The sequence below is a fragment of the Saccostrea cucullata genome, unplaced genomic scaffold (assembly GCF_032062105.1).
Source record: "Saccostrea cucullata isolate Sc308-1 unplaced genomic scaffold, CSIRO_AGI_Scuc_v1 ctg586, whole genome shotgun sequence".
NCBI classification, from domain to species: domain Eukaryota; kingdom Metazoa; phylum Mollusca; class Bivalvia; order Ostreida; family Ostreidae; genus Saccostrea; species Saccostrea cuccullata.
Genome location: NW_026931374.1, coordinates 308263 through 380351, shown reverse-complemented (window position 1 = coordinate 380351; position 72089 = coordinate 308263). Strand labels below are relative to the sequence as shown.

Here is a 72089-nt window from a genome sequence, read left to right as displayed (position 1 = left end):
TTTTTTCTTTTTCTTCCGTCAACAATTCTGTTTAAATTTTAAGGATTTTTTTCTCACCTATAAATACGGACCCAATAATTTTTCCCTGAGTTGGGAGGACCACCAAACATCATTTTAAGGATGTTTATAGGTTGATTTTTTCTCTTTACTTTGTACAATTGTAATTTTGAAAATATGGACAAATAGAAAAAAAAATTATTCATTAAATCTCCTAACCCACTCTGAATGATTTCATGCCTTTTCAACTGTTGCTCCTCTGTAATGAAAATTATAAATGCATGTTTATTTGACACAGTATACGAGGGGTGATCAAAAAGTAAACAATATCTTAGGTATTTGATATTTATATTATTGTTGAAATATTCAAGTATTTTTCAAAGTGTAAAATTTTAATTGAAGGTCTTTGATAGCATATTGTTTTATTAAAAACACATCCCTTTTCAAACTTGCTTTTACCGGGCAACATAACAAGTATCATGCTTCACATGAACACATTCTTATACGCTACTTCAAAGGCATTTCTAAGACATACATGTGCCACGAGTTCCACTGAGACAACCATTTTTCGTTAAAAGTACCTGAATAATGACGTCATTTTCAGATTGACATCACAAACAAGGATCAAAACTTCAGCATATGCTATTTAAAGAACTTGTGTTTGGCTTCTAATCTGAACTGTGGTTTTGTAGATATAGAGATATTTCGCGAAATTTTTGATAACGCTCTTTGTGTTTTATTGTGGATAATTAAATTTTAATAGATAATATAATTTATCTGTGGCAAACTTACACACTCTTAATTTTCAACTTTGATGGTGCTCATTTTTCCGTACCTGGAATCAAAGAGTTTAAATTTTTTTTATATCAATACGTAAACTATATAACAACTGTTCGATAAAAATACTAAATAAATTAGTTCAAGCCACACTATAACACCTTTCCTCTTTTAAAAGTGTTCATGTATTATTTGGAATATTTTGCAACTGTAATTCTCTTCTACATTTAAAGATTGTTATGCCCCTCCATATTAAGAAGAGGTCTGGAAAACAAGATTCTGTGCTAAAAATAGACCACGTGCTGCTATCTATGAACTACTTTCATGGTTCTTTACACTCTTTTTGAAGACAATGGTACCTTGTTTTGAACTTGAAATTATCATTTAAAAGTGCAAAATTTAGACATTTTCTCAACAAATGGTTGTAGAGAGAACATTAATGCACAGTTTGCATATTTTTTTGGATTTTTTATGGCTCTGCTGAATTCTGTAGCTGCGCAGTTCTAAGGAGCATATCAAAAGCATTTTTCTGCAAAAGTATAGATTATATATGAACAACATGCATTCGGTTATGCATATTTATTGTATCTTTATCAAAAAGACTTAAAATTTGATCAAAATATAATGTATTTTAGCCATTTGAAGAAATGTTTACATTTTGCTCTCACTGCACTAAAAGTGGCCGTACACCCCCCTAATTAAGATTAGACATGATGTGTTGTACGGCGGGTTACAGTATACACTCAGCACTCTGGGCGTAGTAGAAGTTCTGTAGTAACTGTGAACTTGTATGTACAATATATTGGGATTCATGGTATCCTGTGTCATAGATGAAGTTCTGAAGGAGCTGTGACATTGTATGATGCCCTGTGTTAAAGATTAAGGTTAGACATGATGTGTTGTACCGCGGGGTACAGTATGCACTCGGCACGCTTGGCATGGTAGAAGTTCTGTGGACACAGCCATGTAAGCTGGGGTCTGGGGTTGTTCCCTGACCGGTTCCATGTGTTAATGTTGCACAGGATGAGGTCGACAATAGCTAGACTGAATACGGATAAACTATTTTTTTAAATATTATAAGATACAGGAGTTTTAAACAGTTTAATACCTTCGCACAATTAAAACGCCCAATTTGAAACCAACCTATGATATATCAAATCTTTTAAAGAAATAATATTTGACTTCTTGTATGAATAGCCGTAACGAAAAATTATTTCCCTGCAGATGTAAAATAACATTTTGTAGAAATATTTAATATTTGAAGTACAATACGCCTTCAAATACAAAACCCACTTTGTTTGATTTATGACTGTGTAAATCTTCCTCAACAACAGAGTAATCTATAGTACTATCGTACTTAAAGTTTTTTTTCTTTTAATGCACAATAAACTCGTTAAACAGCCTACAAAAGAAAAAAAAAACCATCTGATTAAGTATGAATAGCTCTATTTTATCTTGTACGTTATGTTGTCTCTGGTTGACTAGCTCATATTTGTGAATATTTTTTCTGTGTGCGGTGCTGAATTGAATATATTCTAACCTCAAAAAGAATTTAAATATATTTTTATCTTACGGTAGTAATTGCATAACTGTTTAAGTAATGAGACGGCCCTTTCAGATGGAAGGGAAGTTAGGCTTACAAATAGAATAACTATCTGATTAAGAATATCGACCTTTAATGTAATCTGGTGAGAATATATATGTATTTTCCGTTGTTTTAGGTAAGACAAATTACATATGATTTTGATTTCAAGATGTACAAGATGAATTTTTCTTATTTAATTAACATTTCTAGGTTTAAGATGTAGAACATTACTGTTCATCTACCCTGCCAAGGAGCTTTCTGTTCAATGAGTATCAGTAAACTACAGCCATTGAAATTTCATCAGCACATTTGCTTTTTACAGATCATCCTATCCTCTATTATGAACTCTAGTACAATCACGGAGCAACACTACATTGAGTGTGCCACATGTAACAAGTACTCAAAATTTTATTGCAACACCTGTCACCAGCGAATGTGTGAAGAGTGCAGAGAAGGTCATATCCGGGAAAACGAAAATAGAAATCTCCAGGTAGTTCATTATAAGGATAGGTTAAAACAATTACCAAAAGAAAACTGTCTTTTTCATCCTCCAATGCTTTTAGAGAAGTTCTGTTATGAATGTCCAGTCCCTATTTGTTCGGAATGCTTAACCACAGATCACAACGGCCATCAGGTACTTGACCTTGAAGTTGTTTATAATATATGTCTACAGCAATGCCAGGAAGAGGTGGTCAGTATCCGAGATATCCTTATTCCTCAATGTGAAGAGGAAGTGAAATCACTAGAGAAAAGTAAAGTCGATGTCAAGAAAAAAATTGCTGAATTACGGCTATCCATGAATCAGAGAGCTGACAGTGTTCTTGATGATAACAATGCCAAACTAAACGAAATGGAGGCTTCACTTGTGGACGAGAAAGAAAAGCAACTGAAAAAAGTAAAAGACTATATCTCATACCTTAACAATTTGATTGATGACTGTTACAGTGATCTGTCGTCATGCAAATTAACCGAGGTTATCAGGTACAACAACAAAAACTCAAACGTTATTCTCGTAAGATTTCCGGAAATAATTGAATCTGAGCTTCCAAACTTTGAAGAGAGTGGGATATTGCGAAAGAAATAGAACAGATTTTTTGTCATATAAAACCATTTGCAGAAGGGAAAGTTTCGAGAGAAGTTAAAAATATCAAGAAATCATTGCAACAATTCAACTCCAAATCAGCTCAAAAGCTAAGTATGGAGCATTGCTCCTTTTTAATTAAGACACAGACAATTAGAATACCTGGACTAAATGGCCTGTCTCATTTATCACCAGCTGTTCCATCAGGCATGTATTGGGCAAGTGGTGATGATAAATATGTCATTCAATTTGACTTGCAAGGAAATATTCTTCAAAAAGTAAAAACAGGAAATCAGATGAAGGGATACCACTCGATCACAAAAGAAGACAATTTGATATATACGGATTATAAAGAGAAAGCCATATACAAAATAAACATGGATATGACCACCACGACACTTATCACCTCGGAAGACTGGGAGCCTTGGTCAATCTTCTCTTCCCCGATTAATGGAAACATATTAGTTGGGATGAAAAAAGAGAAAAAATGGAAAATAGCCAGATATACCAGCGATGGCATTAAGTTACAGGACATTCAGAAAAATGTTAATGGGGAGGACTTATATTCGAGTGTAAGCTTTATCACAGAAAACATTAATGGTGACATATGTACATCAGATTATATTGGTGAAAAGGTTCAGGTGGTGACCGGATCAGGAGAATATCTGTTCTCCTACTCTGGTAGTGATGAGATGTCAGGTTTTTCCCCGTCTGGAATCTGCACAGATGTTCTTGGAAATATATTGGTGTGTTGTTCTTACATATCATTTAATCTTAGATCTAGTCTTAGATATGAACCACCGGGTACTGGCCCTATACCTAAATATGGTATCCATTTGCTGGACCAGGACGGACATTTTTTGGATTTTCTGCTCGATTCATATTCAGTGATAAGCAAATTGTACGCTGTCTGTGTTGATAACCAAAACAATCTGATTATAGGACGTGCAGACAGTCCTACAATCTGTGTTTACAAGTATCTCAAGGGCAAATGCGCGTTGCGAAAAAAAACAGTAAAAGAGGTCTATGTGGAACACTGGGGCACTCGTGTATAAACTTTGTTTTACAAATGGTCTGATCTGTGTCAATATACTACAGCACAAATAAAGTAATACCCATCTTCCAATAATGAGCTTAAATCATAAAGTACTTAAATCAGGCGTACTTTGGAAATGTTCTACCTACTGGTCTGTTGAGACCCATGCCATGCATTTTGACTTTCGAATACCTGTAAATGTAGACAAAAGCGATGACATGAACTTCCTCAAGAGTGAAATTAATCCTTAAACTCAAGGAGATAAAGAAACTTTTTAAAGAAAAGTCAAAGAAAAACGTCCAAGGGGGACCGAAATTGACTATTTTTATGATATGTGTGTGTGATTTTTCTTAAACGATGTTTTTTGCAACAGTTTACTGTATTTATCCTGTATGGTGAGCATTTAAACTTTCAATTTGACAACAATTATGTATTTACAAGCTTGAGATTACCATTGACATGTTTGCTTAAAGCTATCGCGCAAGAATATGAAGCGTAGTACGTCTCACATGTGATACGGTATCGGTATCTACTAATAAATGTTTAATATATAAGACGTTTGGTCATAGTCACGAGTTGGTGGACACTGGCCTGAATGATCTAGTATTTAAAATCGATTGTATGTCAAACTTGTGCTATTTGAGATTCGCCATACAGATATTTAACACTAATCGTAAATCATAAATTAAAAATAATGATAATAGAAATATAATCGAATGTTAATCTTGTGTAACTTACACGTTATAGATTAAAACTACAGTTAGAGCCATACACTGAATGCAAAAAAAGGAAATTTTTGGAGACATTGCAGTTTGATGGATCCTGTGTCACTAGAAATAATTTGATTTTGTTCATATTCTCGCCTCTACTTGGTTGATTTCCACAAAGGAACGCAGAACATTTTGTATAAACTGGTTTGGTATGGGGACACGCCTCCTTGACGGCCAGCTTATTCATCTTATCCATGCAATCCCCTCATTTCCAGTCCTCGGAATCCAAAAAAATTAATTTAATAACTGTATCTTTAACTTCAAACATTTACTTGATCTTACCTCATGTAAACACACAACAATGCTGCTAGATCTATGGTTCAGTTATTACCTCTCCTCGCTTCACATCACTTCCGTTACTAAGGTTGTATTATTGCGCGGTAAATTTGAAGTCGTTAAATGCAAAAAGATTTAACATCCACAGTTCTTTGATTATTTTAAAATTAAATTATAAGGAATGACTCTAATTCTTAGCCAAATTAATTTATCGAGTATAACCCGGCTTGGGTCAGTTTACGCTTTTTATTAATCCGCCAAAAAAGGAATGCATAACATTTTGTATAATCTGTTTTGGTATGGGGACACACCCCCTTGACGACCAGCTTAATCATCATATCCATGCAATCCCCTCATTATCAGTCCTCGGAATCCATGGAAAATTCCAGATTTAATAAATGTACCTTCAACTATTAACAATTTCTCGTTCTTACCTCATGTAAACAAACATCATGGCTTCTAGATTTATGTATCAGTTATAACCTCCCCTCGCTTCAAATCACTTCCGTTACTACGGTTGTATTATTGCACGGTACATTTGAACTTATAAAAGGCAATACAATTTTACATCAAAAGTTGTTTAACTATTTTAAAATTAAATTATAAGGAATGACTCTAATTCTTGGCCATATTATCGAGTATAATCTGGTTTGGGTCAGTTTACGCTTTTTTAACCTCCGCTTCGCGTATTATAAAGCGTAAACTGACCCAAACCATATTATACTCGATAATTTGGCCAAGAATTAGAGTCATTCCTTAAATAAACATAAAAACAATCAGAATAAAGTATCAAAATTCTTTTACGATATACATAGAGTACAGTTTTTACATTTTGAAAAGTCACTTGACAATCCAGTTTTCCAAAAGATGGCAAATTTTCAATTTTTGTGCGCATGCTCCTTAAGGGATTGGCGGCAATTATTGTTATTCAATTAAATTTAATACTTCAAATACTTGTGCACCACCAACGATTTTAAAATATTTTACAAGAGGTATTTTAAATAAAAAAATGATATGTCTTTCTTTTATGTTTAATAGAAAAACAAATCTGTGCATTTTTCCGTCATGTTTGGGATCTTCAGTGGCAATGTCATCAATAGAGAGAGTCTGTGTCTATAAAAAGGGCCTTGGTACTCTTTTCATATACTTGTAGTGGAAATCATACATGAGAATCTTAAACAGTCAAGAATGTAAAATCCCTTAAAGATTTGTCGATTAAACACTAGCTTCTGTTTCTGGGGTTCGATGGACTCCAGGTCTTCATACAAACCTTAAATGACTGAAATAAGGATCCTCATTAAGTACATTTTAAAGGGATATCAAATATAACAATCGTAACAAAAAAGAAAATATCAGTGGATGCGAGACTATTCAGACCCATCTTCGCTAGACAAGGGTTTCCGATCCGATACCTAGGCTTATAGATACATTTAGGTATCGGATCGGAAACCCCGAGGCATATCAATTTTGAGGGAAAAGTAAATAGTTGCATGTTTTCTGAAACACCCTGTATGTGTGTATCTCTAGCAAGGAGGGGCAGCAATGGGGTGGGGTGTTTACTCCATATATTAATCATTGTATTACTATGGACAAGCAGAAACAATTCATTTTATTATTGGAATGAGAGAGAGAATTTTGCGTTTGCTGGTCTGTAATGCACATATTCATTCGATCTATTGTAAACTGCATTAATCTACGAGGGACTTTCAACAAATAATGCCATTAGCTCATTGAAATACAACATAGTAGTCATATAGATTGACTTTCTCTCATTATTGAATCTTTAGTGATTTGATAACAGTTTGTGTGGCCACTTTTCATCGCATTATTTCAATGTTTGATGCTGGAAAACAAGGGTGGGGGGCTATTCGAGACACTGCATTAAAAATGAATGGTCAAGAATTAGTTTTCTAAAGTAAAATTAAATGCATCATTATAGCAGCTGTAAAACTTGTTAATATCCCAAAATAAATTAACTGACATATGTGAAATTAACAGCAATCAATGCCTGTTTTATAGACAAATGAAAAAGTAGATTTCAATTAACAAAAATTATATAATGGGCATCAAAATGCTGCCTTGGCAACTATGACAATAACCGATGTAAATTTGCGAAATTTCAACAAATTATCACTGATTATGTTTTATGACTTTAAGACACATAGCAAAATTGATACAAATTAGTTTGGTGATAGTTCAGACTGTTTAAGAGAAACATTTTGTAGTTAAAAGTTTAATACTCAAAGATCACCCTATATTATGAATAATGAGTGAACAGAACAGCGTGTAGGAATATCCAAACAATTACTTAAAAAAACATAAATTGTACTTATCCACGTTTGTCTGAAATTCTAACAGATAATGAAACTCGAATCCGATTGCTTTAAACCTTAAAAACAAATAAATAATAAGATGCACTTGACAACACTGCAAAGGCCTACGAAGAGCAAAACATTGCAAGAGCGTAAAACAGTTTTATATGCAATTTTCTTAAATATTAGCGGTCTTGTTATTCAAATTCATATTCGGAGAGGAAATTCAATTTCGGAAGGAGTCTAGAAAACATATTTCTTTGCAAAAAAAATGAAAGGTTTATGAGAGGAAGGAAACAGAATGAGGAAATCCTTCATGACAACATCCAAACCAATAGGCCATGAAGATTAAAGGAGTTTTAGGAAAGTTAATGTTTTGTCACACCAACAAAATTTGTCAGATCTTTCAACCTTTGACTTGTTCATTTCCCAAACTTAGAAAAACATCTATCAGAGAGTCAAAACAAGTACAGCAAATAATAGGATCTGCCATATTCCAGTATACAAAGGGTCATTCTGAAAAATGTGTTCGAAAAACAGATAGAAATTGATGAAAATGTTACGGATATGTGTTTTAATAAAAAAAGAAAATTTTAGCGAAATCATTAAGTGATAGATTTATTGTATATTGTTTGGCGTCCCTCTCGAGAATTTTTTACTCATATGGAGACGCCAACGGTGCACTTGCCGGTGGAGAGCTGCAAATTTTGTCCTATGCTCGGCATTTATAGGGCCATTGAATTGGGAGGGATCTTTTTCGTGCCAACACTTACTGCAACACGGGACCTCGGTTTATACGGTCTCATCCAAAGGACCGGTCTCTACGTCCCACAGTGGGATTGGAACCAGCGAAGTAAGGATTGACTCATTACTCCGCGACTCTAGAGCAGACGCTGTAACCACTGCGCCACGCGGGCGACTAAGTCATAGAAAAGCGGGGTTTTTTGGCTTCTTTCCGAGCCCCAATGACATTGTTTATTGAACGCTCCTCGATTTTTTTCCCTTTTGTTTCAATTTTCTTTCTTCTGCCACTACTCTATTGAAAATTGTTTTCTATCCGGCTAACCAAAAAGTGTGATGTTACATTTTGCGTTCTTGTTTTTTCCCAATCTCAACGCAAAATGTAACAACGCAAATTGTAATAATCACAATAATCTCAAATTCCCATTATTACACTATGCATTATTGCATTTTGTGGTGATCTCATGTAATGTAAAAATGTAATAACGCAAAATGTAATAATAATCTTCGAATTATGCATTATTAGATTCTGAGTTGGTTTTGACGCAAAATATAAAAACAGAAAATTTAATTATCGGGGTTTTTACATTTTGCGTTGTTATTACATTTTGCGTTGTAACAACGCATGTTATTATGTAGCACATAATAATTATATGAAAGTTTGCGTCAAAAAAACCTAATACAACTAGGAGTAAAAAAGGAACAGATCAACACTACATTGAGTGTGCAACATGTTACAACTACTCCAAATTCTACTGCATCACCTGTCACCAGCGAATATGTGAGGAGTACAGAGATGTTTACCTCTGGGAGAAGGAAAGCAGGAAACACGAGGTAATTCTTTACCAGAATAGGTTAAAAGAATTACCAACAGAAATCTGTCTTGTCCACGCGACAATAGTACTAGAGCTTTACTGTGTCTATTGCTCAGCCCCTATTTTATTCAAATGCTTTGCCACTGATCATAATGATCACCAGGTTGTTGATCTTGAGGTAATCTATAATGAAAGTCTACAACAATACCAGAAAGAACTTATCAAGATCCGAAACACTATTCTACCTTGGTGAGTAGATATAGTAAAGTATCAGAGAGAAGGAATAGGAAATGCCAAGAAGGAATTTGCTGAAATACAATTATCCATGAAAGAGAGTGCTGATGAAATTAAGGCAGCGGTGAACACTATTCTGCCTGACAAGAATGCCAAATTGGACAAAATGGAGTCCTCAGTACACTACACAAGTGAACTGCTTTCATGTAAACTAACAGAGCTTATTTCACTAAAAAAAAGAAAAAACACGCTGAAGTTTCCTGAAATAATTGAACCTGGGATACCGTCATTTTCAAAAGGTACAATTAAACAGAAAGGAATGGAAAAGTTTTTTGGCAGTATCAAGCCAGGCGCAAATAGAAAAAAAACTCAGCTAATCAAACAGTCAAAAGTAGAGATTATCATGGACAGCAGTGACCAGGAAGTACTGGAAGTTAGGTCACCGCACATCGAACACTAAGGCAAATATACTTCAGAAAATATATACAGGAAAACATGTAGAGGGATTCCATACCGTCACTAAAGAGGGAGATGTTTTATACACAGATTATGAGAAGAAAGTAAATAGTGATATAGCAATAACTGCGTTTCTTAACACTGGAGAATGGAGGCCACGATCCATCTTCTCTCATATTAACGGGGACATATTGGTTGGGATGCAGAAATACACAGCATGGAAAATTACCAGATACAGCAGAAGAGGGATGAAGTTACAAAACATTCAGAAAGATGATCTATTCGACAGTGTAAAGTACATCATGGAGAACATCAATGGTGACATTTGTATAACAAGCGACAGAGAGGTTGTAGTTTTGACAGCATCAGGAGTTCAACTGTATGGGATATGCACAGATGCCCTTGGAAATGCCATCGCCACTTTCAGGCAGACACTCTAACCACTGCGCAACGCAGGGGACTCAAACAGTGAGAGACTAACTTGATTCACTAGATCTTAGCTTTAGGACAACTTAACATAAGGAACATCTTGATCTGTACGTTCCTGGCAACTGCCACAGTCCCAGCTGGAGCCACAAAAGCGGCCTGTGGTGGTACAGTTAGACACCACTGCATGGACCACTTCATACCACTGGACTGGTTAGGACCCATCTACAACAGCAGTGGACAAGTACAAACCCTTTTCTTTGAATTGGATTACAATATGAATATTACATGTATTTTCATGCAAAAAACAAAATTATGTCACAGTGATATATATTGACTTGTAAAACTGAGTAGACTCCATTGTTTTTCATACGCTAAATATAAAAACTGAGTTTTACCACTTCCACACAGTCCTTGAGGATTCTGATGAGGATCTCCAGTATCCTACAAAATGCTCTCAGAGCCTTCACTTTGTACGGGAGACAGGCAACTTGTACAGAAACTGGCACAGTTAATCAAGATCCGTAGCTCAATTAAATTTACAGGGAATCAAGAGAGATTTTCGGGTTAAAATTATAAGGATAACAATGAATACAATATAAACAAATTAAAGCAACAAATACAAATTCAGTGGACGCTTGTTTAGTGTGAAATATATACGATACCTAACAAAATGTCTCACTTGCCAAGTACAAAACTCTAGTAATGAAATAATCAGTAATTACATTTATCATTAATAAAAAAAAGAAAGTTACACTGCCTCTAACAAAGAATTTGGCAATTTACCTTTTGTAGATGCAAAATCAGCTTTGGCCATTAGATATGCAAACACCACTTGGCAATACAAGTCAACTGACTATGGCCATACAACTATGATTTTGTATTAAATTATTGTTTACCTTCTGATATAGTTTACAATTGTCATTTGATATCAATTGAGAATGACAATTTTTTTCTGGCAGAATTTCAACATCGACAACTAAAGTGAATCCACCACTCCAGTTATTACATCTGGCCATTTTATACCTAAATTATCTTATGTCAATTATGTTTTAGAGGCTCTTCAGGCAAGAATCCTTCTCTGAGCATCATTTGTTTTCTGAACTAACATTTATTAATGGCAAAGATCGATAGATCCTGGGCGTTTATTGTTTCTGTCCTGTCTGTTTGTCTGTTTTCAGTTGTCCAGCTCTTTGACTGCAAACTTTAACTTTCTCAATAAATTTTAAACTATCAACGATATAGATACCTCGTATTTGGTATCCATACTCCATTAATTTAGCTCTTGCAAAATGCACCGTGGTCAATTACCTTATGACCCTCACTATGACCTTTATGCTGAAAATAGATTTTTGTCTGCAACTTTTAACCTTCGCAATATTTTTTCAACCATAAGAGATATAAACTTCATATTTGATATTCCTACTTCCTATTTGATATCCCTACTTAAGCTCTTTCAAATGACACCAAGGTATATATCCTTTTGACCTTGATTGTGACCTATACATGTACGAGGGTTGTCCCGTAAAATCGTGGACGAGTTGTCTAGTTTGAAAAATAAACATCACTGCGTTCTGAAATGTTTACTATTATTTAGTACATGTAAATATTTTAGTATACATAGCAAATTTCAGATAAATATATGCATACATAAACAAATTATGAGATTGTATGCCATGTATTGTATCACCTTACGGCGCAAGGTTTATAAGATCAAAGTGTCTAAATAAGCGTCATGTTTTATCTTGGCTGAAAATGAATTTGGATGAGTCGATGAGTCCGACTTAAATTTAGGAATTTCATTGATACACATTCTTTTGTCTCCATAAACAGTCAAAGAACCAATATTGGCACCAGCATGCGATCTTCTGAAGATTTATTATTATAAGTTGCAAACAATATATCGGCTGTATACTGTGACAGCGTCTTTTGCTATATAACAATGGGAGTTTGTCCCTATGTTTTGTACTCCCCGGGGTCTCAATCAAAAAAAAATTTCATTTCATTTCATTTGTATACTTAAGATACGGTGATATTTTTATAATCGTTTTTCTTCTATGGTCATTTCAAGTCTCTTAAGGTGTCATTACAACATCGAAATAAAACTGAACTGCTCTCCGGTGCGCCATAAAGAAATAAAACGTCGCCATTTTTCGTGTGTTGTGTTTACAACTACCTCATTTCGAGATAGTCGAGAAACTGCCAAAAATTAACCAAATGTCTTGAGCTTTTTACAAGGACTACAAAATTGAATGTGAAATTGAATTTGGATAATTTTAATCCAAATCATATGTATTCAAAACTTTTAGTTTGAATTCAAACTTGTGTATTCTTTGATAAAACCTTGGTTTTTTGACCGTGTGCCGTAAGAAAATACCCCGTGCTCATTCAAGCATAATAAAATCTTTATTTTTGTCTATATTTTATGAAAAAAATTAATCATGCACTTAAATATGATAAATTAACATTTACTGAAATTTTCAGCACACACAAATGCTAATGTACTAGTATTACAGTGTATACCAAAGTGCCAAAAAATAAGTCTAATAATGCAGCTTTGAATACATCATACAAATAAGAGTGTTGTCCAGTATTGTGTAGCTGAAATATTTTCTAGATTTTAATTTTTCTTTTTAAAATTTTCATGGTGAAGGTAATTTTGATCTTGGTTACAATCCAAAAGTCTCAACATGATTACTTGAGTGAAACATATAGAAATAAGGAACAGTATTCAAGATCGAAGTCCCAAACAAAATGATATATGAGCAGAACAATCACGAACTTCCAAAACATCAGAGGTGGGATCAGGTGCCATGGAGGAGTGAGCATTCCCTCCCAACCGGTCAAACACGCTTTGTGCTCCTTGTCATGATCGGGAAATAACGGGAAAATCCGTTGTCAATTCAGTGTATAAATATTTGACTAACAATTAGTATGAAATACATCAGTCAGCATTTGATTCAATATTCAATTGATTTTGCTGACAAGATCATTGTATAGACCATAGAACTTTCAAAATCATGACTTTAAATGAGATTGCTTATATTCTTGTTTCATCAACTTGTTTGTCAATAATTTACCGCATTTTAGAAATCTTTCATTTTAGAACATTAGTACTTGACTATCGAGTCAACTGAGATATATAAATTCTGTATTCAGTTGATGAAGGTACATGTATATTGCTGCATTAGTAAGGGAAGTTGACGATAGAGAATTTAAAGTCATCACGTTTATCATAGACCTTGGTTTTTAGATTACCATTAACGTCTTTTCAATTAAAATATCCATTATAATGAGAATCGTCGATATAGCTTACTGATGTGTTGAAGGCCACAGCAAGTGTTTCCTTTTCACCCATAAGATTTTGTACAAATTCTGCTTCATATGAATATATATAAAAATAGGTCTGCTAATAACGGTACGCAGTTGATACCCATGGGAATTCCAATAGATTTTTGGAAGCCCTGGTCTCTAAAAAACCACCTAGATATTGTCAATCAGAAACTCAAGCATCTTTTTTATCAACTTCAGGGTTCTTGTGTGTACAAGCTGAATGTTCTTAACAAAGTAATTTTGCAAATGACTAATGACAAGTAAGGAAATTTACGAGCTCCATTTTTATTGAAAAAAAAAGTGGCAGTTGTTAATAATATCAAAATGCCTGGACTTTACTTTATCGTCGGGAAATGATCAAGCTGAAAAGTCATAAGATTTTAATTTGTTGATTTTTGTAAAATATTGTGATTAAGTATCCACATCTGATTCACACCATTTCTTGAATATATTGTTGCACAGTACTTTGGAAGTTTCTCCTTCACTGTTGTTACATGTAATAGCTAAGTAAGGAGTGAAAAAGAGGTTTGGTTGAACATCTGCTGGAACCTGCTATTTATCTTTGTTGGTAAGGATTCTTATGAAGTACATTTATTGGGCGAAGATAATGAACAGGGATCAATCCAGTACATACAACCTATCGTGATCTACCGGACAGATGATTTTGATAAGTACCAGAAATGTAAAATATTTTCATAAGCTCTGTCTTCTCACACGGTCAACCTGCTCTAATCATCTGCATTCATATTTGCATTTCAAAATAAATTATCCTTTAAAAAATTTCCAATTATATAGTAAGACTGTTCATTTTCCCAAAAACTGTCATAGATGAGCAATAATACACATGTATCTCCATTGTTAAGGACCTTCTACACAAGTGCCAATTTTTTTTTGACTTTGAGAAAATTATATTGTATAAAGGAGTTAATATTGAGGTTATTTATGTAATTTTCAATGTATGGTGCGTGGCATTTACCCCCGGGAAAAATGTTCAAACACAACACAGTATCACTGAATAGAAATCACTGTTAATTACTTCAATAGAGAAAATACATGCAAATAACATGTTCAATTAATTTATCTTGGCTTTTTAAAATGTTAAGATTACTAAAATTAATTACAAATTAAATGATGTATTGTAAATTTCAATTTTTTAGAATTTAGATCTAAGGGCAGATCACTCTAACTTCAGAAAAATACCTTAGAATAAAAACTCTTTAGTGTGTAGTGTAGAGAGGGTTCTTAAGTCGTAATACCGCACTTGACGTACAAATTGTTTTTTTTTTTTAATGAGAGTTGAATGGCGTAATCTAGATTATTATTATTCTTAAGTCAATCCTTTATTTGCTTGTAAACATTAACTTAAGATTTTGTATTATTCAAGGTTTGAGGATATGTTGTATAAATAAACGAAAAGACAGCAAAATGGGGAGTCAGAAGTGAACAATACATCATGAATATGTATTACGTACCGTAATTGACTGAAATTGAAAAAGTATAATTGAAATTACATGGTATTTTTTCCGAGTGATTAATTAAATTGAATTAAAGTAATTAGAAAGATGTTTAATTACAAATTATTTCCAAAAATGTAATTATTACATTCAATTACAATTACTTTTTTCAATAACCCCATCCCTGTTACCATCTCTTTACGTATTTTTGGGGTACTTTTTGTAACCAATTAAGGCTTCACAAGATAAAAATAATATTTATGGTATGAAGCGGTTACAAAAAATATTCTATGAATGCATGTGGTGTCAGAACTTTGAAAAAATCATCGTTTTTAAAATACAGCAGAAATCATGTGAGTAACAATTTTTTATGCATAACAGAAGCTCTTTCTTCCTGCTAGTCTTGATAGTTAAGGTTTATTTCAAAGACTTATGGTAATAGTAATTAAAAAAGCTGTTATTTGCACTCAATTTGATTGATTGATTGTATATTGTTTAAGGTCAAGATCTAGTAATTAAAAGGTGCCAACAGATTCTTCAAATTTTAGAAATAAATTATAATAATAATAATGATTGGATTTATATAGCGCTTTTCTAGCATAAATGCTACTCAAAGCGCTTTACAATCATTATTACCCCAGCAGACCTAAACAAACCAGAATCTTTCTCAGTGCAAGCTGCCATTATCAGCGCTAGAACACTAACAGTCTGACAATATCTTTCACTGTCTATAGCCAGGTACCCCTTTTACACTTGGGTGGAGTGAGGAAATTCGTGTTAAGTGCCTTTCCCAAGGACACAACGTCGACTTGCCGTGGCCAGGATTCGAACTCACAACCTTTAGGTTTGGAGTCCGGCACCTTAACCACTAGACTACCGACGCCAATTCCTTTGATGATGCCTTATAAGTTAAGCTTGTTCAAATGGGGTGTTTCGGGGCATAATTTTTAGGTAAACAAGATGAAAAATCATGATTTAAACTGTCATTTTCAATGGAAAATTAAGAATTCCCGTCACGAATATGGGACTTTTTCCCATATCAAAGACAATGTATCCAGATAGCCTACAGTCTCTCAGAAAACGGTAATTTGTATGTTCTTGGCCTCTTCTTTAGAATAATGTCAATTTTAATATAGGTATCGGGACATTTTTTCATGTAATTTCAAATTGAATTCCCTGAAAATACTTTATTTTCTACATAATTCTATAAGAGCCGTAAAGTACGGGAAAAAGAAAGTTGAAAGTGATTATGACGTCATAATGGATTTAGCACCAAAAAGTTAGTCTAAAGACATTTACTAGATCTTGACCCTAACGTCGGTCTGAAGAATTCGTCACTCATATGGAGACTTTCCGGTAGATAGCTGCAAATTGTTATCCTATACTCGGCGCTCAGGGCCATTGTAACTTAATAAGCAAATAAATTATAATCTTTATTGATGTATAAATTTTGTTCAGTGTAATATTGATGGAATAATAATTGATATTAGTAGTATATAGAGCAACGACCATTTATATCCTTAATTATGAATTTGTTTACAAACTCTACAGGGTTGATTATAATAAGGGAAACGTCTTCACTTAACGGACAATTTGTTTTTATGATACGTTGTTCACCAACTTTGACACTCTCCTATCAGACTGTTGAGGATGATGCACCGATCTAATTTACTAAGGAATGTGCAAGTTTTCCGTTGTCCACATAAATAAAGGACATTGTAGTATCCTATAAGGAGATGGGGAAGAGAACTTTCGTGAGGGGCGGACTATATCAGTGACTCTCCAATTAGCTATTTGTTGCGACCAAATATGTGATTCCTCTCATAAAAAGTTGTGTATCAATAGCTTTCACAATCTTGGCTCCGAGATATGGAAATAACGAACAGTATTCAATCTCAGGGTCCAAAAAACAATACAAAACAAGAGCAGAGCAAACACAGACTTCCGAAACATCAGGGGTGGGATCAGGTGTCATGGAGGAGTGAGCATCCCTGCCAACCTTTTCATTCACCATTGTTTTTGCTGTTACTTTACAATAAAACTATAAACCTACAAAAGTCTTTTAATTCAAACACATTGACAATTGTGTTTTACCATTAAGCAGGGAGGGATCTTTTTCATGTCAGCACCTACTGCGACATGTGAACTCTGTTTATATGATCTTATTCAAATGACCAGTCTCCACGTCCCACAGCAGGATTCAAACTCGCCATGTAAGGACCAACTCCTTACAGCTCACTCAAGCTGGCTATTCCACCAAGGATGTAAACTATAAACCTACTTTCCTACTGGGTCACTATTCTGCAGAAACAAAATTTCTGTTCAATCTGTGGGTAGAAAATTAGTCCCATATGGTTAAAAAAAATAATTTTAACTTTACATATTTATTTTTTAATAAAACATGAGTAAAGCAATAAATGGACAGCTATAAGCATCAGTATATTTTTTATTCAAACAATTAGTACAATTAATGTACATCATCATATATTTTTTAGTTCACATCCTCCAAAAATTTCAATCCTATCATTAAAATATAAGAGAAATAGAGTCTTATCAAATTATCAGACTGAGTCTTATTTCACTTTTGATCAAATGCTTTGTACATTTAATGTTCCTTGCAAATAAAACAGCTTAACAGTTAATTCACGAAAACGTAACAGATTACTAGTTTATAAATCACATCCATAGAAAAATACAGATCTTTACATAGCCTTATGGCAGCACTATACGAATTGTGTTTTTAAATAAGCAGGATAATTTAATGCAGCTGTGATTACATAACCATAACTCTTTTTATTGCTTGACTATTGTACACTCTGTGGAACATTAAAGAAAAACAATAACATTGTTGTCCTGGATAACCGATAGCTTTAATTGAAGCTATTAAAGACTAGCCATTGTGCCTTTGTTATAAGATTTGTTTCATTAATACAGCAGGGAACAGCCTTCACTTAGCACTCTAAGCAAGTAAGAAGTTTTCTAGAATCTGTGAAATTTTATGTATGTAAGGCTTATAAAGCCCTGCACTATACGATCAGATTTGTCATAATTTGTTGTACTGTGGGGTACAGTATACACTCAGCACTCTGTGCATGGTAGAAGTTCTGTAGGAGCTGTGACATTGTTTAATGTGTTATAGATTAAGATTAGTCATGATGTGCTGTACCGCGGGGTACAGTATACACTCTGCACTCTGTGCGTGGTAGAAGTTCTGTAGGAGCTGTGACATTGTATGATGTCTGTGTTATAGATTAAGATTAGTCATGATGTGCTGTACCGCGGGGTACAGTATACACTCAGCACTCTGTGCGTGGTAGAAGTTCTGTAGGAGCTGTGACACGGCCATGTAAGCGGGGGTCTGGGGCTGCCCCCTGACGGGGTCCATGTGTTGTATGGTGTTGGCGCTGATGTCATACAGGAGGGGGACGATGATAGACTGGGGCTCCTGGCCAGACGGGGGCTGGATACGGGTGAACTGGATCTAAAAATATTACAATTACAGTTTTAATTACTGAAGATCTCTAAATTTTCACAACACCTTATTTTCGCGAGATAGTCATTGTCTCTTGATTAGCAAGACAAAATTTTCACGAATTTCGGTTTTTGCCCTATATAATCTTAAGGAATACTATTATATGCAAGAATTTAATTTTTGCGAGCACATTGTCTTGCGTAATTACGCGAAAATGAAGTTCTCTCGAATAAGAAGTGATTTACAGTAGTTATAATTTTAAATTGTGAGTCACTCCTCTTGCTGGATTTTATATATTTTGAGAACTTAGAGTAATACAACAAGCAATATCAAATCATTTCAGGTTTATTAAAGAGAATAATCTTTCAAAAAGTATATTAATGAAGAGTTCCATTGGACAGACAGGAACTCATTTCTATAACATTCTGAAACATTCTCTTAACTTACCATGAGTAACATCTTGATCTGTTTGTTCTTGGCTACTGCGGCGGTCCCTGCTGGAGCCACAAACGCCGCCTGTGGTGGTACAGTTAGACACCACTGCATGGACCACTTCATACCACTGGACTGGTTAGGACCCATCTACAACAGTAAAAATAAAATAGACTTCTACGACTGATGTAGTGATATTATTGACTTATGAAACTAAGTTAATTTTTCTGACTTTTCAAAACAGAAAACATCATAATACCAGTTCCAGTCTCATGAGTTGAACACAGTCTTTGAGGATTCTGATGGGGGTCTCCAGTATTCTACAGAAGGCTCTCAGGGCGTTCACTTTGTACGGAGGACAGGCAACCTGGACAGAAACAAGCAAAATAGTTAAAGATCCATTGCTCAAAAAATTGACAGACAATCAAGGTAGCTGACACGGTCAGGTACTTATTACAATCACTTTCATCTAATGTGTTTCATAAATATATTTTGATAAACAGCCAAACTCAGTGAGATACATGTAAGTTAAACTATGAACTGAATCAGGATATATCACAAACTGATATCAGTATGATGTATTTATTGTACCTTGGAATCAAAGTACTGCTGGATGATGTTAAGGACTTCCATACTCCACTGATCTCGATGTTCTAAAAAAAAATTAAGGTCAGCTGTGAGAAATAATGCAGTATAATAAACAAATAAAAACGAATATTTAATAGCACTTTAACTTGGCTCCAAGATGTTTCAAAATAACAAGAGGAATTCTCATATATGAAGCTCAAGGGGCTGAGATCATAAATAAATGGCAGGAAAAAAACAAGTCCTTGCACTAAATGGGCCCCTTGTCAGATAAGATGATATTACCTGGTACTGACTGAACATTCATATGAAGACTCTGTAGGTTGTTACTAAAGCTGACATGGAACTGTAATGTCTCTACTTTAAATGAGATTATGTTGGGATCAGTAGAGCGCATCGGGGTCAGCTGTAAAAAGATCATCTTACAGAATTAATGGAACAACAACACACATGACATGAACCATGGAGGGAATATAAACCAGCTTAAAGCTCATGTGGCCAAAGTAGCACTACCATACAAATAAATGAAGCATATACACTTAATATATACCTGGTGCAGTAAAATCAGTATCAATTTATAGAATAATAAACCTAGCTATATCATAGGACTGTCAAATGTATGACATGTATATTTTCTTCTTATTCCCTTTTATGGAGTGAAATCAACATTAGTGTGTATTACTCAGAATCTGTAGCCCTATTTCTGCTGACTTACGGATTCAGACTGGATCAGCCTGGGGAGATTCCTCCTTAAGTACACACTCCCCAGGAACCTCTCCAGGGGGGAGGACGATATAGTGTAGGGGAGGGACTGAGATCTGTTGGGGGTCAAGAGGGTGTCAAAGGCATCATGGGATAGCAGGGTGGGGATGGACGCAGCCCAGGCTCGCTGTGGAAGCATTCTGGTGGTGTGACTCAGCACTGTAAAGGAACAGTTACATGTTTAATTAATGATGATAATTATATGCAATCATATTTTAAATTCAAAAACTGAAATTGATTTAATTAGAAATTACAATTGTAATGCAATTGCATTTACATGGCAAATTAAATGCACTGAAGGAAAAATGAAACCCAGATTTATTGTAGAAAGTCTGAAAGTAGGTTTTGTATACATGTACATGCAATTTTTTCACTTCAGAACTTAATGGTAAGATATGACCAAAGTTTCTAACCATGTTCACAAGACTTTTAAAGTTATATACAAGAAACAAAAGTCTGAGTTTGATTAGTGTTACAGTAGCTTCTAGTTGATATTCAGAAATCTGAGAAGAGAATGCCTTTTACCAAGCCATATTGAGAATTAAAGGTTTGATGCAGCTTTAAAATTAATCTCAATGTCAAAGATTTTAGTTTTACAAACTTACAAGAATTAATCTCATCTCTAAAATTCCCCAAATGTTTAGGGAGAAACTCTGAAAATATTCCATATTAAAAAGTAAAATAATTTTTAGCAGCAATCACTTTTATTTTTTCTGTATTACATGTGAGTATTCCTATCTTTATTTTTGTTATTTATGATTTAAATAACAACAACAAATTATTAGTACATGTTATATTTTCAAATGATATTAACAAAGAAAATATTATAATTTGATTTTGTAGCACTGTTGCTCTCTGCATTTAATTAAGACCACTTTCTGTCCTCTGTTCTCTATAACCTGATACACTAAAACACATATTCTTGCCAAGACCCGTCCTGTAGATTTTCTATGGTCTCTGATATTTCCTGTAGACATATACCATACCTAGTTGATTCTTGTGACCTTGACATCTTACCGACCTGTGACATTTTATATCTTACATGTAGATATGCTATGATGTCATCCCTGTAGATTTACTGCTGCAAAACTTAGAAACTGTGACCTATATGATACCTTACCTGTAAATTTGAATTAAACTCTCACCTGTTGACTTGCTGTGATCGCCGTCCTTGACCTGTGTCTGGGGGGAGTGTAGTGCGGGGTTTCCCGGGGAGTGGGCGGTGTGTCTAGAGGCAGGGGAGGGGCCAGATACTGAGGGCGAGTTAGGCCAGTTCCTCTGTACTGGGGACGGCATGGCAAGACTAGCACTGGTGAAAGGCGACCCCACATCTAAACCTGACACAGATAATCATATCGTATAGTAACTGTTACATAAGACTAGCACTGGTGAAAGGTGACCGTACATCTAAACCTAATAGAGATAATCACATCAACACTTAACACAGATTATCATGTTCTTTACTTCAATAAATTTTATCTTCACCCTCTGAGAATATACATTAAGATGTTACTTCAAATTCTTGCAAAAATGTATAAAAATATAGAGTTTATTAGGAGTACCTTCAAGTAAGTAAAATACATGTGATAAACACCTAAGTATAAAATCATTCAGTCCTTACCTTGTGGTCCCATGAATCCTGACGCTGGACTCTGCATGTGTATCCCCAGGGACTGTGGGGAGGGGGCGGGGACGAAAGCACTGGACCCTGGGGAGGGGACGTGGAGCTGAGGGTTCCCCGGGGACCCAACATTGAGCAGGGTACTGGGGGAGGGGGTGCCAATCAGAGCGGTGGAGGGGGAAGGGGTCACCTGTAACAAAGACAAACAGTCCTTTTAATTAAATCATAGAAAAATCGCTTGGTAAATACATATTGAATTCTAGAATTAAAATGTTTCTACATGTACTAGCAAGTTCTCAAGCATTTACAAAAAAGGTTTTATCAAAGTGTCGAAAGTTTGAGGATTTTGATACTTTGAAATACGACGGGTGAAACTTTGATGCTTTAATTTGTAGAATATAACAGTGCTGCTAAAGAAGTCTGTGAAATTTATCATGATAATAGAAAATTTTCACAATTTTACCTTTGTCAATTTTCAACTTTGTCATGGTTTTCACATTTATAGTAAATCCTCATATCTGTTCCCATGAATACAATCTTACAAAAGTTTAGATCACTTACCCCTGATATCCGGGCAGCACTGGGTGAGGCTGGTGTGTGGGGGTTGGAGGGTGGGGTCATGGGGAACCTGAGGCCTGTCTCCCTCTGTCTAGATGCCGGGGAGCCAGTAGAGGGGGGCTGGGAGGAGAGACTGAAGATGTCTATAGAGTCCATGGGGGAGGGTGGATTGTCGTCCTCTGTAGTGGACATGCGGTGGGTGTGTCTGCCTGTTATAGCATCATCCACGTACTTGTTCAGGAAATGCTGAAAAATACATTAATAAAAGATGTATAATCAAAGTGTGTTTTAAATGGTTCAAAACATTACATACAAAGAATAAATTTTATTTTTAATTAACTCTCATTTCAAATTATACAATTCATGAAGACATGAGAATTAGGTTACCTTCGGTCTAATCAAATATTAAGCAGATATTCAATACAGTTCACTAAATAATTCACACAGCAGACAATCACTTATTAAATCTTGGGGATTCTTATTTAACACTCATGTTTAAAGGTAAATGTTCTTGAACTTGACCATAGACAACTGATCTTGAACAAAGATGGCTGACCTTGACAATAGATGACTGACCTTGAACATAGACAACTGACCTTGAACATAGATGTGGGACTGAATCCATCCACAGCCTTGCTGTTGTCAAACAAACTGTATGCCCCGTCTCTAACGGAAACAATCTTGTTACTACGGAAATGGACATCAATACATGATCTGACAGGTGTTAAAGAAATGATAACAAAAGAGCATTGGATTTCATGAAAATTAAAAAAAATGCAGCAAAAAAGATACGTATCCTAGAACAGAAAATTAAGTTTACATTAAAACATCTATGATTTTTGCACAGACAACTTCACATTATATCTACAGTGATATGAAATGCATTAAATCGTTGCCTGGGTGTACATGACATGTGAACATAAGGATACATATTCCTGAATGCTATTCGTACATGGGTAGTAGACTGTGGAATCACTGTAAAACTCTGCATTGGCTGCTTCACGTTCTGTTAAATAAAAACAAAGATTTGCATGTTTGAGAGTTTCTTATGGATCAGTATACAGTTATAATAATTTAGAAAGCTTAGTGACTTAAACCAGAAGAAATGAATATACTGGAAAAGTTTGTTAAAAGTAACAGGCTGAATGATGTCTGATCTACAATTTATTAGAAGCTACATTGTTTTATAACTTACGGTAGCAGCAGCCTGTACCAGGGACATACTCAGTTTGTTAATGGAGGACATCGGGGCCCACGTCTCATGGAGAACCTACAGGTACAGGTATGTAGAAATAAGTCAGGTTACTCTTTACTTTGATGTATTTGTTAGTGACTGTGAAGAAGTGGGCTGGGTAGTAATAGATGGATATTATTTGACATATTGTGGTAGCTGAATGATTCTAACAAATAATGTGAGTTTGAGGGCTGAAGACTTTATGCGTCAGGAGCTTGTCCTTGTGAACATTGTGTGTTCCTTCCTCAAGTGCTGTGTATATATGGACTAAAATGATATTAGTCACCGAAGTATGAGTCAGAGTGAGAGAAAAAAGGTTGAGCCACTGAAGTAGTGAGATTTTCATATGTCAGTAGAAAGTATCAGTCTTTATGATGTGGTGATTGTGTGCACCTGTGGAATGGGTGAGATAAAAAGTGTTTGCTCAGAGGCATGGGGGCCAGGGTGTCTTACCTGACATATCTGTGCCAGTGAGCGAGTGTGGTTGAGCTCCCGCTGGAACTGAGAGAGAAGTATGGTGTGTGGATTGACTGTCGTAGAACTACCCACAGTCCCCAGGGTCACATTAAACTGCTTGGCATCACCCTTCCACTGTATGTTTATCTACAAATACAAATTGTAAACAATTGGAACAAATACATAGTCACAATCTAGATGATAAAGAAATCCTTGTTTCAAGCTTTTTAATATGTTAAAAAGTTAAAAAGGGTTCAGTTGTGTATATTTATTACAAAAGTTTAACAAGTTATTCGAAATCAAGATTTACATTATGATTGAAGTTTTTACTGTAAGACTATTTACCAGACTAGTTCTGTTAGGTCCGTATAACATTGACAGTTTACGATAATCATAGGAATATATGTCTACTGTTGATCCAAGCTCTGTCCTCACATCTGAAATAAAGTGATGTGATATTTAATATAGTAATCATATTAAATAAAGCAAACTTTATAAAGAAGAACTACACATTCCATCATTAATTGTGATACAGTGGACCTTCAGATATCCGGTTGCCAGATATCCGGATGCTCCAGCATCCGGACGATTTTTCATGGGAACGAATTTTTTAAAGTCTATTTTGTCTTGTTTAACTGGTGATTCAGATATCCGGATGCTTCACATATCCGGACAAATAGACTGGGAACCAAAGCGTCCGGATAAATGAGGGTCCACTGTACTTCAAAAATCACATCTCGATTGCAAAATCACTGGTGATTGAATTCTCTAATAATTTTGTCTAATACTTATTCCAAGAAAACACATAGTCACATACCTGTGTACATTTCTGCAAAGTCGTGAACAATACTATACAGGTGACAGATGCCTGCCCACTCATCCAGGATGTCCTTGACCACTTTCTTCAGGTTATCTATATTTAGCTCCATCATGATGTGAACTCTCTGTACAGGACCTGCCAAAAGTAGTCATTCAAATTCTGTATGTAGTTTCTTGAGTCTTTTCTATTAATAAATTATATCCTTGATTAGTATAAAATTGCTACATGTATCACTACTAAGTCAGAAACGTACTGACATTCCCATTTTTTACTGACAAACTTAGAAAATTACTGACATTGTGCTGTCGTTACTGTAAAACTTAGACAATTACTGACCTTTTCACTGCTGGTACTGATAAACTTAGAAAAGTGCTGACAATCTTAGTCGGTGCTGATAAACTTAGACAATTACTGACCCGTTTACTGTCCCTGCTGAAAAACTTAGACAAGTGCTGACATTTACAGATAATTACTGTCCCTATTGTTCTCGCTCTCGGGGAGGCTGCAATGGTGTGAAAATGACTGTGTGTTATACTTTGCATAAATTAAAAACAGTCTTATTTTAATTTTTGATGAAAAAAAAAATCCCAGGCAGTTATCATTTTTTTAATCTAAATATTATTGACATCTGTAAAATAATTCAGAATATGATTTGAAATTAACTATGAGTAAATCAAGTTTAAATTTATGTGTTGAATATATCTATCCCTGTTTAATTAAAGTATTAAAATTAATTAATCATCAAGTTAGTTTTCATCTATTTATTTCTTTGCAGACAGATATCTGACTTTAATGTTGAGACCCCCCCCCTTGTTTTCACGATCGGAAAGCTAGTCGTATCAATTTTCTTTTCACAAACAGGACAGATTTCTCTTGTTAAAAAAGGAAATCTTCTAAATATTGAATAATTACTGATCTTTATTAGGTAATTTAGTTTCCTAATGTTCTCGGACATCTGTACAAGTCATATAATTATATACCCCTGTTTAAGATTTCCGGTGTCCATTTGCTCATACGGGAGTTCCCTTATTGAACAGTACAGTGTTCCATATATAAACTTGTACTATGCCTTGTCGATTTTGTTACTGAAAACATTATATCTAAATGAATGGTTGGTTGATCGATTACGCAGGGTTCATAAGTACCCAATGTCTGTAAGTCCGACACTAATAAATAATTATCAGACTAGTAATAAAAATTTATGTACTAGCAGTTATAGAAATCTTACGGAAAATATTTATATTTACTAGGTCAGCGGTAATTAGCAGTAGCACCATTCTCAAATATTTTTCTTCTCTCTCTCCCTCCCTCTCTCTCTCTATCTCTCTCTCTCTCTCTTAAAGATACAAACAGTATTGACACTTTAACTTACTTAAATACTTGAGAAGTGCTGCGTTTATTCACATTGCCGAGGGGATTATCACTATTTAGTTTTTAAACTTAATCTTCAAGTATTTTTAATCATGAATCAATTTTAACAAAAATAATTATTATATTACATGTTTTGTACCTTCCATTTTCCCCCTGTAGCTATCGGTAAATTTGAATTATTTTAATTTTATGTGCTGATATTAAATTTCATCTCATTAAAGTAGGTAGGCGTAGGGTGTTGTGATGTTAACATACTAATAATAAGGCAGAATGCGGACTTGTCTAGTAAAATATTTTACGAAGTATTGAAAATTGGAAGTCATTAGTCCGTCGAACCAGTGCTCACAAATATTTATTTCGAACCCTCTAGCATACATGTATAACCCCCCCCCCCCCTTCTATGCACTCACATTGCATGAAAAAAATCTAGTATACCGGTACTTGAATACGATTTATAAAAATGTTTAAGTTTTTTGAATGATGCAAATTTCTTTGTCCATTTGATCAATTTATACCCGTCCCGTAATCGTTATTTATTTGATTCAGGTTTCATTAACATCTTTCCTTTTCATAAGATTAAGATTATTCGCTAACTGTAGGTTCCCACTATCATCCGTGACGAGATACCATTCATCTCTCTCTCTCTCTCTCTCTCTCTTTCTCCAAAAAATCAATATCGACCCAGGCAAAGTTTAAAATACATGTATAGTTAAACCCCGGCTGATTTTTTTTATTGTCATAATACTGCTGCATATAAATTGTGTTTGATTTTTTAATTGAAAATATACTATGAACTTTTTTATTTGATTAATAATCAAACAAATTCCTCACTCCACTGTCCCACACACACACATTAACACGACTTAACAAAAAATATAAGGAACCAGTAATTTTTACAAAACTTTGGATGTAATGTACCCCTTCTCATATATTTATTTCTGCTTAAATCTTTAAACAATTTGTGCCTTTCCCCGGTTGGTTTTGACATCAATCTTCTTTTTCATTAATCGTTAATTTTATCTTACGTCGGTATATTAAAAAAAATATTTATTTAATCTAAGAAGAGGTTGAAGGATTGTAGATTGCATATTTGTATTACGTATGTGTTGGTGTTGAATTTCTCAAATTCAAACTGTCTTGAAGAAGAGTCTACCTGTCGCCGTAATGTTGCGTAACTAACTTCCAGTGAAATCTGGCGAGTGTTCTTCTGTATAATGCTGCAGTGACACCTATTGTCTTCTTTACCCGCTACCGTACACACTCGGATCGCCTCAGGCGATTTCTTCTACACACAGGTGCTTCACAGAGTTTCCGATTGTATGTTGAATGATTATGTAATTGGGCTGGATACCAGGTAAACGACTCGAATAAAAAGCACAGTGTTACTGTAAAATCATGATACTGGTTTCAATACCGAACAAAGCTATGAAACGCCGATTTATTAAGTTTATTAAATTTATTAATTTTTTTTTACCTAAACAGATAAAAAGGAGTACAAACTTAAACGCAGTATTAATGTTACATCAAAAGTTTAAATCTAAAGTTTAAACTTATCTATAACTATCTTTCCGATCTGGTCTCTAATAATAAAGTTCATTGAAATTCTAAAGATTTGATTCTGTCTTTTTAGATCTATTCTGTGATTGTGAGTTTTTCACATCAGCCACAGCTAATTCCCCAATTAATCACATTGGTCGAGAAAACCAGAGGGTGATATTAATTATGTGTTCTACTTTATTAAAATAAATAAGTACGTGTTCATCGTTCTTCATTTAGTTCGTCCCCCCCCCCCCCATTTCAATTTGAAAAGACAGAAAGAAATTAGATTCATGTGAACGTCTACCGACACTCTAATTGAAAAGAACATTCAAATAAATTTCTATCAAAGTTTTGTTTCAGGAGTATGCATAGACAAAAGATGATAATATAAAATGTCATAGTTTTTTATTTATTTGAATTAATATAACACTTCCAGGTGGGGATCTAGAAAATCCAGATTCGAAAATCAGGTAAAAGATGTACATTATTTTAAAAGAATAATGCGGACAGTAACTAAATCAATGAATATCAAAGGATCAATGATCAATGCAGGCCCGTAGCCCCCCGCCCCCCCCCCCCCCTTGCCCAATGAATCAAATAATAAGTCTTTTTTTTATTTAAATCCTCCGACTGTCTTTTAATTTTGGTTTCTTCTTGCAAATGCTTGGATTCGGGTATGTTTGACTGCACAAAAAAAATATGGGCGGCCTCCACATCATTAAAATTTTTACATAATATGAAAACTATAACAAACGCCTTTCCTCAAAAGGGGACACCCAGGGCCTCACCGCGCGCTATGAGTTTATTGAAATTATTCAAACTAATTTGAATAAATTGAATTAAAATTGAACAAAACACATCTAACCTAACAGTTTAATTCTTCAAATTAACATTAAAGAAAGTCAGGGAGTCAATGTTTATTAAGAAAATATTATAAAATGCATGTCAAGTAATAACATTGTTTTATTATAAAAAGGAAAAGACCTCTGTAAAATTTCATATCTCACTACTAAAGGAAGATTTTTATTTTGTTTTACATTGCTTATCTTTTTGAAGGTATTGAAATTTTATCCCTTCTCTTGAAAATATTTTTTTTACAAATCAATTTTGTATAAATAGATCAAAGAAGCTTTTTTTTTTTTAAAGATATCATCTGGACATAGTTAAAAATTATATGAAAAAACAAATAAATGAAATAATAATCTATAGTAAAATAAAAAAAATCAATTTCACACCACTGCAGCCTCCCCGAGAGCGAGAACAATAGGGACAGTAATTATCAGTAAATGTCAGCACTTGTCTAAGTTTTTCAGCAGGGACAGTAAACGGGTCAGTAATTGTCTAAGTTTATCAGCACCGACTAAGATTGTTAGCACTTTTCTAAGTTTATCAGTACCGGCAGTAAAAAGGTCAGTAATTGTCTAAGTTTTACAGTAACGACAGCACAATGTCAGTAATTTTCTAAGTTTGTCAGTAAAAAATGGGAATGTCAGTACGTTTTTGACTTAGTAGTGTATATAATATATTCTAGGAGTATATTTTACCTTGTTCCTTTCTGTTTGAACTTTCCAATGGTGGCTTTGAGAACAGAAACTGAAAAAAGAATATACAAACAATAAAAAAATGTACATTTGATATGAGGGCTATTCCAGAAAAAAAATGTATGGGGGGGGGGGGGGGGTGGAAGGCACTTTTATTTTTACCCCACCACCCATACATTTTTAATTGCTTTCTCCCCCACCACCCATCAAATTAAAAATGCCTTTAATACAACCACCCATCTAAATTTAAAACAATTTTTTCAAGAAATGTGTTTTAAGTTATTTTCATGTATATATAAAATAAAATTTTATGTACCGGTACTTTTTTCAAGCATTTGCACTTTATGCAACTTGAAATGAGTGTTTGCTTTTGGAATGTATCCAAACAATAGACTCAATTAAAAAGAAACAAAATAAATATGATGCAAATCTAAATATTATGCACAAAACTTTAATTTTTTATTACTTTGAAAATTAGTTTTAATCTTTTTTGAAAACAATTTAAAAAGATATCTTTATGCAAATTTTTACAGAAACAAAAGTTTTGTAAGATTTTACAATCAGCTTATTATTTTTTTTAGTTAAGTCCAGAGTTCCTGCTATAGCCTATAGGTTTCTGTTTATTTTGGGTTTTTTTTTTTTTTTTGGGGGGGGGGGGGGGGCACTTAAGTTTTGTAGTTATGAAGGGCATTGTCTATTTAGTGGGATGTGAAAGAAAAATGAAATCTCAATCCCACCTTACAACCGTGCAGGCACTTGTTTCTGAAGTATATTTTTAAATTTTTAAAATTCATTTGTATGTTATGGCCGGGTTAAAAATTGAAATGTATTCGAGGTAACACTCAACAGGTTAAGGATTGGTATGTATTGACATAATACATGTATATTATTGCAAACCCTGTTATATATAAACATTATTTTACACCGTATTTGGTATCAAGTAAAATATTTGACTTGCAAACTCCACAGTCATGCTCTAAAATGTTTATTATCAGATACGTTTTTTTCTACTTTCGGTTTTAATCAAACGATCTGTCTGATTGTTTCTAATATCATTTAATTAACCAAGTAATCACGTTTGAATAATTTGCTGGAGTGAAACTTGAGCTGGAAGCAACAAAGAACACAAGAACATAAAGAAATCGTGTCCCAATCCTCCACTGTCATTACACCATGTGCTTTTATAATTATCTGCCCTTGTTTCCGGGTTGTTCGATTCTACTTTCACTTTCGATGTAAACACACTTCTTAACGGTTTATGACGTTTTTTTTTTAAATAAATACATGTATCAATATTTACTGGCTTATACAAAATGAAAAGGAAGTCTTTGCAATTGATTATTTGTGAGGGTAAGTGCAACCACCCATCTAAAAATATATCGGATGAAGACAACCACCCATGCAAATTTAATTGCCCCAGTCCCCATTACCCATACAAAAATATATGAAGTGCCGTCCAACCCTCCCATACATTTTTTTCTGGAATAGCCCTGAGAGTAAATTGCATTTCTTTTTTTTTTTCAACACTCCTTTTTGTTGTTTTTCAATTTTTATTTATTGACAAGGCATTTCTATTATCTTGCTTGGATCAATTCATCATTTTTCTTCCCCAACTCAACATCTTACTAGCTGCTTTTCCTATACAATCTTGTTTCCCATTGGGTGAGTTAGTCTATGAAAGCTTGTTTCTGATTAATTTTTTTTTCACCTCTACAATCCAGTTTCTCATTGGTTTACTAAGGATCCTGACTTTGATTGACAGTAGCACTTTTTTCACCATATCACACATTCCCTCTCCCAAACCTTCCACATCAGGCATGCTGAAAAGTTCACAGAACTTCAAATATGTGATCTATCTAACAAATACTGGTGCACATAAATGATAGATGTTGACACTTGGTCATGTAAGTACAGTGGACCCTCATTTATCCGGATGCTTTGGTTCCCAGTCAATTTGTCCGGATATGTGAAGCATCCGGATATATGAATCACTAGTTAAACAAGACAGAATAACATATAAAAATTTCGTTCTGAAGAAAAATTGTCCGGATACTGAAGCATCCGAATATCTGGCGTCCGGATATCTGAAGGTCCACTGTATACCGGTACATATACAGTAAGTGTACCTGAGGAGAGAGAGACAAAAGCAGGTTCCCTCACAATCAGCTTGAACACCTGTGTGAACTACACCATTCTTCTCAAACTGTAACAAAAAACGTCAAAAATCATAAAATATGGAAAGTAATAGTATAATACAGCCTGTACAAAGCTATTTCGTAATATTGTTCTAATGTTCTTTTTTCTAGAATTCTGTGTGCTAAAACTATCTTATCTGAAGACCTACAAGTACATGTCTAGAGGAATCTAACCTCCAGTTCTGAATTATGACCAGATATCATAGTTGTTTTGTTATAAATTGACTTGAGGGATCTCAATTCTTATTCAAAATTAACCAAAGATCTTATGTTGGTTGACTAGTAGAAAATCCTACCTTTACTCCTAAGTTAACTTGTGGGATTTAACCTGTACTCCTACAATGACTAGTTAGATCTCTAGTCAAAATTTGAATTGTGGGATCTTTTCGTATTAAGTGTATAATGAGATTTTACCTCTAGTCCTAAGTTGACGAGTGGGATTCTCTCCTCACAGCTGGCTAGGATGTACGCTAGCTCTGGACTAAAATATGGGTGTCCTTTGGTTTTCTTCACAGGAGGTTCTCTCAACTCCCCAAGCATTATCTAAAAATATTGTTTGTAAGATATATTATCAAGATTCTCAACACAATTTTAATTGCAGATAAAAAAAAATTATATTGGTCTGCATGAAAGCTGCCCCTTTCGAGATAAATGTAACTTGTCTGTTTTCAAAGAAATGCTCTGCTCTACCTAATGCAAATAGGTGTTTGATAGAATAGACCAGATATTATTTAAATTCAAAAATATGATTATCATGTCACAGTTAAGCATGGATAGAATACATTTATAAACCCTACCTTCCTCTTTCTTCTCTTGCTCTCAATATTACTTTGTTCTTGCTCATCTACAATACAGATACATTTGTATGTATGATAAAAAAGCATTTTCATATCCTTTTATATCTGTATTTGCACCTTTAATGGACTGTAATTTTTCTGACAAATGAATTTTATCTTTATCAGCTTTGAAAATAGTTTACAATGAACCAAAATCTATTTAACTTTCTTTTTACCTTTAATTTACTTTTTTTAGTCAACAAAAAACCCATAAATTTCTATTCATCATAAAATTTATGAAGAATCTTGTATATAATAAACTTTACACACCATAAATTTTGGTGAATGGTCCGTGGATGAAGGAGTAGACGTCCAGTGGTATAAGTCTCCCAGCCTTCAGATAAAGCTTGGAGCAGGGATCGTCACTGATGTCAATCTCCGAGCCGTCCACGGTACACTGCGTGGTGTCCAGCAGGTAATATTTATAGTTCACCGTGGTGTCTCCTTCTAGCAACTCCACCACCTGAAAAATTCAACCGCTCCTTAAATATTTCTGGTTTAAAAGCAGCTAATCTAAATTATCCACCCTCTCCTTTGGGAATTTCTTTTTTAAATTCTTAAATTGATCAAAAACACATAAATGGTTTTCAAAAGTTATTCCCCTTCATTCACACTTTCTCTGGAGAAAAGGTTTAGTAGCAGAGGACAATTTAAGATTATTAAAGAAATGATTGGGAAAACTTTTGGCTTTTATTCCATTGAATCCTTTGATAGTAATGTTTTACTAGATAAAATGTGGACTGCTTTGGCACTCTGATGTAGAGGCGGGACTTGCTGATTTTTTCTAGCGGGTGATTGGTCAGATTGATGAATGACAGGTGCTTCTGACAGGTGGTGGGCAGGTACTGGGCCGACTTCTCACACCTCATCACACACAAACGTAATCTGCAAGATCAGCTATGTTAATTAATAAAGAACTTAAAAATTACATAAAATCTAAGTGGAATAAGACAGTATGCACCTACAAGAAGATTTCTTATCATGAAAATTTATTTCAATTTACTTAGTTAAAAATAGATCTCTACTTACTATGGAACATACAGGGAGTATGTGGCATTTAGCCTCTCTTAAAAGCAACAGCTATAATTACAATAATTCGGGAGAATCCCTTGACTAGATAGGGACATTTACCTCAGATTTCTAATGAGTCTGTCCAAACTTTTCCTGTCTCCATTTAAAGCATCCTCTAAATCTTCTACCTCTTGTACATCTACCAAATAAAATAACAATAACAGTACACTACTTAGATGTGTTCACTGTATAAGATTAATTGTAAAACAGAAATGAATGAGATTTGTGCATCTTTATAAATTGTAGAAAGTACATGTATTTCAATGTCCTGAGAATGATGATAACATTAATAATATAAAAATATTTAACCCCCCAGTGCATGCTTCAATTCCACTTATTTACAGATTGTTTTTATCATAGTTGCATTCTGGGGTGTTTTTTTAAAATTTTTGTTTTTAACAAACTAAATAGCCAACAATTAACAAGATTTATATCTTTACTCGTGGAATGTCAGTTTACTGGCTATACATACATGAACTATAATCTTTTACCTTTACACAATTATACCACCACCTGGGTGTCCCTGATTAATCTTCACTCTTAGAATGCCATTTCACATACTAGAATCTTTTACCTTTAGCGGCGGGTATAGAGGCCAGTAGGTTTCCCCGCTGACAGTCCACCATCACCCTCAGCTTTTCAGACTCCATGGAGGGCTCTAGTAGGGGGACGTGTAGGGCATTAGGCAGGTCACGAATCTCACCTATAAAACAAACAGGCAGAAATATGGGGCCTATTCACAAACTTTAAAGTACTATTTCGTTAAATCACCCATATGTACAATTCAGGAGACTGAAGCATTATTTACTTACAAGCTCCTTCTGTGAACTTCTGTAAATCCTTCGCCAGGTCCTGTGAAGGAAATCAGATATAATGTGTCAGCAGGGGATTAATGAGACAGTATAAGTAGGCTGCTTTAACCCTGGTAATTTTACACTGTTTTACCAAGAATAAAAAAAAATTGCCTTTAATTTCATTATGTTCCAATCTTTTTTATCTCTAAATGGACAGAGCAAAGAAAAGAACAGAGAAAATTTCAGGGATTTAAGATTTTGATGAAGTACAAAATCTTATGAAAAATTTGGGACTTCAAACTTGCTTCAACAATTTTTTGTGATAGTCTTGTAAAGACAACTTTATACTACATATTTGCTCACCTTTAATTTGACAAGCCCCCGGACCTCTATGGTCTGTATGTTATAATTCCTACCTTTAACTTGACTAGCCCGCGGACTTCTATGGTCTGTATGTAGTACCTACCTTTAACTTGACGAGCCCTCGGACCTCTATGGTCTGTATCAGCAGTCTCTCCATTGACAGGTGGTTGCTCTTGATGGCCAGCCCCACCCTGGAGCTCTCTTCTACAGACATGGAGGGGAAGTGACTGATCTGGAGGGGCCGCCCGTCGTCATCCTCCGCCACGTGTACACTCAGCCGGAACACTGTAGAGCAAACAATGAGGTATGTTCTAAATGTTTACACTCAACCGGAACACTGCCATTTGAAAAACGATAAAATGTGGTTCAACTAATGCGAAATACATGAATACATCAAGCAGAATGGCTGCTTCAATAATCCTGTAACTGATTATATAACACATTTCAGTGCTTTAGTAAGGTGTAGGTATTTTTTGAGAAATCTGCATCAGTTTTTTTCTCTAAATTCTTTATTTTCAAAATAAATCAAATATTAGACTTTTAATTAAGGAACTGAACTTTAATTGACTTTAAAATTTTAAAAGGTTCGTCTCACTTGCAGAAAAAAAAAATTATAGAGTTTTAGTAAATTAAGGCAATGTGGTTGCTATGGAAACATAAACAATAAACTCACACAAAGCCTCCTGTGATTTCTCTCTTCTGGTTGGATCCCTGTAAACAAAATCAACAAATTATTGAACAATGAATTATTTAAAATTTAGTTACTCAAATGACAAGTATCTATTGTCTGGGACAATACATGTACTTCAAAACAAGAGGCCCAGGGGCCACAGCGCTCACCTGAGCACATCAGGCTTGAATTTACACCCCCCCCCCCTCCCTCCAGGCGTTCATCATTTGAACAAACTAAAATCTACACTACCTGAGGATGATTCCATATAAATATCACTAATCATAGCTTTGAAGTATTTTAAAAGGTTTCCCCATATATCCCTATGTAAAACTTGAGTCGGCCATTTTGGCCCCACCCTAGCCCTGGGGCTCATGATTTGCCCAAACTTGAATCTACACTACCTGAGGATGATTCCACATGAGTTTCATCTTTCCTGGCCCAGTGGTTCTGGAGAAGGATTTTTAAAGATATTTCCTATATATTCCTACGTAAAACTTGGGTTGGCCATTTTGGCCCCACCCTTGCCCCGGGGGTCATGATTTGAACAAACTTGAATCTACACTACCTGAGGATGACTCCACATGAGTTTCATCTTTCCTGGCCCAGTGGCTGTGGGGAAGAAGATTTTTTAAGATTTTTCCTATGGTCGGCCATTTTGGCCCCACCCTTGCCCCGGGGGTCATGATTTGAACAAACTTGAATCTACACTACCTGAGGATGACTCCACATGAGTTTCATCTTTCCTGGCCCAGTGGCTGTGGGGAAGAAGATTTTTTAAGATTTTTCCTATGGTCGGCCATTTTGGCCCCACCCTTGCCCCGGGGGTCATGATTTGAACAAACTTGAATCTACACTACCTGAGGATGATTCCACATGAGTTTCATCTTTCCTGGCCCAGTGGTTCTGGAGAAGATTTTTAAAGATTTTTCCTATATATTCCTATATATAAAACTTGGGTCGGCCATTTTGGCCCCACCCTTGTCCCGTGGGTCATGATTTGAACAAACTTGAATCTACACTACCTAAGGATGCTTTCACATGAGTTTCATTTTTCCTGGCCCAGCGGTTCTGGAGAAGAAGATTTTTTAAAAATGGCATTAATTTTTAACAAATTCATGATTATCTCCCCTTGGAAAAGGACGTGGCCCTTCATTTGAACAAACTTGAATCCCCTTCATCTAAAGATACTTTGTGGCAAGTTTGGTTAAAATTGGCCCAGTGGTTCTTGAGAAGAAGATGAAAATGTGAAAAGTTTACAATGACAACGACTACGACGACAACAACAATGACAGACAACGGACAAATTTTGATCAGAAAACCTCACTTGAGCCTTCGGCTCAGGTGGGCTAACAAAAGTGAGGCCTGCCATGAAACCATTCCTTACCTCCAGTAGGACACAGACAAACATTTCCCGATGTCGTATTTCTCTACACATATACTATCTCCCATCCGGTCCTTGATCAACCTCTGTGTCTGGAACAAATAATTCAAAATTTCTTTAAGAAACTGCACTAATTTGATATTGAAATGTTTTACATTTCAAATTAGATCTAATATTTAAACGAAAATGATGATGAAATAAGACTCTTAACTAGCTAGGATAGAATGTTACTGAAGCTCAAGCAAAATTCATCATATTAATATTTTTTCCCTCCCAAATTGCATACACAGTGTACAAAATAATTCCTACATATATCATACAAATAAATGAACAGCAAGTATATCAAGGGAAATTTTTCTCCAGAGATTTCTCGTCTTATCAGTGATGATGAGAACTTTTACCTGAGAATGTAGGACCTCAAGTTGTAAGGAAAGACAGAAGGTATCTATAGAAGTTAAGAATCAACAAAAAAATTAAACACATAATCCTCATTTGTAAACAATAATCTGAGCAAGGTTAAACAAGCCTAATCGAAAACAGTGTTTGCAATGCTTTTTCTGTTTTTCAAACACTTAACAAGCTTAGGCCAAAAACACACATTATTAATTTTACAAAAAAACAATATTGATTTTTTTTTTTTTGCTGTAACTTAAATATCTCTTTAAACATGCATTTACAGGTATTTCAAAATATTCTTAACCAGTCTGATTAAGAATGACAAATCATTTTGTCATTTTTTCTACTACTCCAATTCATTGGAATAAATAAAAGAACTATTTATGACATCATTAGATTTGAATTGTCCAATCAGAGGATACGTAGGACTCTGTAGAGGTCGTGTAGAGGTCGTTCATTGTCCATCAGGCGTGACTGGACCAGTTGATGTATGTAGTTAATCTGTAGAGAGTGCACCAGGGATTTCCCATCTGTAACAGAAGGCCACAGTGACCATTGATAAACTTGACAGCATCTGCAGACTTGTAGATTAGAGTTTAGCATTTATTACAGGTAGCTAAGCTCCTTGTGTAAAAAAAAATTATGCCAAATTTTAACTCAAGTAAAAACATACAAATAATATCAAATCTTTTACATACATGTACGTCTTTTTTTTTAGTTTAATGTAATATTAAATGGAAATGAATTTATATGAAAATCGTTAATCTTTTTTTTTTTACCCAATTTGACAACCATAATTTATTACACGTACAGTGTATTGAAATAGGTAAAAGACAGAAATGAAAGGCCTTGAAATGATTACTTTACATGAGAATAGCTATACAGTTACACACCCCCAGTTTCTGGATCCTCCACCAGTAGACTGATGTCCAGTAATCTCCACGGAATCTTAGGACTGTCCCCCATCAAGGTCAGCGTGGCCTGGAAAATTATGTCATGTTTACAGATACTATTTATATGAACAGTATATGACATCAATTTTTTCTCTCAATTTTGCAATAAATTTTAAGTGTAAAGTCTATACATGTATTTGAATTTTGCAACAACAATTAATGAAAAGTCCATATTTCATCAAGTCTAACAGTGTAATAGACAAATTCAGACAAAAATAAATTATCCAACATGTCCAAGGGACAAAATCTTACCTCAAATTCATGTTCAACATGAAATTTCACCCGACCATTTTCTGGAATGAAAAAAAAAAATTGTATGAAATAATCACGAGAAGATTTGATGACTGTGGATTTCAGGTCTTACACCTGGCATCTTCATTCTCTTTTGATTAAAACCATAAAATCTTTAAAATCATTTACTCTTCATGTTTTGTTAGTATGAGTTAAGAAGTTTCCATGCTTTGTATTTTTTCACTTTATAGAAACAATCTGTTAAAATTTATAGTATGTGATCAGTCATTCCTACTTTCATTTATCTCTCTCATTTGCATTGTGTGATCTAGTGATACCCAACAAGTCATTTCCCTTGATGATAAAAATACACAAACAATCAATGTTTAAGCCACTATCAGTTTCCTCATCTGCTGGGGGGTGGGTTGTCAGCCTGTATTGTGTGACCTATATCTTACCCACTTTGAGTTTCCTCATCTGTTGGGGGAGATCTGTGGCCACTAGCCTGTATTGTATGACTTGTGTCAATCTCTGTAAAGTCTGTCTTTTCTCAGCTGACGTTATAGCATCTGGAGGGACAATCTTATCCTGTAACACAACAGATATATAGATAAATTCAAACAGACTGAGAAACCTTAAATAAATGTAATAAAATGAAAGTTAACTACACGATATTGTACGAACATGATAGCTCTATCTTTCAATTTCTAAAAGCTCCATACACAAACATTATTCAGAAAGAAAATAATTAGCCAAAAGACAGTATTAGATGACAATTCAAATCATGATGTACAACTTCTTCAATGAAATATTATCATCATCTGTGTCTCTTTGATATAATACTTGTGTTTGGCAATGGGGGGTATGACCAGTGTTTTCCCAAAGAACCGGCTACCGGCCAAATTGACCGCTTCAATTGACAAAAATGCCGTTTTGAAATAAAAATTTGTTGCAATGTCCACAGAGTTTCTGTGTATAAACCTCGGCCCCTGGCCTGTTACAATTGATCTCTAACCCTTTACTTTAAAATAAAGGGAAAACAATGTGTGACACATACCCGGATACAGGAGGGGAGTCTAGGATACGTCCCCAGGGTCAGGACATCAATGGCACAGGGCAGGGAAAACGTGGGCAGCCTATAGAAACACAAAAATCAAGTTACTGGTCACAGGATTAAATAAATTCATCAGGTGCAAAAATCAATGCAGTTAAAATTCACACAAAAGTTAATATTATTTCAAACAAAGATTTCCTTTTTAAATTAAAATACAAATCAATCCCACTTTAAAAATTTGTTCTTTTACAATTTTATAATAGACAAGTCATAAAATGATTCATAATTTGTTCAAGTGATAAAAATGAACCAGACCTTGCATTGACCAGTGTTTCTCGCGCCATTTTGGCCAACATGTCCGCCGTCTCCACAAACCACATGGACTGGTTTTCCAGGAAACTACAGATCTCCTACAAAACCAGACTTAAATTAGTCAACCTAGACTACAGATCTCCTACAAAATAGGGCTGGGACGATACAACTTTTTCTATATCAATACGTATCACGATATTTAAGCCACGATACGATATGTATCACGATACGTTTAATTGCTTACAAAATCTGTTTTTGCATTGAAATAAACAAATTATTTTTTGCAAATAAGAATAATTTATTCAAAATAGTTGTTTATATGTTGTAAAACAAAAATATTTTGCTCAAGTGGTGTTAATTATTATTTAATATTTCACATCTATATTTCCTATATCTCTTATTTATTTTATATATTAAACCCCAAATGTTAAATAAGAGGCCCATGGGCCACATCGCTCACCTGAGCACCTTTGGTCGGCCATTGTGGCCCCGCCCTACCCCCGGGGGTCATGATATGAACAAACTTGAATTTACACTACCTGAGGATGCTTCCCTATAAATATGATCTTTCCTGGCACAGTATTCTTGAGAAGAAGATTTTTAAAGAATTTTCATATATATTTCTAAGTAAAACTTTGGTCAGCCATTTTGGCCACGCCCTACCCCCGGGGGTCATGATTTGAACAAACTTGAATCTACACTACCTGAGGATACTTCCATATAAATATGATCAATTATGGCTTGGCTGTTCATGAGAAGATTTTTAAAGAATTTTCCTATATATTTCTATGTAACACTTTGATCGGCCATTGTGGCCCCGCCCTACCCCCAGGGGTCATGATTTGAACAAACTTGAATCTACACTACCTGAGGATGCTTCCATATAAATATGATCAATTATTGCTAGGCTATTCTTGAGAAGAAGATTTTAAAGAATTTTCCTATATATTTCTATGTAACACTTTGGTCGGCCATTGTGGCCCCGCCCTACCCCCGGGGGTCATGATTTGAACAAACTTGAATCTACACTACCTGAGGATGCTTCCATGTAAATATGATCAATCATGGCTAGGCTATTCTTGAGAAGAAGATTTTTAGAGAATTTTCCTATATATTACTATGTAAAACTTTGGTCAGCCATTGTGGCCCCACCCTACCCCCGGGGGTCATGATTTGAACAAACTTGAATCTACACTACCTGAGGATGCTTCCATATAAATATGATGAATTATGGCTTTGTCATTCTTGAGAAGAAGATTTTTAAAGAATTTTCCTATATATTTCTATGTAAAACTTTGGTCTTTTGGCCCCGCCCTACCCCCGGGGGTCATGATTTGAACAAACTTGAATCTACACTACCTGAGGATGTTTCCATATGAATATGATGAATTATGGCTTTGTCATTCTTGAGAAGAAGATTTTTAAAGAATTTTCCTATATATTTCTATGTAAAACTTTGGTCGGCCATTTTGGCCCCGCCCTACCCCCGGGGGTCATGATTTGAACAAACTTGAATCTACACTACCTGATGATGTTTCCCCATAAGTTTCATCTTTAAGAAGAAGATTTTTAAAGCATACCACCAAATTTTCATTTATTCCCAATTATCTCCCCTTGAATGAGGGCGTGGCCCTTCATTTGAACAAACTTGAATCCCCTTCACCCAAGGATGCTTTGTGGCAAGTTTGGTTGAAATTGGCCCAGGGGTTCTTGAGAAGAAAATGTGAAAAGTTTACAGACAGACAGACGGACAGACGGACAGACAGACAGACGGACGCCAGACAAAATGTGATCAGAAAAGCTCACTTGAGCCTTCGGCTCAGGTGAGCTAAAAACAAAGAAAAATAGAAGTAAGATTTTGGGGGGCGATATATCGATATTTCTTCATATGTATCGATATGCGTATCGTCCTCACATGTATCACGATATATCGATATTTCAATATATCGTCCCAGCCCTACTACAAAACCAGACTTAAATTAGTCAACCTAGGTTACAGATATCCTACAAAATTAGACTTAAATTAGTCAACCTAGATTACAGATCTCCTACAAAATTAGACTTAAATTAGTCAACCTAGATTACAGATCTCCTACAAAATTAGACTTAAATTAGTCAACCTAGATTACATATCTCCTACAAAATTAGACTTAAATTAGTCAACCTAGATTACAGATCTCCTACAAAATTAGACTTAAATTAGTCAACCTAGATTACAGATCTCCTACAAAATTAGACTTAAATTAGTCAACCTAGATTACAGATCTCCTACAAAATTAGACTTAAATTAGTCAACCTAGATTACAGATCTCCTACAAAACGAGACATACCAAATTAGTCAGACTTAAACGAGTGAAATTCATAAAACTTTACAGATCTCTTGGTAAATCAGATGCTCAAACTAGTCTAGTATGTAAAATGTCACCTTGGAGTGTTAACCATATTATAACCATTCTAGTTTACAGCAAATGCATATCGACAATATAGATTTATGGAATCAAGTACATGAAGTATTAAATATATTGTATATGTTTAAGAATCTTGCAGTTCCTGGAATTCAAAAGTTGCAACCTTGTTTATCAGTTACAGATGAGGTTGTGAAATTAAATACAAGACAGACTGCTTGTTTTCTCACATCAAATGAAACACAAAACATTACAGAAAGAGTTTAATATCCACACAAGATTTACCGGTACAAATGGACTGCAGTAGCTGTGGTCAGTACTTACAGAGCACTTGTCCACTTTTGTAGCACTGCTAGCCCACTTGACCAGAGCCAGTAACCGTATAAACAGCTGTCTGGTTCGGCTGACATAGAGACATAGGTCAGTACTTACCGAGCACTTGTCAACTTTTGTGGCACTGCTAGCTAGGGCTTTATCAATATATCGATACGTATCGATATTCAAGAAAAATTTGGTATCGAAAAGTAACTTCCAATACATATCCGACAGACATTTTTTCTTCAAATTCTGTTTCAAGAATGGGAATTTCAATCACCAAAGATTATATTTTACTTTTTTGAATTAAAACCTTCAACAATGTTCAATAATAATATAATTTCTAAGGAAATAACACAGTTTTTATAATTATTACAAAATACAAAGATAAATCTTTTTTGAACATGTTGATTTTACTGTCATCAAAAGTTTTAATTGAAGTGTTATTTTTAAAGACAATGAGACAAGAACTTTAAAATGGGTAATAAAACACTTATTTGTTTTGAAATGTTCATATGCATTAAAATGATTTAAAAGCCTTTTCTGATGGACTTGTTTCAGAATCCAATATATAGCATATCGCTTTAAAAAATATTGTATCGTATCGAAATTTTTGGCTCAATACACAGCCCTACTGCTAGCCCACTTGATTAGAGCCAGTAGCCATATAAACAGCTGTCTGGTCCGGCTGACAGAGAGACATAGGTCAGTACTTACCAAGCACTTGTCAACTTTGGTGGTGCTGCTAGCCCACTTGACTAGAGCCAGTAGCCGTATAAAGAGCTGTCTGGTCTGGCTGACATAAAGACATAGGTCAGTACTTACCGAGCACTTGTCTACTTTGGTGGCACTGCTGGCCCACTTGACCAGAGCCGGTAGCCATATAAAGAGCTGTCTGGTCCGGCTGACATAAAGACATAGATCAGTACTTACCGAGCACTTGTCTACTTTGGTGGCACTGCTAGCCCACTTGACCAGAGCCAGTAGTCGTATAAACAGCTGTTTGGTCCGGCTGACATAAAGACAGAGGTCAGTACTTACCGAGCACTTGTCCACTTTAGTGGCACTGCTAGCCCACTTGACCAGAGCCAGTAGCCGTATAAACAGCTGTCTGGTCCGACTGGCAAACTGGACAATCTCCACCTTCCTCTCCATGTCTGTCTTACGGGGAAGACTGAAGAAAAATTAGAATAACCCATTCTGTAAATTACCTTACACTACCATAAAATAATATGTAAGTAACATGTCAGTCTTACGGGGAAGTCTGAAGAAAAATTAATCAATCTCTTAATTTACTTCATACTACTATAAAATAACATAGTAATCGGTCTCTTGTCTTATTTTTATAATAAACAACTTTTTACACACAAAAAAACATGACACCCAGCTAAAATGAGGAATTTCAACAATTGTCGTCTTATTAACTTTACAGTCTTTCAAATTTAAGTATAATGAACACAGAGAATTTTTTGAAGATGTAGCTATATATTGTGTACACTGCAAAAATTTATCAAAATGCAGGTAAAGTTAAAACTGTTCATTATCTATCAATATTGCTTCATCATTGGAATACTTACAGTTCTGAGAGCACTGTTAACTCGTGGTAGGTTCTCTGTACAATGTAGTCAATCAGAGTCGCCAGGGGGATAGTGCCCCCTCCTGGGGCCCCGCCAGGCATTCCCATGTGGGAATCAATGATTGGTGGCATGGTACCCTGTTATAAAGGCTTAAATTCTGAAAAGTAAAAAAAAAGATGCAAATTATTTACTTTTTTACAGCAAATACATAAAGATATTCAGAAAACTTGACAGCTGTTTCGGACTTTCTGTGCAAGTTATAGTATCTGATTCCGAATCAACATATTCAAGGCTATGTTTTTTGGGGGGTGGGGCAATTTAATTTTTGTTTCAGTCTTCGAAAAATCCTTTTTTTTCGGGCACATGCCCTTCAGGGAGGTGTAACCTCCAATAAAACAAGCCCGAACAAATATAATATCATACATGCCAAGGAATCAAGGAATTTTTATATATCTTGATTCTAAAATTATTGAAATCAAAAGGGAGGGGGGGTAGTAGGGGGTCATATTATATATAAGAAGAGGGTAAAGAAATGTATCACCTGAGTTACCCAGGTGAGCGATGTGACCAATGGGCCTCTTGTCACCTTGTGCTCTTGCAGAATAGTGAGTTTGGATATTAATATAACATTGCAGATTCAAAACTGTCGGTAAAAATTAATTCCTTAATTTATTTCCTCCTTGCTTTACAGTACCTACAATATAGATGCTTAAACTTTAAAACTTTGCATGGAGAATTTATTTAGTCCATGAAAAAACATGGGGCTGAATAAACTCTCCATGCAAAGTTCTACACTAGTCTACCCCAGGATACTTCCACATAAGTTTCAGCTTGTGTGGCCCAGTGGTTCTTGAGAAGAAGATCTTTTAATGACCCCATCCTATTTTTGTCTTTTCTTGATTATCTCCCCTTGGAAAGGGCCTTGGCCCAGTCTTCGACAAATCCCAGGAGTCCGATGCCCGGGACCTGGTAAAATTGGAAGCGGGCACGTGGAATTTGCACACTTACAAGCGTAAGCCTTGGTATGATAAAATTAAATAAGACCAATAACACTAAATGTACATTAAAGTCTTTTATTTTCCATCTAAAGTCAAGTTCAAAATAAAATTTAACTGAAATCTTATTTTACCACGATTTCCAAGGAACTCTTCTGCAAAGGAGACACAAAAAGTATACAGGTTGAAAACAAATGGCGAGACTATAAATTGACAGAATGGATTTCAGATCATTTCCTTGTCATGAAATGGCAAATAAGAATAATACTATAACTTGATAAAATTCTGGGCATGTAAATATTTGTTCGGGCTTGTGTAATTGGTTATCACACCTGCCCGAAAAAGGCATGTGCTGAAAAAAAAATTTGGTGAAGACTGTTGGCCCTTCATTTTTTACAAGGATGTTATATAATATTTTACTAAATACAATCGTTGTGTGTCATGATCTATTTGGAGAAAGCAAACGACAATCCATCGTTTTCTTTCTTTTTTTTTTTTTTTTTTTTTTACATCGGACATCATTTTCATTTTGCTGCAATGCATGAAGGAGCCAAAGACTTCTTTTTTGGAGTTTACACCGAGTTTGGAGTTTGTCTGGACTGACGTATTTAACAGGTCCAGCACAATACCCTGATAAAGGTATATAGCTTGATAAAGCTATATAGCTTTATCCAGGTATTTAAAATACCTTGATCAAGGTATTTGATGTAATGAACATGATGAAAATTCAAAGAAAATCTTTAAAAATTAATTACTGAAAGTCGAGTTCTGAGTTGTTGTCAGTGTGTCTACTCGAGCATGAAAAACACCCTGGTATCAAAAAGAAAGCATCAATGAACGTCTCCTCAAACGACATGTTTTTATAGCAAGCACAGCGAGGCCGAGCTCAATAGACTAATGTGTACGAACTGAGGAAATTCAGAATGAAATCTGCACATTGTTCCAAGAAATTATTATGAGTCCACGTGAAAACATTCTTAAATTCCAATAATCCTTTGCGGTGCATAGCAACATGGTGGCTAAAACATAGCAACAACTTACTTGAAAAAAATTACAAACAACGATTTAATGCAATCTCCATGCCAAAAAACTATCGTTTGCATTCTAACTCAACAGGACTTTTTATTTGACGTCATACTTTCGTCACTTAACGGCTCGGGTATTTCCGATTTTGTCGGAAACTTCTGAAAAGTTTGGAATCTCGATCCCGATGCCTGGAAAAGTGATTTTTCTTCTTTTTTAATGAACTGAGGATAGGCAGTGCAAGTCAAAGTTGTGTAAATGATTTTGAAAGTAAATAACTGCACTCGCGCTAACATATTACTGATTTGTTTGTGTTCGAGTGCTTTACATGCATGGGTGAATTAACTGGCTACAACTTAGAACTCGACTTTCAGTAATTAATTTCTAAAGAATTTTTTGGAATTTTCATTACATAAAATACCTTGATCAAGGTATTTTAAATACCTTGAGAAAGCTATACAGCTTTATCAAGCTATATACCTTTATCTGGGTATTGTGCTGGACCTGTTTAAAGTAAAAATACATGTAACTTTTTGTTTATTCTTTACAAAAATGTTTTTGTGAAAAAACTGAATATAAATAGCTAAATAAAGCTATTTTGAATAGATTAATACAGCTACCGGTATATATCTATTTGACCGTAGGCTAAATCAAGATTGTATTGGACCTTTTCAAATCAATTGGACGAAACTATTTTAGACGACAATCAGCAGTGTTTGTCAGTTTGGAGGTAACCAAGAGATGGCCATTACTTGAGCAAGAATTCATATCAAATAAGAATAAGCATCTTACCAAATTCTTTTCAACGTTAATTTGTAGGTAGAATGCGGCAAGAACCGAGTCGCCATTTTTAAATTCTGGATTATCGACCCTTGATAATAATTTGACAGATCGTTCAAAAAATCATTCGCGCAATCAGAAAGGGCGAAATATTAATTCATAAAGCGTCAAAATAAGGTATATTAAGATCCTTCTCCATTCTGCACATCAAAAAGTTCTGATTCTTTGTTATTTTTTTCAGTTATAGTAATCCACTACACAAGATCATTTTTCCGGGAGGGGGATGCAAAGAACCATTAATAAGCATTGGCGTCGGAAGCAAAAAAGTGGGGGGGCTAAGTGTAAGAAAAATTTTTTTTTGTACCTCCAAAAAAACCTGACAAGCCTGGGGGGGGGGGGGGGTAGGTTCGAACTCCAGTACCAAAATTTTTTTTCCAAACACCAACACTTTTCCCAATTTTAACCTATACTAAGACGTATCTGTGAAAAGTGGGGGGGGGGGCTAAACTTACGAAGATATGTTCAATATCTATACTACGTATATATTTGGAAAAAAAGTGGGGGGTGGGGTAAGCCCCCCTAGCCCCCCCGGTTCCGACGCCTATGATAAGTGACTCCCCATCTTAATTGTTACAACAATTATTGATTGAATAATTTATTGAAACTTGATTGAATATAGTTTAATTAGTATAAAAGAATCTAAATGCATTTACGGTAAAAATTAAAACATTTTGTGGGTAAAGAAATAATTAAATAGAATCCACGATAAAAATCTCCCACAGAGGCTTGCTCCTGGTGTGAAAAAAATATATATTTAAAAAAAAAACAACATTAACGATATACTATAAAACTATACGTAGTTTGTTTTGCAGCTTGTTTGTTTGTTTTTTTTTTTTAATTAATATTTTTTTACACGCCAGGATCGAGCAAGCCTCTGTGAATCTGCTGTTCAAAAGCTGAACGTCTATTTCATTTTTTTCCGAGGATAATCGACAATATATACCTAATCCTTATCCATTACATCAACAGATAAATATTTCACATTTTCACTGTCACGTTTGTATTCCCTGTGATACATCCTCCTTGGGTGCTGGTAGGAGTTCTTTCCTTCCTGACGATCGGAGTACCTTAATGATAAATTGTATTTGCTGACAATTAAGGTCATTGTATCGACCATAGAATTCAAGACCATTCCATGGTTATATATATTTATGTGCCTTTTGGCCTTAGTTAAACACCAATTCTCAATATAAGGGCACAAAAGCCTCTCTGACTTTTTAAAAAAATGAAGTTCAAGATAACAATTTTTCTATCAATTACCTTTGAAAAAAAGTATCTGAAGATTTTGTTTCAAGATTTTTTTTCATCAAATTTTAATACATGGAATAATGACAAGACGGTAAAGTAGAGGGTGATTTTATTCAGAAATGTAGCTTAAAATGTACGTTAGTCTTTCTTCAATGTCCAAAAAGATATGTCAAAAAAAAAAATGTAGTCATTAAAATCACAGTTTGAATATCTCATCTTAACACCAGCACATCCTACCAACTCTGTCAGCAACATATTTTCTCGGCATACGAACGTGCTTTTGATTTTTCCTTTCAAAAAACAAAAGATACTTTTTGATCCAGATGTATAAAAACATTTTTTTTAAATATATGCTTTTAATTCTTCTCTCTGTTTTGTTTAGAGCGATCAGTTTGGAATCTTGTCATTTTCTATAGATACTGGCACTTAACATGTACATGAAGTAAAATTCTTTTTTGTAGTTACTGTCTTTTTAAACATATATCCATGCCGATTTAGAAAACTACGTAAATGTAACGTACATTTCAAGACATATTTCTGTTTAATAAAAAGCTTAAAATTCATCGTTTTGTTTTAGTTTATTCCAAAAAGATTCTCTATGTAATCACATTGTGTTACATGTCACAATCACCACTAATAAAGACACGATTGCTTCAGAATATGAGTAGGTAACGTACATTTCAAGCTTGTAATAATATGTAAATTAGTAATAAGAAAATATTGAGAAAAAAAAGCAATTATTGACATAAAAATCATTTCAATGAAGCGTTTTAACGCAGTAATATAAGAAATCATAATGTAACAAACGTGGTTATTTGTCATCAACTACATGAATGTCACGTCACTTCGGTAACGTTCATTTCACATATTATTGTGGAGTCCCCTCCACCTCAGTTCATTACCATTCTTTTGTGCTGTTTCGCTGAAATTGACACCGGTCGTAGCCTAGTTACTTCTACCTGTGTGCAAAAAAAAAAAAAAAAAAAAAAAAAAAGAGTCAGAAGTATTTTGCTATGATCTAACAAATGCTTGTGTTTGGCCATTGAAACTTAACATAAATCTATTCCGAATATATCCATCGACAGTCTTGTTAACAATTTCATTTAGTATGTTGCAACATCGTTTGTCAAAACACAAACATACGTACTTTTCAGCAGATTCGGAAAAAATATAACCCAAAATGCAATGATTCAAACAAAACTGAGAATTGTGTGCCTTTCAGTATTTGAAATGTACGTGACCGTCTTATGTTCTGGGTTTATTTGTTTTGTTTCTTTTTCTTTTTTTGCTTTGTTTTGTTTTTGTTTTTTTTTACCAATTATAAGCCTATGCATACCTTGTTTTAAATTATCAACAACAATTAAATTAATATTGACGAAAAGTCGCATATTAAAAGTAAACAAACTGCAAAAAGGTTGCTAAAGATGAATTAAGACACTTATAAATAAATTTTCTAGCATGTGGTAACAGTCTACCACATTTACGAGGATTGGGGGTGCATTTAGATGGATTTATGTGGTCACTTGTCAAATGGATTGTAACGATAATTTTGTTTCGCTCGTGTAAACGCAATTCATTGACTAAATAAAAAAAATGTCAGTTAGAAATAGGCAAAATGTATGTTACCATACGTAACGTACATTTCAAATATAAAAATCAATTCTCTTCCACAAGCGTACGTTAGACACGCAATATATTGATACTATTTGAACTGCATATCATAAGAAATGCATCATACAGGTTTCGTATTCAGAAATATATATCAGGTATCAAAATTATATTACATATAATTGACCTTAATATATTTTTTTTCCTCAGCAGAAACTTTCTTTTCATTAATTTTGGGATATAGCCGACCTCCAACCTTTGAAACTTTCCTTTGTGTACACATTCGAGTGTGTGAAAGTATGAGAATACATGAAAATTCTTGCGAGATTCACTTAATTCGAATTTCATGGTAACGTACATTTCAGTCACGTACATTTCAAATGATCACTTTTCATGTAAAAAATCATTTTTAATTGTGTTAAGCAAAACGATACAAGGGGTTGCTTATTCAGAGTCGTCTCATATTTTCTACTTAATATATATTCTTAATGGAAGAATATAGGTAACGTACCGTGTATTTCTTTCTTGTCTCTACGATTGAAAATGTCTTTCGTTCCGTAAATATATTTATAAAAGTTGCTCAAATCTTTCAATTTCATGTTACATTATCTAAGTAGGAGTAATTAATCCTTTGAAATTTCAAATTTAGCCCATCAATAAATAAAGGAGAACAAAACTATCAGGTGTATAATCTTTGTGTTTGCTTGTAATGTGGTTGAAATAGAATTAAGCGACAGGGACATTGCACATTAGGAAAATTATTTATTATCACAAATAAAATGTATTTATTGTTATGAAAAGAAATATATATGATACAAGGTTTAACTTATCAGAAAATTTTTACTTGAGAATCAAAACTATATATTACACACATTGGCGTCGGAAGCAAATTGACTTAGTGGGGCTAAGTGTAAAAAAAATTTTTTGTACCTTTAAAAAAACCTGACAAGCAAAAAAAAAAAAAAAAAAAAAAAAAAAAAAAGAAAAAAAGAAATGTCTATTCCCAAAACACGAAAATCCTATTTCGTTGGGGGGGGGGGGGGGGGGGGGTAGGTTCGATTTCCAGTACCAAAAAAATTTTCTTCCAAACAACACGACTTTCCACATTTTTAAACTATACTAAGACGTATCTGTGGAAAGTGGGGGAGGGGGGGGTGGCTAAACTTACGAAGACATGTTCAATGTCTATACTAAGTATAAATTTGGAATAAAAGTGGGGAAGGGGCTAAGCCCCCCCCCAGCCCCCCCCCCCCCGGTTCCGACGCCTATGAGTCACAGAGGGGATTCAGCATAATATTTGCCTCGGCGACAGTAACGTACATTTCAAATAGACTACTATATTTGAATTTGGAAATCTTTAAATACCCTTTCAGATCGATAATTATATGAATTCTTATTCATTGTTATATGACTATTTATAATGTTGATTTAAAAATTACATCAGTGGCATTTCTTCTAAATGAAAACGAGGCGACATTATGTGAGCCCTAATATTGAGATTTGAGAATGGGTGTAAAGGAAGTTGATCCCCTTTGAAATAAAAATAGTTAACTTAAAACCTTTGTTATATCTTCTGAATGGTTTAAGTACATGTACATGTATAGTACTTCTCAGGTGGTTTCCAGACATTTCATTATATGCATTAACTATTTCAAGGCTATTAAAATGAATTGTTTGCATAATATACTCCAACCGATCCTTCAAAATCATCCCTACCAATTTATTGTCCTAGATATAATCAATGTAGATTACAATATTACGATATATTCAATGCACAATGTTACATGAAGGAAAACCCTATTATTGACATTATCAATCCTACAAGTATTAGAACTGCTAGGAGAGTTTGTAACTTTTTGAAAAAGTGCTTTGATATTAGGAAAGAAAACCTTCAACAAACCTGATATGCTTTCTTTGATATTTTATTTTATTTATGTTAATTGTTGTATTCATGACTATATGCCAATGTATGATGGTGTTGTCAATAAATGAAATGAATTGATAGAAATATTTTTTTTTGACAAAAATATAATAATAATCTGTATGCTATTATCATAGTGTATTAATTGTAACAAAAACACCAATAAATGGCTGAGTCTGTGAATTTTAATATTAGTAATAATCTTGTCCAAAAGGAAAATCCAACCTCCACCTTACAAAAATCGACTTACCTTCCTACCCACCTTGATAAATGTGGGTAAGAGTACATCAAAGAAAAACAAATTAAAACTAGAGGTACTGTGAGCAATGAGCTCACTAAATAATACCCCCGCCTCCCAAATAAATATAATGGCAGTATCCATGTTTTGCTCTGGAAAATTCAAAATATATGTCAGATCAAAAAGTATAATAGGAGGTGCACAATGGCAATATGTAATAAAGATTCTGTGAAAGTTTCATTAAATTTCCTTCATTGGTATGAGAGGAGTTGCGGATAAGAGAAACGAAGGGTACCCCAAAGCGTAACAGACGGACGGACAGACGTACAGACGGACGGAATTAACGATTACTTTATACCCTCCCGCTTTTCAAGCGGGGGGTATAAAGATGGAGATAACGAACAGTATCTAATATCAAAGTCCATAAGACAATACAAAATAAGAGCAGAGCAAACACGGTCCTTAGAAACATCAGAGGTAGGAACAGGTGCCATGGAGGAGTGAGCATTCCTCTGCTGACCGGTCACACCAGCCGTGTGCTTCTTGTCATGATCAGGAAATAACGGAAAACAATTGTCGTAAATTCATTGTATTAATAATGGAATAACAATTAGTATGAAACGCGTCTGTCAGCATTTGACTCAAAGATAAATTGTATTAATTTGCTGACAAAATTATTCTATCGACCTTAGAACTTACGAAATGATGACTTTAAACGAGACTGCTGATATTCTTGTTTTGTGTTTGGATATTTTAAGTGCATTAATAAACAAACCAGTGAACTGTTTACATTAGCTTTATTATGGTTTCGGACATTGCAATTGGCTATCAATCCCAGGAATATCGAATTGCATGCTCAGGCTTATACACTGTATATATGTTTGTATGCTTTAGTCTAGAATAAAATGCTAATCGACATAGATGCCTTCTAGTCTCATTTAGAACAACACAAAATTGGCGACGAGGATTTTACAATGGCTGGATATATTGGAAAGATAGAAGCGTTTGTTGACACTGTTGATTCGTGGAGAGCGTATACTGAACGTTTAGAACAGTATTTTGAAGTTAATGGAATTACAGGGGGCTAACGTGTACCTGCGCTCCTCAGTTTAATTGGGGGAAAGACTTATGCGTTACTGAGGAATCCCACAACACCAGATAAACCAAAGGACAAGAGCTTTAACGAAATTGTTAAGGTTCTTAAAGATCATCTATCACCTAAACCGTTGGTAATAGCGGTCCACAAAAGAGAGCAAAAAGAAGGTGAAAGTGTTAATGAATATGTCGCACAAATCAGGAATCTTTTCTGAATATTGTGACTTTCAAGATCTAAACAACACACTAAGGGACAGATTTGTGTGCGGACTCCGAGATGAACAAACCCAGAGAAGAAATTACTGTCCGTGCAGGGGCTCACCCTGGATAAGGCAATCCAAATAGCGGTCGCTATGGAAATTGCATCAAAAGACGCCTTGGAATTGCAGGGAAAAAGTCGCGAGTCTGGTGTCAACAAATTAAAATTCCAGAAATCGAAAGCAAGGTTTGAAAAACCGAAAAGTGGGAATTGTTACCGATGTAACAAAAGTGGCCACAGAGCAGAAGAATGCAGATTCAAAGATGCAACATGTCACAAATGTAAGAAGAAAGGACATATTAAGGTGGCATGTCGTGCGAAGGATAAGTTCTTCCCGAAGAAAGTACATGCAGTGGATGAAGACGGCTGCTGTGACTTAGGGTTGTACTCTGTGCATACCGGGAAAAGGAACGAAATTATGGTGGACGTGTGTATTGACGAAAAAAAGGTTAATATGGAAGTCGACACCGGTTCTGCGCTCTCCATTGTTCCCGAAAAGGTTTTTACAGAGCTGTTTCCTAACAGAAAACTGAAGGACACAAGTGTAACCTTAATAACTTACTCCGGAGAAAAACTGAAACCTCTTGGAGCAGCTGACGTAAACGTCGTGTACAGAGATCAACAAGAGAAATTAGAACTGTATGTTGTTTCCGAGGGAAAAGCGATACTTTTCGGGCGTGAATGGCTACGAAAAATCAAATTGGATTGGAGTTCCTTAAACAACGTTACATTTGATAACAACGAATTATCACAGAAGTTGGAGAAAATTCTTGATAAACACAGTGCCGTGTTTACAATGGAAACCGGATCCGTCAAGGCGAACCTTATCATGGAGGAAAACGCTAAACCAGTATTTGTGAAAGCAAGATCGCTTGCTTACGCGCTGAAACCCAAAGTTGTAAAAGAGTTAGAACGACTTGAAAGTGAAAATATCGTTACAAAAGTTCCGACAAGTGAATGGGCCACGCCAATTGTGCCGATAGTTAAGAGATCAGGTGATACCGGTATCCGAATTTGTGGGGATTTCAAAGTTACGATAAATCCGCAACTTGAAATAGAGCAATACCCCTTGCCTCGCATCGAGGACATATTCGCCTCGTTAGCTGGTGGACAGAAATTCTCAAAGATTGATCTAAAGAATGCATATTTGCAACTAGAAGTAGAAGAGGAATCAAAGAAGTTTCTTACAATCAACACGCATCGAGGATTGTACCGTTACAACCGACTTCTATTCGGGGTAGCGTCAGCACCTGCGATATGGCAGCGCACTATTGACACAATATTGCAAGGATTAAATGGAGTTCAGTGTATTCTGGATGATATGGTTATTACGGGTAGGAATGATGCGGAACATCTGGAAAACTTACGTCAAGTTCTACAGAGACTGGAGGAATATAACTTGAGAGCGAATAAATCCAAGTGTCACTTCTTCAAAGATCAAATCGAGTACTAGTATTGTGGTCATTTAATTGACAAACAAGGATTACACAAGACCAAGGATAAAATTAAAGCTGTGTTGGATACCCCAGAGCCAACCAACACCACCCAACTCCGTGCATTTCTAGGGCTCGTGAATTACTATCACAAATTCCTTCCGAATCTATCATCCGTTGCACAAACTCCTGGAAAAGGATGTCAAATGGCAGTGGACCAAAGAATGTCAGGAAGCGTTCGAGGAAGCAAAAAGGTTGGTAACCTCTGATCAAGTATTATGTCACTATGATCCAAATTTACCAATCAGGTTAGCGTGTGATGCGTCACCTTTCGGATTAGGGGCAGTATTGTCACACGTGATGAAGGACGGGACGGAGCACCCAATCGCGTTCGCTTCAAGAACTTTGAATAAAGCTGAGAGAAATTACAGTCAAATTGACAAGGAAGCTGTAGGTATTGTCTTTGGAGTGAGGAAATTCCACACTTATCTGTATGGTCGCGAATTTACCTTGATAACCGATCATCAGCCGTTAGTGTCAATTTTCAATCCTAGTAAAGGAATTTCAGTAACCTCCGCAGCGCGAATGCAGAGACATGCTATACTAATATTTTTGAGTGGATATACGTACATGTACAACATTGAATATCGCAATACCAAGCGCCACACGAATGCAGACGGACTGTCAAGAATTCCCCAAGAAAAGGAGGAACTTGAGGCCGAGGAATTAACTGATGTAGCAGATATGTTTACACTCAGTTAAATGGAACAAATATCATGTCTTACGCACCAATAAATTAGAAGAGAAACGTCTAAAGACAAATATTTGTCAAAGGTGTACGACTGCATTGTTAATGGTTGGACTGAAAACGAGGATCCAAACCTGAATGCGTACTTTAATAGAAAGAATGAATTGACTGTGAGTCAAGGCTGCATCATCTGGGGATGCAGAGTTATCATTCCACAACGATTTCGGAAAAGAGTGCTTGAAATGTTCCATTCAGCTCATCCTGGAATCGTGCGAATGAAACTTCTGACGAGAAGCTACGTTTGGTGGCCAAGAATCGATTCGGAAATCGAAAAGCTTGTTAAACCCAGATAGCAAGACATAGTTGGGCCAACGTTGGCCCAATTTTTTTTCCAACGTTGGCCCACGGTTGGTAACCTTACGTTGGCCCACGGTAATTTTGCTCATTGGCCCAACGTTGGTCCAACATGTTGGCATATTGTTGGGCCAACGTAGGTATAATTGTATGACAACTAACAGCCAACCTTAAAAACTGGTTCGTTAGGTTGGCCCAACGTTGGGCCTTTGTTGAAATGTCAGATGGCATATTGTTGGGCCAACGTAGCTATAAGTGTATGCCAATTAACAGCCAACCTTTACAACTGTTAGGTTAGGTTGGCCCAATGTTGGCCCTATGTTGAAATGTCAGATGGCATATTGTTGGGCCAACGTAGTTTTAAGTGTATGCCAACTAACAGCCAACCTTAACAACTGTTTGGTTAGGTTGACCCAATGTTGACCCTTTTTTACAATGTCAGATGGCAAATTGTTGGGCCAACGAAGTTATTACATATAAACATTTGCAATTGGTTACGTGATTCTTTACATAAACCTATTTTTATGACTGTTTAAAATAATTAATACACAATTCAATCTGCATTCATAATGCATACATGGACATGTTCAATGAAGACATTACTAAGGATTCACTGTGATAATATTTTATATAAATCAATTCAATCATAATTTACAAAATAAATTTTAGAATAGACAATAGAGGTAAATAATGAAAATTTATCAATTCAAAGTTCTTAATCAGGGCTCACTTGAGTCACTTCCTTTATTACTGTCCTTTTGTTGTATTCCCGCTCTTTTTCCGTCCCTTCGTCGCCTCCCGTTTTCTTCATCTTGATCTTTGTCATACGGACTTGTACTTTATACAATTCTTTACGCATGGTCTTCGATTTCATTGTTATTTACCGCCACCACATTTCTTTTCCTTGCAGTCTCTGACTGAATTTCTTTGTTACAATCGTGTCTATAATAGACAGTTAAGAATTAGATAGATAGAAACAACTTCAAAGATGTTATTTAACCTTTACTTACAGTGCTTGTGTGCAAAAACATGAAAAGATAGAATTCCGAATCAATTTAAACAGTTAACCTGAATAAATAAGAATAAGTATACTTACATCGCTTCTAAATGCAGCTATATAGCAAGTGTATAATCCACAAATTTAAATTTCACTTCTTCTTGCTTGCCCTCCATTATCACAACCTGTGAGCAATTGAATCTGACGGCTAACTCCACAGTTTGGTCACGTGTTAGCGAACGCCTAACTTTTGTTTCAATTTAATTATAAAGCTGTGTCATTTTGATCTATGTATATGTGGGCTTCATTCACATCCTATTCCTGAGAACTTATTCAGACTTCTCTAAATTCTCATGAATACAACGCTCATGAAAAAAATTATAATTTCAAAGGTTTTATTTCTAATAAATAATCATGCATGTGCACAATTCAAAAACTAAAATAAAACACTCTTTGGTGCTGTGATCACTTAAGTTAAAATTTAAAATGTTGAATATATCATATCAGATTTAAACAAAAACAGTCATCCAATTAAAAGCATAGACATAGAATGTCAGCTCAGCAGCTAAAATTGACACAATCTTTAGTTGGCAGTATAATAATCGGGCCAGGGTTGGCCCAATATAAACATCCAATCTTTGAAACACCTAAACAAAAGAACACTCGGGCCAACATACTACTATCAAATTGAAAAGACGCATTCTTTTTATGGGTGTATAACAAACATTGGGCCCACGTTGGGCCAACATACTACTACCAACTTTAAAAGACACTTTCTTTAAGGGTGTATTACAAACATCGGGCCAACGTTGGGCCAACATACCGTAAATCTGGAAATTTTTACGTCGATTTATTTTTGCGAAATAGGGTCAAAAAGCTGTTGATTAATTTTTACGCTTCAAATTTTTGCGAATTGTCACTGGTGCTAAAAATAAAAATCACTGAAGATTTACATATCAGGTTATGTTTCAAATAATATGCCCAGCTAGAATACCACCAATATACTCACAACGTGGCAAGATATTGCAAAATCGCTCTGAAACAATTTTCATAAAAATACAAAAAGGATTTGCACTGAAATTAATTTCTAAGTCAATTATAACAAACATTTTAGAGGTTATGTATGCCTTTTAACCTAAAGTAAAATCCAAATGAAGAAAAAATATAACTAATTTTCTCAACGTTTGGTTTTTCTCACCTAAAATTTACACGCCGCGTTTACTTTTGGAACTTTCTAATAAATGCACTGAGTTTGAGTTATCGCCCGTGTTGATACACGGTTAATAGATAAAATGACAGTTCTCTCTTTATTGGCAAATTAATCGATTAAAATAATTAAAAAGGGGCATACCGCCTCAGTGCTAGTCAAATCATAGGACGATATTGCATATAATGAGGGCAATTTACGCACGGATAATTAACTTGTAGTTATAGTAGACTAGTGTAAACATGCAGGTTTCTTTTAAAAATGACCAGTGCTTACCGACACCTATTCACTGAGTTAAAAAAAGACACGAGCTCTCAGAAAAAAATTCTTCGCATGTTGATTTATTTTTAAGAAAAATATTTTTGCGAATTCAATGCACGCGCAAATTTGCTAAAAATTTATCTACAGTAAAAATTTCCAGATTTACGGTACTACTACCAACTTTAAAAGACACTTTCTTTAAGGGTGTATTACAAACATCGGGCCAACGTTGGGCCAACATACTACTACCAACTTTAGAAGACACTTTCTTTAAGGGTGTATTACAAACATCGGGCCAACGTTGGGCCAACATACTACTACCAACTTTAGAAGACACTTTCTTTAAGGGTGTATTACAAACATCGGGCCAACGTTGGGCCAACATGCTACTACCAACTTGATAAGACATTCTCTTTTAGGGTGTATTACAAACATCGGGCCAACGTTGGGTCAACATACTACTACCAACTTTAAAAGACACTTTCTTTACGGGTGCATTACAAACATCGGGCCAACGTTGGGCCAACATTAACACCCGATCCTTCCTTGGGAAGTAAAGTGAGTGGAAGATGCTAACGTTGGACCAACGTTGGGCCAACATAGGAATTCTGTCATGGTCGAGAAGGTTGGCATGGTGACATTGGTCCAACGTTGGCCCAACGTTGTTTCCCCAACGCCAACCATACAACCTTTTGCCAATGTTGGCCCAACATAGTCTTGCTATCTGGGAAAGGTTGTGCTGGATGCCAGAAACAACGCCATAATCCGAAAACCGCACCTTTACATCCATGGGAATGGCTGTCAGCGCCGTGGAAACGTATCCACATTGATTTGGCAGGACCATTTTTAGGACACATGTTTCTTATTGTCGTGGACGCACATTCAAAATGGCCAGAAGTTATTCCTATGCAGACAACCACGTCAACCAAAACGATTATATATTACTTTGCGTAATATCTTTGCAAGAAACGGATTACCGGAGCAGCTTGTTTCCGACAATGGCCCACAATTTGTGTCTGAAGAATTTCAAAAATTTATGAAACTAAACGGAATAAACCATATCCGATCAGCACCCTATCATCCTGCAACAAATGGTCTGGCGGAACGTTTTGTTCAAACCTTTAAACAAGGAATGAAAGCCATGGATAAAGAAAATGCGGACATTCATAAGAAGTTAGCAAATTTTCTTCTTACATACCGTTACACACCTCACGCCACAACAAATGAAACGCCAGCGATGTTATTCATGGGAAGAAACCTTAGATGCCGTTTTGACCTCATCAAACCTGACCTGGGACGAACTGTAAATGATAAACAAATGAAAACTGCTATCACTACCAAAGCAGAAAAATTGAGAGAATTTAACACTGGACAGCACGTGGGCGTTAGAGATTACCGCGGGAAGGAGAAATGGACCAGCGGAGAAATCATTCAGCGCAAAGGACCGTTGAATTACGAAATTAAAACACAAGCAAGAGGAATTTGGAAGCGACACGCTGACCAAATCAGAGATGCCGAGTTCGAGACCGATCCCGCAGAAAATTCCGATGCGGTTATACCAATTATCGACGATAAAGCAGCTGACAGTGAAGCAGGCGAGACGTCTGACCAATCACCGCCGATAATTAATGCACCGCCCGAACGAAGATATCCGCTGCGAACCAGGAAGCCCGTGGTCAAATTAAATTTGTGAATGGTTATTTGTGTAGCACCGTATGGGTAATAATAATTCCTATGACAGCAATAACTTAGCAGTGGTTGTAGTGCGCGTAGAAACAGAAGTTTCTTTTGCAGCCACATTAGTTTTGTAAATAATAGATATGTAGTAAAAGTTATTTGTTGTATATCTTTACAAATAATTTCTTATAAAGTATTTTCAAAATTAAAGGTTAAGTTTTAATATTATTTTATCTACGTAAAAAAAAAATAATTAAGAAGGGAGGAAATGTTGTGTTTGGATATTTTAAGTGCATTAATAAACAAACCAGTGAACTGTTTACATTAGCTTTATTATGGTTTCGGACACTGGCTATCAATCACAGGAATGTCGAATTGCATGCTCAGGCTTATACACTGTACATATATTGTATGCTTTAGTCTAGAATAAAATGCTAATCGACAAAGATGCCTTCTAGTCTCATTTAGAACAACACAAAAACCAACTTGCTTGTCAATAATTTACCTAGTTTTAGTAATTGTTCACATGTATAGAGCATGCTCTTGCGTATCGAATCAACTGAGATATATACACTATGTATGCAGGTGATGAAGGTATATTGCTGCATGCATAAGTAAGGGTAGTTGATGATAGAAAAGTTAAAGTCGGCACGTTTATCATATACCTTAGGTTATTAGGTTCCCATTTTTTGAGTAAAATATCCAAATATGAAACATATGTGTCAGACTCTGAGTTATCTTTTATCTCAAACTCTCCTGGATATTTCGTATCGACGTAGGCAAGAAAATTACCAATGTTAATTGACAATGCGTCGTCGATATATCTGAAATTCGAGTTGAAGACCACAGCAATTAAGTGTTTTCTTCTTTTTCACTCATAAGATTTTGCATAAATTCGATCTGCTTCTGAATCACATGAATACAAAAAAGGTCTGCTAATAAGGGAGCACAATGGGTAAACATGAGAATTCCAAAAGATTGTTGGAAGACCTGGTCTCCAAAAACCACATTGTTATTGTCAATTAGAAACTCAAGTATCTTCTTGATGTCAAAGGAAGGCCCAACTTTGGCCAATTAATCAATTTCAAGTTTTACTTATTAATTTCTTGAAAAGCGTTTACCTTGCACACAACTTTTGAACAGTTGGTGCTAGGGATTTCATATATGATGTGCATTCACAAAGCCTTCCTTTCGGTGACTAGTCATCGTTTTTTGCCAGTCTGCAAGGCTTAGAGGGCGGGCAATGCAGCAAATTCTCAATTACTAGACAGCATATAATTAGATATTTGGGTATAAAACAAATTTTTTTCAAAAAAAAAAAAAAAAAAAAAAAAAAAAAATCATGAAAAGTGCCAAACCCTTTCATTGATTTCTCTTAGAGAGATTCTGATTTCCCACCCAGCTTAATTTTTAGGCTAAAGAATATTAAAGCCAAATAAATGTCAAATATCCCACATCCCCCAGCCCCACTAAATGAATATAATATCCTAGATCTTAAATCTCTCCTGGACAATTTGATTGCTTTTATTCATTTGACCATGCCCTGATAAATATTTTGTTTCCATCCCCAGGCTTAACTTCTGAGTTGATGAAAGTCCTTCGAGGTCTCACCCAGTCACCTGAACAAAACAGCTTTTTGTAAGAGAAAGGACACTAAGACAGTGATGTGAACAATTTATCATAGCATTACTGTTCGTTACTTTTTTAACAATAATATCGAGGTACACCTGCAATGACAAAGATACTGGATGATTGCAGAGTGTATAAAATCCACTACACTGTACAATCCATTAAATCAAGCGATCGACCCTCACATTCTGAAATTACAATAGATAATTTATGCATTATGGTAAAAAATATACATTGTATTAATTTTAATACATGTACAAGCATTAAAATATGAAACATTTTTAATATATTAAGCATGTCCTCAAAATAACAGATCTTAACTTAATTATGTACAAATTACATACGTCAAATATTTTGTAACTAAATGTATGTTGATACCAACATTTTGCATTTGGATGCACTTTTGTTTTACATATTATTATCATATCCATTTCCAACAGAGAAATGTGAAATAGAGTCAAGAAAATTTGATAAACGAAAATCTCTTCATATCCTAACTGATTTACTTCAAGTTCTTAGTTTTATAATATCACACTACTGATAATTATTCACATTTAATATAATTATATTTAATTTATTCCAAAGTTTTTTCATTGTAACTTCGCATTTGCAAGTTTTTTAATCTACCCATAACTACCCAATTTTCTATTCTGAGTCGTCTATAGAAGAGTCTGGCAAGCAAACACATATTTTTTTAAACGATATCTTAGCAATTAACAACATGACTAACAATAGTAACAGTTCATTACAGATTTTTCAACTAAATGGCATTCTACAAATATTTTCTCCTGATCTACTTTAAAATAAAAAAAAACGATAAAAAATACAAAAAAATGGTGATTTGTTATATATAATGTATACCAGATATAGATAGAGAATAGAATTTCATTAAAGTACATGAAGTTACTTAAAATTTTCTAATAGTGTTAAATTGACAATCCTTATACATGTACATGTAAATATAAGTAGTATAAGACAGGTAACAGAGCTCTTCATCGTCCATGAAATAAATTCTAAAGTTCACACGATTTAAAGTTAAACAAAATACCTTATATTGATAAATATCATTAAATTGTACTTACATGTATATACCAACTAGAAATATGTCCATGGGACATGAATGCCCCGCCGAGGATATATTAGTAAAGCAACATGAAAATTCGTATGTGTATAAAATTTGATCAGTTTGGTTCAGGTAGGGGTTATAGTTACTTGGGAATAAAAATGTAGGTCAGATCCAGCATCCAAAGCAAGTCTGGTAGTGTCCATCCCTAGATGCATCATCCATGCAAGTTTGGTTCAGGCGGGGCTTATAATTACTTGGGAATGAAAATATAGGTCAGATCCAGCATCCGAAGCAAGTGTGGTAGTGTCCATCTCTAGATGCATCATCCATGCAAGTTTGGTTCAGGTAGGGCTTTTAGTTACTTGGGAATGAAAATATAGGTCAGATCAAGCATCCGAAGCAAGTGTGGTAGTGTCCATCTCTAGATGCATCATCCATGCAAGTTTGGTTCAGGATAGTTACTTTGGAATGAAAATGTAGATCAGATTCAGCATCTGAAGCAAGTCTGGTAGTGTCCATCTCTATATGCATCATCCATGCAAGTTTGGTTTGGGTAGGGCTTATAGTTCCTTAAGAATGGACCTGCTCCAAAAACTTTAACCAAGTCACTCATCAGGAAAATGTAGGTCAGATCCATCATCCGAAGCAAGTCTGGTAGTGTTCATCCCTAGATGCATCGTCCATGAAAGTTTGGATTGGGTAGGGCTTATAGTTTCTTGGAAATGGACCTGCTCCAAAAACTTTAACCTGGTCACTTATCTGGAAAATGTAGGTCAGATCCAGCATCCGAAGCAAGTCTGGTAGTGTTCATCCCTATATGCATCATCCGTGCAAGTTTGTATCAACATGTGAAGTTTGATAACACCATCTTGAATGGTTTGTTCAAATCTGAGCTAAACAATAATCTAAGAAAAGTGAGGTCAAGGTCAAAGGAAAGGTCAGGGTCAAAAAATGTTGATGCAGTTGTAAAGCTCTCATCAATATCTATCAGCATATGGAGTTTGACGAAAATATCTTGGATAGTTTCTTTGAAACTTAGCTTTGAACAGAGCTAAACGCAAAGTGTGACGGAAGGACAGAAGGACGGCTGGACGGACATGACAAACACTATATGCCCCGGCCATATTCATGGCGGGGCATAAAAATGATAACATTTCATTTAAGACAATGGATCAGGAAAAAGCCAACTTGGTGTAAAACTACTTGTATCAGATTGGTAGAGAAGTTGCATATCATCACTGAAACGTTCATTAGTACACTGATCACTTGATGACATGTCATAATGAGAATACTGAAGTAGATTCTCCACACTTAGAAATGTTCTCAGTCTCGGGTAAGATCTTCTACACTGTACAGGGGTCAGTCCTTCCTTATTTACTGAGGTAAACATAAACTCTCCCTCAGGTCTTAGTAGAATAAACAGTAAATTACCATCAGAAAAGTTACTCTTTTCACAAGCATGTAGTATTGTGCCACCTCTATGAGTAAACTTATAGTCACACTGATCATCGAATTCATGTAATAACTTCATGACCATGTTTTCGTTAAGCTTAGAATAAAGTATGGCTGTCAAAGCAAGGGTCTCGTAATCATACACAAAATTTAACCCTCTCAACTTTTCACACAATACATCAAAAACCTCACATCCATCAAAGATTATACAGTTTGAAATTAAGAGATGCACATCATAAGATGTGAAAGCATCTATAAATTTTAGATATTCCAGGGCAATATCATACTTTCTAACCCTGAGAGACTCCTGAACAATATAATAATAAAGTTTTTGTTTTTCATCCTCAGACACCATTAATTCTGTCAGTTTTGTTAATGCCTCCCTCCAATCTGCCCATGCAGCCTCATCATGATGTGACATAATTGATTCTATTAGTACATGTACCTCAACATCAAATGTTGATAAAACAGCTTGACTGTCTCCATCAGTCTCTAAATCATTGTCTCTGGTGAGTAATAAGTCAAGCATACCAAGAAAACACTTCCTAGAGCCACCTTTTGATGCAGTATACAAAAGATTGTTTTCATTACCTTTTTCCAAAATATGAGCCACAAATGATTTTTGAAATTCGTAGTTATTAATGAATTGATTGAAAGTATCAATAAGATCATGAGTCAAAATTACATTCAATATTTCAAAGTCAAATGTAAAAAATCTGGAAAATCTTTTGACTGTTTCACAAGCTAATATATCTCTCTTGTAACTGCAAGCCCCAGCCACAAAAGAATCTATAAAAGCTCCGAATTCAGGCTCTTCCTCTACTATGTCCAAAAAACAGGACACCAACTGTGCATCATTAAATGATGGATGCTTGTAAACAACTGTGTAAGCATCAAATGTATTTGGAGCAAATATATCTATCAGTTTTCTAGCTAGAGCTTCTGTCATTTCATCTTTTATATGTACACAGATCTCCCATTTTTCTGGTTTGTAATTATGTGACCTAACATACGTAAACACATCATTTTTGTTCACAAGTTCTAGAAATGATGATGGAAAACTCTCCCCAAAGGACAGTAAAATTGCTTCGTAAACAACCATATGCTTAAGTTTGTACCCATCATCTTTACTATGTACAAAAGTGTTCTGTAAATCTTTAAGGCTTCCCTGAATTTCAGCTTTGTTCAACTGGTGTGATATGAAGTGAAACAAATAAATTTTCTCTGCTATTTCCTTTATCTTTGATCTTCGTGACATTATTTCTTGTATAGAGTACGCTTTCTCTGTTAAAACCTCCAAGAAGAACAAAACTAATATAACATAATGCAAATACATTTTTTTGCATAACAAGTCATCAACTAGTTTTTTTTTAAATGATTGCATGCTGAATTGATTGTGAAAAAATCTGACCTTTGTTTCAAGGACTCTGGGTTGCTTAACAAGAGGCCCACGGGCCTTATAGGTTACCTGAGTATTGTGTAACAACTTTCAAACAATTAAATTTGGTTCGTGTTTAAACCGGAGGCCATGAAATTCACAATTTACAATTTTGAAAGAGGCACCATTGCTTATCATAATTATTAACTTAGCATGCTTACTCTATTTACTTAATACCCAGAGGTAGATCAGAGTAACAAAGAGAAAATGCACTTCCACTTTATAACCAGTTGTGCACCTCACCCCAAAGGAACCACTGACCCAGGGCCATATATTTCAAAATTTTGCAAATTTTATCATAAAATGGTTGTTTAATACCAAAGAGCAGATTTCAAAGATTTAATTTATTTTCAGGCTATGTAACCCCCCCCCCCCCCTTTGACCCTGGGGGTGTTAAAAACCACTTTGCTAGATGCACCTTTCTTCATCATAAATATACATATACTTGGATAATTGGCTTAAAACCCAGAAGCAAAGAAAAATATTTACAAAGAATAAATGTATTTTTACTATATAATCAATAGAGCCCCGACTTAACACCAGAACCCCTGACCCTGGGGCCATAAAATTCACAATTTGGGAAGAGGCACTCTTGTTCATCATAACTATGTGCTTAGTTAGTTTATCTAATACCCAGGAGCAGAGAAGAAGATTTTCAAAGAAATAATGCATTTTCACTATATAATCTATAGAGCCCCGCCCTAACACCAGAACCCCTGACCCTGGGGCCATAAAATTCACAATTTGGGAAGAGGCACTCTTGCTCATCATAACTATGTGCTTAGTTAGTTTATCTAATACCCAGGAGCAGAGAAGAAGATTTTCAAAGAAATAATGCATTTTCACTATATAATCTATAGAGCCCCGCCCTAACACCAGAACCCCTGACCCTGGGGCCATAAAATTCACAATTTGGGAAGAGGCACTCTTGCTCATCATAACTATGTGCTTAATTAGTTTATCTGATACCCAGGAGCAGAGAAGAAGATTTTCAAAGAAATAATGCATTTTCACTATATAATCTATAGAGCCCCGCCCTAACACCAGAACCCCTGACCCTGGAGCCATAAAATTCGAAAATCTGGAAGAGGCACTCTTGTTCATCATAACTATGTGCTTAGTTAGTTTATCTAATACCCAGGAGCAGAGAAGAAGATTTTCAAAGAAATAATGCATTTTCACTATATAATCTATAGAGCCCCGCCCTAACACCAGAACCCCTGACCCTGGGGCCATAAAATTCACAATTTGGGAAGAGGCACTCTTGCTCATCATAACTATGTGCTTAGTTACTGTATTTAATACCCAGGAGCAGAGAAGAAGATTTTCAAAGAAATCTTGCATTTTCACTATATAATCTATAGAGCCCCACCCTAGCACTAGAACCCCTGACCCTGGGGCCATGAATTTCACAATTTTGGTATAGGACTCAATGCTTATTACATTCATGCCAATAGTTTGCCTGCTTGATGTCCAGGAGTAAAGAAGAAGATTTTTAAAGATTTCATTAATTCTAGTGGTTTTGGCCCCACCCCTCAGGCCCCAGGGGGGCGGGGACCATGAAATTCACAATTTTTGTTCCCCTCCACCCATAGATGCTGTATACCAAATTTGGTTGAAATTGGTTCAGTGGTTTCAGAGAAGAAGCTGAAAATGTTCAAATGTTAACACACGACACACGACGCACGACGCACGACGGACGACGGACGACGACGGACGAAAACGGATAGCAATAGGTCACCTGAGTTACTCAGGTGACCTAAAAATTCTTCACACAATAGTGGAAAACCACTGACAGTTTCCGATTGAGCAATATACAAAGTTTCCTCACAGAGACACAAAGCACTGGGATCAAAAACCTCAAAAGATCTATTCTCTTCAAACTCTGACTTACAAACTGAAATGTTGTAAAATTTACAATATCTGTACAACATTGATCTCTTTTCTTTGAATGACATACCATATCGGAAGTACACATTTTATAAATATAGACTGAGGATTATTGAAAAGTGTGCATCACGAATACATTTTTGGATTTGGTTGCACTTTTTATAAGTGAATGGCTAGTTTCTCCTCAGGGAGACTTGAAATAATTTAAAAGTTTAAAAACTACACGTACCTTTCTTCATAATTTATACAAAATGATTTTAATATATATTAAGTTTTTCATTATATGAGTTATGTCCAAGACACGATGTATTTACAATATTGACATTTTACTTTTTTATTGTTTACTATAATATTTCTCTATCCTTGTGTGTTTATTGCAATACTTTCAGTTTTAAGAAGTCTTCTTTACTGTCAATATCCGCGATATCGTGCCGATATCAAATCATGATTCTTCACAAAATTATGGTTTCTTTCTATAATATTGTTTTTAACATGTGTTACTTGAAAACTGTCTTTTATAAAAATTTCCCTGTAGTGTCGATATTGTCGATTTCGCTTCGGTATCTAATGTTTGTTCAGCCCTTGGTAAATACCGTCCCTGTTACTGTGTGTGTGTTTATGTTGATGTTTAATTACTCTACTTTTACGAAAATTGTACCTACCATCGATATCGACGATATCGGATCATGGTTGTTAATCATGTACGAGGGCGGTTCAAAAATTACGCAGATTCTGCTATTATTTACTCCTACAGACGTCAAATAGTTATGAAAAATCACAGAAATATGTATTTCAAAGATTCCAATACATTTTGGGCAAAAGTTTTGTATTTGAAAAAAATGCTCCTAACATTATCTCTGTATGGATATCAGTGATGGAGAGGTACGGTGCACGACAAAAAAATTGAAACAAAAGCTTGTGGAATCTAAAATTTTACTTATTAATTTTCTATAATTCGCGATATTTTTCGACAATTTTCTCAAATGTATCTTTAAATTGTTTTATTATTAAGTATTTAAATTTCTGACATGATATTTGAAGTATTTACAGAAACATTTTGATTTTTCTCCAATGCGATTCCTGTGAAAATGATTGTGAAATGACGTCTCTGAATTGACGGAGAGGGAGAGCAAAGATTTATTTTAAGGTGCCCTAACAATTAACAACATGATTAACAACGGCACAAACTTAACTATTTAATATATTGCACAGCAGTTAAACAATATTTACCAAATTTAATGAATAAAATTTTTAATTCCATTACAGATTAGTATATATCTTAATTAAATGGCATTCTATAAATATTTCCCCAATGTAATTTTACAAAATCAGATATAAATAAATAATGCAAATCACAACTGATTTGGATAAATACATGTAACATGACTACAAGAACATTTGTTAAAAATATCACATGTACATTTCATTTTTACATATTAATAGCTTTGTACAGTTTGTATGAATTGACATTACTCATACAGATAACTGAATATACTACAGCAAAGGTAACAGAACTCTACATGGTCCGTGAAAAAAATTCTAAATCTGACAACGTGAAATGTATTGCTTCACAAATATCATCATATGTATCAAAAAAAGTCAGATACAGATATTGAAAGTGACAATGATCATGATGACGTAAAACTGTCAGATTTGAAGAGAAGCAGCATATCATCACTTAAACGTTTATATGTAGACTGATCTCTACCTGGATACAGATCTGTTGTACTGTCATAATGAGAATACTGAAGTAGATTCTCCACACTTAAAAATGTTCTGAGTTTCGGATAAGATCTTCTACACTGTACAGGGGTCAGTCCTTCCTTATTTACTGAGGTAAACATAAACTCTCCCTCAGGTCTTTGTAGAATGAACAACAAATTAGAATCAGAATAGTTACTCCTTTCACAAGCATGTAGTATTGTGTCACCATTGGAGGTAAACTTATATTCGTATTGATTATTGAATTCATGTAATAGCTTCATGACCATGTTTTCATGCTTAGAAGTAAGTATTGCTATAAAAGCAAGTGCCTTATTATCATACACAAGATTTAACCCTCTCAACTTTTCACATAATACATCAAAAACCTCACATCCATCAAAGACTATGCAACAAGGAATTAAGAGAAGCACATCAACAGTTCTGAAAGAATCTATAAATTGAAGATATTCCAGGGTAATATCATACTTTCTAAGCCTAAGAGACTCCAGAACAATACAATTATAAACGTCTTGTTTGTAATCATCAGATGCCTTTAACTCTGTCAGTTTTGTTAATGCCTCCCTCCAGTCCGCCCCTACAGCCTCATCATAATGTGACAGAATTGATTGTATTAGTGTCCTAGCATCAGATGTTGATAAAACAGCTTGACTGTCACCATCGGTCTCTAAATCATTGTCTCTGGTAAGCAGTAAGTCAAGCATACCAAGAAAACACTTCCTAGAGCCACTTTTAGATGCAGTATACAAAAGATTGTTTTCATGACCTTTTTCTAAAATATGAGCCACAAATGATTTTTGAAATTCAGGGTTATTGATAAATTGATTGAAAGTATCAATAAGGTCATGATTCAAAATTACATCCAATATTTCGACGTCAAACGTAAAAAAGCTGGAAAATCTTTTGACTGTTTCACTAGCTAATATATCTCTCTTGTAACTGCAAGCTCCAGCCACAAAAGAATCTATAAAGGCTCCAAACTCAGGCTCTTCCTCCACTATGTCCAAAAAACAAGACACCAACTGTGCATCGTAAAATGATGGATGCTGGTAAACAACTGTGTAAGCATCAAAAGTATTTGGAGCAAAAATATCTATCAGTTTTCTAGCTAGAGCTTCAGTCATATCATCTTCTAAATGCACACAAATCTCCCATTTTTCTGGTTTGTAATTGTGTGACCTAACATACGTAAATACTTCATTCCTGTTCACAAGCTCTAGAAATGGAGATGGAAAACTCTCCCCAAAGGACAGTAAAATTGCTTCATACACAACCATATGCTTAAGTTTGTAACCATCATCTGTACTATGTACAAAAGTGGTCTGTAAATCTTTAAGGCTACCCTGAATTTCAGCTTTGTTCAACTGGTGTGATATGAAGTGAAACAAATAAATTTTCTCTGCTATTTCCTTTATCTTTGATCTTCGTTTCATTATTTCTTGTATAGAGTACGCTTTCTCTGTTAAAACCTCCAAGAAGAACAAAACTAATATAACATAATGCAAATACATTTTTTTGCATAACAAATCATCAACTAGTTTTTTTTTAAATGATTGCATGCTGAATTGATGGTGAAAAAATCTTACCTTTGCTTCAAGGATTCTGGGTTGCTTAAAAATTCTTCACACAATAGAGGAAAACCACTGACAGTTTCCGATTGAGCAATATTATACAAAGTTTCCTCACAGAGACACAAAGCACTGGGATCAAAAACCTCAAAAGATCTATTCTCTTCAAACTCTGACTTACAAACTGAAATGTTGTAAAATTTACAATATCTGTACAACATTGATCTCTTTTCTTTGAATGACATACCATATCGGAAGTACAAATTTTATAAATATAGACTGAGGATTATTGAAAAGTGTGCATCACGAATACATTTTTGGATTTGGTTGCACTTTTTATAAGTGAATGGCTAGTTTCTCCTCAGGGAGACTTGAAATAATTTAAAAGTTTAAAAACTACACGTACCTTTCTTCATAATTTATACAAAATGATTTTAATATATATAAAGTTTTCCATTATATGAGTTATGTCCAAGACACGATGTATTTACAATATTGACATTTTACTTTTTTATTGTTTACTATAATATTTCTCTATCCTTGTGTGTTTATTGCAATACTTTCAGTTTTAAGAAGTCTTCTTTACTGTCAATATCCGCGATATCGTGCCGATATCAAATCATGATTCTTCACAAAATTATGGTTTCTTTCTATAATATTGTTTTTAACATGTGTTACTTGAAAACTGTCTTTTATAAAAATTTCCCTTTAGTGTCGATATTGTCGATTTCGCTTCGGTATCTAATAATGTTTGTTCAGCCCTTGGTAAATACCGTCCCTGTTACTGTGTGTGTGTTTATGTTGATGTTTAATTACTCTACTTTTACGAAAATTGTACCTACCATCGATATCGACGATATCGGATCATGGTTGTTAATCATGTACGAGGGCGGTTCAAAAATTACGCAGATTCTGCTATTATTTACTTCTACAGACGTCAAATAGTTATGAAAAATCACAGAAATATGTATTTCAAAGATTCCAATACATTTTGGGCAAAAGTTTTGTATTTAAAAAAAATGCTCCTAACATTATCTCTGTATGGATATCAGTGATGGAGAGGTACGGTGCACGACAAAAAAATTGAAACAAAAGCTTGTGGAATCTAAAATTTTACTTATTAATTTTCTATAATTCGCGATATTTTTCGACAATTTTCTCAAATGTATCTTTAAATTGT

At 34.9% G+C, this 72089-nt stretch overlaps 3 protein-coding genes across 5 annotated transcripts; 2 read left to right on the top strand and 1 right to left on the bottom strand.

Annotated features, from left to right (window-relative positions):
* Positions 1–3556: 3556 nt before the first annotated feature.
* On the top strand, positions 3557–4495 carry LOC134232383 (uncharacterized). The gene has a single exon (XM_062714329.1). It carries the CDS (start codon positions 3557–3559, stop codon positions 4493–4495), a length of 939 nt encoding a protein of 312 aa, XP_062570313.1.
* A 13374-nt stretch (positions 4496–17869) lies between these two features.
* Positions 17870–47128, bottom strand: LOC134232393 (mediator of RNA polymerase II transcription subunit 14-like). Of its 3 annotated transcripts, XM_062714345.1 has the most exons (40): positions 47051–47128; positions 44241–44397; positions 43705–43837; positions 39947–40041; positions 39635–39713; positions 39036–39165; positions 38599–38639; positions 38287–38374; positions 37816–37923; positions 37399–37442; positions 37001–37089; positions 35617–35654; positions 35071–35228; positions 34944–34967; positions 34599–34638; positions 34361–34489; positions 33847–33925; positions 33441–33600; positions 32986–33178; positions 32677–32723; positions 32294–32422; positions 31811–31887; positions 31393–31504; positions 29688–29736; positions 25231–25368; positions 24759–24850; positions 24411–24560; positions 23919–23993; positions 23653–23729; positions 23320–23437; positions 22727–22969; positions 22166–22355; positions 21690–21881; positions 21150–21197; positions 20498–20703; positions 20068–20188; positions 19789–19850; positions 19457–19564; positions 19213–19347; positions 17870–18774 (listed from the first exon to the last, which is right to left on the bottom strand). In XM_062714345.1, the coding sequence occupies exons 2-40, from the start codon at positions 44369–44371 to the stop codon at positions 18538–18540; spliced, it is 4365 nt and encodes a 1454-aa protein (XP_062570329.1). In that variant the 5' UTR covers positions 44372–44397; positions 47051–47128; the 3' UTR covers positions 17870–18537. The 3 variants fall into 3 exon arrangements, with proteins under 3 accessions (XP_062570329.1, XP_062570326.1, XP_062570330.1); XM_062714342.1 differs by lacking the exon at positions 34944–34967 and having other exon boundaries at positions 35047–35228; XM_062714346.1 differs by lacking the exons at positions 21150–21197; positions 34944–34967 and having other exon boundaries at positions 35047–35228.
* Positions 47129–53561: 6433 nt separating this feature from the next.
* Positions 53562–54920, top strand: LOC134232381 (uncharacterized protein K02A2.6-like). Its single transcript, XM_062714328.1, has one exon. The coding sequence runs from the start codon at positions 53562–53564 to the stop codon at positions 54918–54920; it is 1359 nt and encodes a 452-aa protein (XP_062570312.1).
* Positions 54921–72089: the final 17169 nt, after the last annotated feature.

Bases quoted from the DNA above. Each gene is read 5' to 3' on its own strand.
- LOC134232393 (XM_062714342.1), bottom strand. From the start codon at position 44,371: ATGCCACCAATCATTGATTCCCACATGGGAATGCCTGGCGGGGCCCCA. The intron at 34,639-35,046 runs GTAGGTACTACA...TTTCCTTCACAG, and splicing joins GAGGGCTCGTCAAGTTAAAG to GACCTGGCGAAGGATTTACA. The intron at 22,356-22,726 runs GTAAGTGATCTA...TCTTTGTTACAG, and splicing joins GTGCTGCCCGGATATCAGGG to GTGACCCCTTCCCCCTCCAC.
- LOC134232381 (XM_062714328.1), top strand. From the start codon at position 53,562: ATGGAAATTGCATCAAAAGACGCCTTGGAATTGCAGGGAAAAAGTCGC.
- LOC134232383 (XM_062714329.1), top strand. From the start codon at position 3,557: ATGGAGCATTGCTCCTTTTTAATTAAGACACAGACAATTAGAATACCT.